This window comes from Acomys russatus, chromosome 4 (assembly GCF_903995435.1).
Source record: "Acomys russatus chromosome 4, mAcoRus1.1, whole genome shotgun sequence".
Taxonomy (NCBI): domain Eukaryota; kingdom Metazoa; phylum Chordata; class Mammalia; order Rodentia; family Muridae; genus Acomys; species Acomys russatus.
Window position 1 is genome coordinate 58,810,391 of NC_067140.1, and position 71,282 is coordinate 58,881,672.

The 71,282-nt window shown below is 42.8% G+C and overlaps 3 protein-coding genes across 3 annotated transcripts in view; 2 read left to right on the plus strand and 1 right to left on the minus strand.

The window, feature by feature from the left end:
- Positions 1-3,434, minus strand: part of Slc30a4 (solute carrier family 30 member 4) — a 17,951-nt gene extending 14,517 nt beyond the window's left edge. Inside the window, exon 1 of the mRNA XM_051144524.1 lies at positions 2,869-3,434. Within this exon, the coding sequence (XP_051000481.1) occupies positions 2,869-3,259 (391 nt within the window). The 5' untranslated portion in view covers positions 3,260-3,434. The remainder of the gene's footprint in view (positions 1-2,868) is intronic.
- A 10,062-nt stretch (positions 3,435-13,496) lies between these two features.
- LOC127188619 (kinesin-like protein KIF3B) lies at positions 13,497-25,382 on the plus strand. Its single transcript, XM_051145045.1, has 8 exons — positions 13,497-14,949; positions 18,856-18,957; positions 19,165-19,287; positions 19,378-19,496; positions 22,014-22,127; positions 22,760-22,865; positions 24,593-24,771; positions 25,072-25,382. Exons 1-8 carry the CDS (start codon positions 13,537-13,539, stop codon positions 25,166-25,168), a joined length of 2,253 nt encoding a protein of 750 aa, XP_051001002.1. The 5' UTR covers positions 13,497-13,536; the 3' UTR covers positions 25,169-25,382.
- A 34,760-nt stretch (positions 25,383-60,142) lies between these two features.
- On the plus strand, positions 60,143-69,523 carry Bloc1s6 (biogenesis of lysosomal organelles complex 1 subunit 6). Its single transcript, XM_051144525.1, has 5 exons — positions 60,143-60,325; positions 64,696-64,837; positions 66,183-66,270; positions 68,738-68,824; positions 69,202-69,523. The coding sequence occupies exons 1-5, from the start codon at positions 60,244-60,246 to the stop codon at positions 69,319-69,321; spliced, it is 519 nt and encodes a 172-aa protein (XP_051000482.1). The 5' UTR covers positions 60,143-60,243; the 3' UTR covers positions 69,322-69,523.
- The last annotated feature ends 1,759 nt before the right edge of the window (positions 69,524-71,282 follow it).

A 71,282-nucleotide genomic window follows, 5' to 3' on the forward strand; every position in this document is an offset into this window, starting at 1 on the left:
TTTTAGTTTCTTAGAACAACTCAAGGTTTTGGGACCTTTGCACATGCTGCTTTCTTTGCTTGGATGATTCCTAATATCCTTTTTGTTGGTGGTTTTACATGCTCCTATCCCATGCAAAAACTATATCCCACTGGCTAATATGAATATTCTTTTTCTCCAAAAAGCTTAAAGAATATCTGATTTTAAATTTTAATCCCTTGGCTGTTTATTTAATGTTTGACTCTTATATTAGGACAAGAACTTCAGATAATAATAACCGTTTTGTTTTCCATTAGATATCTAGAACTTCCAGGACAGGGCACACAATGTAGGTACTCAGAAAGGAGACCTGCCGAATGGAAGGGAGGAACAGACAGAGCCTATTAAACATCAGGAGCAAGTCAAAGGCAAATCAAGGCTCAAAGTCAGGTGTCCTTTCTGTAATCTTTAAATTATTTTATTTTTTATTGGGTAATACTTCCTACATAAGATAATTTATTTCTAAGTCTCTGGACACATTTTAATAAGCACTTTCTTTAGTGGTATGCTCACTGGTAAGCTGCCTGTGCTTAATAACTAATTTTCTCCAATGTTCACACAAACCACCCCAATTAAAGTCAGTGAGTGGGTCACATATCCCAAATAAGACATGAAAGTGGGAGCCTTGTTGGGAAGAAGGGTTCTAGTGGGAAGGGAGGGGGGATGAAAGAGAGAAAGGGTGTGTAAAATGACTAAAATTCATTAAAAGCATGCATAAAAGATCAAAGAATTTTAAAATGTAATTAAAAATTCAACAAAAGCTCATTTACTATGTCCAATTTATAGCATTTACTGTTTGATGTATTAGGGTATCAGCTTATATTTCAGCAAAGAAAAATTACATAAATAAAAGAGATGTAAATAGAATTCAAGTGAGAAAATAAGATGACAGAGGTTTATCCCAGAGAGTCAAAAACAAGTCTTTTCAGTGGTGCCTTTTAAAGGGACCAAGGGATGGTCTGGGAAAAGGAAAAAATATGAAAGCTCAGGTCAGAGGCTGGGGAGATGGCTCAGTGGTTAGGTGCCTTTGCTACTCTTGTTCCGGTTCCCAGCACCCACACCAGGAAGTTCTGCTGCCTCTGGCCTCTAGGCACTTATACTCACTCACCACACAGACTCACCCTCATCACCCACAGCCTTCTCATACATAGTAATTAAAATTAAATGACTATTTTTGAAAAAGCTGGAAGATGTCATGTGTAGCCTACTAGTGGGCTGAAAGATAATTGAAGACATTAGAAGACGTATACAATTTGCGTTTGCTATGTATATATTCACCTTTGTGTACGTGGATATGTACATACTGACGTTTGCATGTTGCATGTATTTTTATTACAGTCTGTTTCTTTTTATACTTTTTTTTTTTTTTTTTTTTGGTTTTTCGAAATAGGGTTTCTCTTGTACTCCTGGCTGTCCTGGACTTGCTTTGTAGGCCAGGCTGGCCTCCAACTCACCGAGATCCACCTGCCTCTGCCTCCCTGAGTGCTGGGATTAAAGGCTTATGTCACCATGCCTGGCTACAGTCTATTTCTTATTGCAAAAGTCAACAAAAGTTTGAAAACCTTTCAAGGATCAACTTGTATGAAAGTCCTTAGGGCAGGATAGAGTGAGCCCTGAGACAGAGGACCGCTATAGCCGAGTTCACACTGAGGAAGAATGACATGACTCTTCTGTACAGCTTCGCACCATGTATTTTAAACCTGGGTTGCCATGTCCCTTCTTGTTATGGCTCATCATAAGAGACAAGAGAGAAACATGTCCTCTGTGAATGTCACTTCAATAAACTGCCACTAAGAAGTTTGTCCTCCATGTGAACACAGCATCCATGGATCCTGTCAGTCATGGATGGAAAACATCTGAAAAGAGTAACACTGCCTCACCATTCACTCTTCAGACTTGTTCTAGGAACCCATCTCTTAACAACGCAGAATAACAACTATTTATGTAGCGTCTATTTTGTATTTTGTAGTCAAAGTAACTCCCAAACGCCTTAAGTACAGAAGGACGCATATGTAGGTTATATGCAAATAACTCCTCGGGTTTACGTAAGGGACCTTTACATAAGGCATCTTTGGATGAGGCACCCTGAGATCCAGGTTTCTAGAGGGGACTCCTGGAACCAATCCACCTTGGATCTGAAAGGACAGCTATAAAGTAATGTGACGGTAAAAATAAGGTCTAAACTAAGAACCTTAGGGTGAGAAATCATTATTTGAAATAACTAAAAATGAGAAAGAAAACGGAGCTTCTGCAGCCCCGCAGCTGTAGTGGAGACCTCTAGCTCAATTTTGATACTTTTAATAATGAACTTTCAGTTAGTTGGCACTAGTGAGTTTTGTAAAGCTCTTGGCTATATAAGCTCAGAAGGAAAACGGCATAAAAGATCAAATAACCAAAATGTAGAGAGAAAGAAAAATCTAGAAGTGTACATAGCTCTCCCATTCCCCAATAAGGCGGCCTCACAATTTAACCCTTTCAGAACCCCTGTGTGTGAACATAGAATGGTGTTCAGTAAAGTCCCTTAATACTATAAAATTCTGATTCTAAACAATGTCGGGCTTATTTTTAGATGTTGAGAGATTAACCTGGCGCCTTATCAGAATCTGTAAAGTCAAGACAACAGGCTAAATCCTACAATAAATGGCACACCGCTTAAAGGAGTTACGAGATGTACATGCAAGCAAGCTATCGGTGGACGCTCACGGGAACCGCACTGTGGAATCCTTTTCCCATCCTGCGAATTTCTCTCAATGCCCAACAAACTTCCTGAAAACAAAGTTTCAACCTCAACTTAGGCGTAGCTAACAGCTGGACAAAGTCAAGGGAAAGTGAGTGGGCGACACAACTCACCTACAAGCTCTCCAACCATGAAAAGCAAGTACAGGACGGCAGCAATGGTGAGCCTGGTCTTCACCTTCCTCTGCTTCAGCAGCTCGCGCCTTTTGCTGCAGTTGTCACAGGGGTCCATCTTCAAACTCAGCTGACTGTTGGTCAAAGGTAAGTCCTGGTCCAATAAGGAGTCATCGTCGGCCTGGAGCGCCGGGTGCGCCCCGTTCACAGGCCTTTCCTGGGCTTCCGAGTCATCGTCGGCCACCACGACTCGAAGTTTATTAAAGCGCGAAAGCCCCTCGTCGCTCACCTCGTCCGAGAAGTCGAAGGCGCTGGTGTCATTTAAGAACAGCGGCGCGTCGTCTTTCCTCAGCAGGGATTTGAGGCGCTTCCACGCGCCGGGGCCGGCCATGGCAGCGGAGGGCGGCCGGCGGCTCCGCCTTCACCGGCGCTCGGGCTCCTCGGGGCTGCGCCGCCTGTCCCTGCCCATCGCGAGGGGAACGAGACTCGCTACGGTCACCGCGCCCAGACCGCGCGCCAGCTCCCGACCCGGCGGCTCTCGGGCACCTGCGGGATGCCGCCGCCGCCGTCCCCGCCGCCGCCGCCGCGCATCCCCGCCCGGGCGGCTCGCGCTGTGCGTCCGGGGCCAGGGACCCGAGGCCGAGCTCAAGGCGCTGCTCCCGCCTGCCCCGCGCCGCTCGGAGGCCGGCCGTGGGGTCTGACAGGCCCAGCCTCCTCCGGCCCCTGCGCGAGGCGGCGCGTGCGCCCGCGGGGCGCGAGGGAGGGGTCGACGCGGACACGCAAGGCCGCCGCTGGGGGGCGCGCAGAGGGGGCGTGGTCGCGCGGTGCCCCCCTCCGGCCACGCCCTCCCTGGCCACGCCTCTCCGGCTCCTGGGTCTCGTGCGCTCTGAGCCCTCCTCCCCCTCCTCCTCCCCTCCCCACCGGTGTGCTGTCACTAAGTCGCTCCCGGGCTGGGTGGGGTGTCACTGCCCGGAATTCCCTCCGCTGGAGATAGGTCTCGGGAATCTCAGGTCCCATCATGGTTATGGATGGTCTGTGGAAAATGTCATTTGTTTGTTTTTAAACGGAGTGGGGATCCTGGTACCTTCTGCCAAATTGGCAAAATTTGCTGCTTAGCTTGGTCACAAGGCTAGGACAAGATGATCACTGTCAGTAGTTCTATGGCTTGCCTTATGCTTACTGTCTTTCAGCAAACATGTGTTCTCTCTCTGTGTTGTTCACTGCTATGCTCCTTGGGCCAAATTGTGTCAACTTACTTTCCTTGTCTTTCATCACATTCTCAAAGGTCCTCAAGACACAAGGTTAAACTTAACACTATTGGGAGAATTCATTTCAATGTGTAAATCCCCGGCTTCTACCGCTCTTTCTTGCCTTTTGAGATTCATAAATTCTAATCCAGGGCCTCATGCATATTAGGCAAGACCTCTACCTAACACATCCAGCCTGCTATGGTGTCCTGCAAGCTCCTGCTTTCCCAGTGTTTACAAAGCCTGCATTTTTATTTATTTTTATTTTTTATCTTTTGGTTTTTTTCAAGACAAGCTTTCTATGTGTAGCCTTAGCTGTCCTAGACTCACTTTGTAGACCAGGCTGGCCATGAGCTCACAGGGATCTACCTGCGTCTGCCTCCCAAATGCTGGGATTAAAGGTGTGCGCCACCACTGCCCAGCAAGACTGTATTTTTAAAAGTCTTTGTATCTTACCAAACTGCAGGTCACAGAAATACAATAAAAATCATGTGATGCACTTTGCTCTGAACATTCTATTGACACCTTAGAATCATTATGTGAGAGTGCTGGCTACTTTTGTATTCCAGAGTGATCCCTCATTCCTAAATTTTCCCCCCGGAGCTTGCAGTCAGGAAGGCAGGTTAGGGTCCCCAACTCAGGAAGGGAAAGCTATCACCTAGAATCTCACTCATCTGGCTAGCCTCTCCTAGCCTCCAAATATCTTAGTAGTGCATTGTTCTGTTGTCTTTAATATCCTGTTTTACCGCCTGCAATGTTTCAAAGAGTGTCAGCAGCGGCTCTTGAGTACAGCCTCAAGGTAGGAGGGTGTGGCTGTGTCAAGAATACCTGGGAAAAAAAAAGCGTGGGTTGGTTGATGGGGGGCATTCACAGCAAGCTGTGTTGAGGAAGGCTGCAGGTATGGGCGCTGTTTTGTTTTTACTCTTGTCTCGCTGGATTCTGGAGAAAGTGATGAGCCAACAACAAAACCTGCCCAGTGACTTTAAGCTATATCCACAAATTCCATGATGACCCTGCTCCTCGGGATGTTGAGCCAAATTCCCTTCCTGTTGCTTGCAGACAGCACTTAGTAGCAGCATGTGGCCTGTGAGGATTAGAATATGGCAGAAGTGACTGTGACTTAGCCAACTAGGTCATAAAAGGCATTGCAGCTGCTTCATCATCCTCACTCTTGGCCCCCTTGCCCTGTGAGGAGACTACCACCTCATGATGAGCTTACCAAGCACCACGGCAAGGTGTGTGAAGCAGCTCAGCCCCACCAACGGCCATGCGCATGAGGCATTAGCAGTGGACTCTCCAGCCCTAGTAAATCTTTGGATGGCTTCATGCTGGACAACTGAAGCTTTGTGAGGCATCGAGGCCACATCCAGGTGATACCCAGAAACTGCATAAGAAAAATGAATGTTTGCTATATCAGTATACATTTTGGGGTTTTTTTTTTTTTTTTAACAGTAGTACATAGTAAATACACTATATTCCAAATTTCTTCAGAACTCAGAAATACTCTTTTATTCTTCCTTTCTTTTTTTTCTTCTTATACCACTTGAGCTCTTGCTCCTAACTAAGCCTGCCCTTGTGCCAATGGCATGACTTTTATCTTTGTGCTTTCAAACGGGTCAAATAGACTTCTGTCAACAGGCGTTGGAACATGACCACATTTACAGCCTCGTTTCCCTGTGTTTGGTGTGTTTACAACAGATAAACAGCTGAAACATGACTTACTTATCAACATGGCCTACAATTCTGCTAGCTATTAGTTAGTATGCATCCTTTTATGGGAGGCTTTATGCCCCCATATAAAAAATCACCACGCTGGAGATTTTTTTTTCCCCTGTAATACATGAGAAATTTCACCAACCAGTTGGCCTGTCTGTCAGCTAGGTGACTCATAAGATGTAGATTGTTTAGGTAATTCCAAAGGCCTTCTCAGTGCAGCTGAAAGAAACGTAGCTGAGACAGACATAAATCTACATCAAGGCCTGTTTTCTACCCAGTATCTCTTGGTAGCAAAGCTAAACATCATAAAACAGCTAATATTTACTTATGACCTGCTTATATCCCAGGTGCTATGCAGGGACTGACTTGTATTAGTTCAGTTAGCTATTAAACAGTGGCAGGGCCTGGCGTGGTGGCGCACGTCTTTAATCCCAGCACTCAGGAGGCAGAGGCAGGCGGATCACTGTGAGTTCGAGGCCAGCATGGTCTACAAAGTGAGTCTAGGACAGCCAAAGCTACACAGAGAAACAACAATAACAACAACAACAACAACAACAACAATAAAACAAATAAACCCAAACAAAACAGTGGTAGGGAGAAGGTAGTGATTATAAACATGGCTTTTGGAGTCACATTGCTTATCTTTGAATCCTGGCTTCACCACTCACCACACTTTAGTAGCTGGCAAACTGACCTCTATTTTGCTTGTCTATCAAATGTAGATGATAAACCTACTTAAGAAGGCTGTGATAAGGACTCAAAAAGCATGTCAAACAGGATACATATTTTCTAGCACATGGTAAGTGGTCAGTCATTGACAACTATTATTTCCATATAGGCAAAGATACAGTCTCAGATTGCTGTATGGATCAAGATCCATACAGCTAGGAAATAGAGCAGGAACTCAATTCCAGATGGTTTTTTGTTCTCAAACTTAATAATTTCTGCACTGTCTTGTGTGTGTGTGTGTGTGTGTGTGTGTGTGTGTGTGTGTGTGTGTACACAAATGGAACAGCCTGAAGGAAAATATCTAGAGCTCTGGAAGTGTACAGAGACTCATATTTCATAGAATACTAAGAGCTTTGAGGCCTCTGTATATACCCTGGGGAAATTCCTCCTTGGAAATAAGTATGAAAAGAAGTGGAACATTTTTTTTAATTTGAAACAGGAAAAGTTTTTAAAAATCAAAACACTTAGTCAACGCATTCGAGACTATATATTCTGGCATGCTTTTCTCTAGAATGCTTTTCTCTTTTCAGAGTGTGTGGCCACAAGAGGTTCCCCTAGGATGATGTGTCGGATTGTGCTCTCCTTTTCAGGACATGGACGCTGTTGGATGCACAGGAACACTGATAACGATGTGATGGTACACATTTAGTAATACGGTAACGCTTTCTGTGGGGGGTGTTCTGTTAACAGAATGGCCAGTTTCCATTTGAAACCTTCCCCAAGGGAGGCGACAGGAAGGGCCCAAATGAAATGAGAGACTTGTTCAAGCACAAGAAAGCCCCCTCCTAGAATGAGCAGGAGACACCGGAGGACCCCTAACTGTGGGGCATCTTCCCAGTCAGACAAATCAACCTGGAAGCCAGATCTGTACACAGTAGAGGTCATTGCTTAATAACTTTAGTTTTGTTTTTCTATAGTTTTTTTTTTTTTAAAAGCAGATATTGCTTAGTATTTTTTCTCTGTGCTGTGGTGATTTTTAGGGGAATAAAGGATGAGATGGGGGTTTAGGGTATAAGCGTTTCGCTGTGAAGTCTGGAAGGCAGGAGCTGGGCTGGGAGGCGAAGAACAACATGGAAGAGAGAGTTGCGTCACCATAGATAAGAGCTACCTTGTAACTTGGAGAGCTGGACGCAGCTTCTGATTTTGCCTTCGCCCTCAATTCTCTATGAACCTCCCCCCCCCCCCCAGTAGCATACTACTGCTGAGCTCTTTTTTTATGGTGAAAGGTGGGAAATAATATTTCTCCTATCCGTTTTATAGGGACACAGTAAGATCCAAAGAGATCCCCTTGCTGACTTTGCTACAGGGAGATTCGAGACCAGGGCACCTGAATGGTTCAGTGCCCATTGTCAAGAGTCTAGCCTAAACTGTTTTTGTATCTATAGTACGTAGCACCGCACCTCTAGCAGGAGACCTGAAAATAGTTGTGGCTTGACATGAAAAGTATTTTAATTGTAAGTTCTCCACCCACAGATTTACATCCCCCTCTCTAAAATAAATGTCTAGCTAGTTGTTTAAAGAGCAAGCATGGCTTAAAAAAAAAAAAAGTAAAAGAAACAGGAAAAACAAAAAAGGCAAGTTTTTGCAGAGAGCTCAGTGTTCCTCACAATGATTAGTGATTATTAATTCACAAGTAGTTTATACTTACTCTACCTGAATTTCTAAGAATATTGTAACATTTATGAATTAAACCTGGATGAAAAGCAACTGCCTACAAAGTAACCCTTTTGTGGCCCCTCCCCATTGGCCACTTTGAACAATAGGCCTCTGTATAACCTCTCTCCAGAGTTTATTGTGGGGATTATTTAGATTAAAATCTGCCAAGTGCTTCAAGTTTTTCTCAGAATTCTTTTATAAATAAAAAACGGCATTAACTTTTTTTTGAATCTCAAAAAAGTATGTTTAGTCTGGACCTGCCAGGGTAAAATATAACAAGCTCACTTGCTGCTGAATTGCTTGTGTTCCCTAAAGAAAAACAAAACAAAACCGAAGAGTAAAACCGAGCCTAAATTACCTTTAATGGTTTTAAGATGACTACGGGAGCACACTCGACTGAGCAAGAATTACTACCTTAGTCACAAAGAGTTAGGTGTCTAATTTATACTACACAATAGGACCTCATCGCTGTCATGCCAGAGTAATTATATATAAAGTCTATAATTACTGTAGCTATTCTGCACTGAGGAGCAAAGATTTACTATCCTCTTTGTTATTTACATTTTAATAATTTATATTCTGTTTACTGACAATTAAGATTAAAGGGAGCCTTCCTTTTTTTTTTTTTTTTTGGCTTCTTTATACCATGTAAATGCTAAAAAATTTCCCCTGGTACCAACTATTGCTTTAACCTTCATTGTGTGCATAGGCACTAGTTACAGATAGAAACCAACATCACGGGGGTGGGCGGAAGGGGGGGAAGGTGGGAGGGGAAGGGGGGGTGGGGTGGGTCGGGGGGGAAGTGGGGGGGAATTGACAGGGTGGGGAAAGGGGGTGGGGGGGGGTGTTGTGATGGGGGGGGTGTGGAGGGGGAGGAGGGGGGGGGGAGGTGAAGGAGAAAGGACTGGGGAGGGGGGAAGGGTTTTTTTGGGGTGTGGGTGAAGTTTGGTGGTGTGGGGTGGGGGGGGTGGGGGGGGGGAAATTGTGGAGGGGGAGGTTGCATTGGTGTGTTTTAGATTTAAAACTGTGTTAGGGTGTGTTGGGTGGAAGTTATGGGGTGGGGGTATGTTTTGTGTTTTTTTTTTTTTGGGGATTTGATGTGTTATTTCTTTTTTTTTTTTTTTAATTTTGTTTTTTTTTTTTTTGTTTTGATCTCTTTAATAAAAATTACGTTTTTCTTTTTTTTAATTTTTTTATTATTTTGTTTTTTTTTTTTATGTGTTAAAGTAAGTTTGTTTTTTTTTTTTTTTATTTTTTTTTTTAATTTTGTATTTTTTTTTGTTTTTTTGTTTTTTTTTTTTTTTTTGTTTGTTTTTTTTTTTTCTTTTCTTGTTTTTTTTTTTTTTTTTTTTTTTTTTGTTTTTTTTTGTTTTTTGTTTGTGTTTTTTTTTTTTTTATTTTTTTATAAAGTTTCTTGTTTATTTATACTTCAAAGCAATTTCTTCATTTTTAAAAAGTTTATTATTACTGTGTGTGCATGAGAAAGGAAGGTGTGTGTATACATGTGTGCACACATTGCTTTAAGCATTTCTGTCTTTACTTCTGTGAAGTTTGTCGCAGTGTATGTTTGGATAAGTCACATTTGGGAGACTCACACACTTTGTAGCTACTTTTTTTGAGGATCGTGCTTTACCACGTCAGACCTTCCTAATCTGTCCTCCATCCTTCTGTGATGGCAAATCTTCATTGCCAGCTTGCCTGCCTTTAGCATCGTCTAGGAGACACACTTCTGGAGGTGCTGAGTATGTTACTGGAGACGTTTAGCTGAAGAGAGAAGACGCTGCATGTGATTTGGGTGGCACCATGCTATGGGCTGGGCCCTGGACTGAATAATCCCAGCACTTGAGAGGCAGAGGCAGGAGGATCTCTGAGTTCAAGACCAGCCTGGTCTACAAAGAGAGTTCCAGGACAGCAAAGGCTGTTATACAGAGAAACCCTGTCTGGGGGAGTGGGGAGGGAAGGAATAGTGTCAATATAGTAGAAGTTTTTGTTTCTTTAGTAAGTTAGTTATATAAAATATTTTTGTTTTAATCCCAAGTGTGAGATATGGGACTGCCTTAGTTTATCCATAGCTGATAACAGCCTTATGTGGCTTGGAGAAGGCTGCCTCCTCTGTCCATCTCCTTGAAGCCCTCGCCTTTTCTCTCTGGGCTGTTGTATTTCTATCCTCTCCGAGTCCGCAGAATTAAACTATCCCCAGCTGGCAAAGACCATGCCCCTCTCTGAGCCTCATGAGGCAATTATCAGCTGTGGATGAACTAAGGCAGTCCCAATGTGGTGAATGTTTCTTCCTGCCCTGGCTATATTACAACTTACTACAGAGATCAGGCTGGCCTGGAACTCACAGTGATCCCTCCCAGTGCTGGGGTTAAAAACTAATGTCTTGTTTGCTCACTTTAGTTTCAAAAGAGAAATGATAAAATGTTGCACTTTAGGTTGAATCTGCTTCCCTTTCTAATGACATTTTCTCACTTGTTTCCTCCACTGTCTAGTCTGGACAGCTGATAACCATCATCTGGTGTGTATCCTTCTCAACTTGATGTCGGTTGCTTGGTTTTTTGGAGACAGGGTCCCATTTTGTAGGTAAGTCTGGACTAAAACTTGTCAATTCAAGGACTGGCTAACTTTTTCTGCAAAAGTCTAGATGGTAAATATTTTGGATTTGAGGGTGGTATTCTCTCTGTTATAGCCACCCCCACACCACTCTTTTATTTTATAGTCACTTAGCTCTAGGCATATGCAAAAAAAGGTTATGGCTATGTTTCAGTGAAATGTTATACATAGAGATGGGTGTGGGCTAGATTTGGGCTGTGGCTTGTTTTACAGACCTTTTATTTATTACTTTATTGACTGCTGGACTGGACTGTCTGCAGTGTGGATGTACAATGTTTTAATTGTTTCCCTAAAAATGTATTTGTAGGTGTCATTTTTGTCTTCTGTTATGACACTGCTAGGGGCTGGAGATGTAGCTCAGTTGTGTAAACCAGGCATGGTGGTGCACACCTGTGAACCTACCACTTGGGAGGGAGAGGCAGGCATATGATGTGTTTTTTTTTTTTTTTTTTTTTTTTTTTTGTTTTTTGAAATAGGGTTTCTCTGTGTAGCCTTGGTTGATCTGGACTCTCTTTGTAGACCAGGCTGGCCTCGAACTCACGGAGATCCACCTGCCTCTGCTTCCCAAGTGCTGGGATTGAAGGCGTGCGCCACCACCCCTGGCCTTAAAAACTATTTTTATTCTTTAAATCTTTTTCTCCCTACTCTACTCCAACCCCTCCCAACACCCAACACCAGAGAGGAGAAAAAGAAGGGGCATAGTTTGTTTGTTTATTTATTTATTTATTTTAGCTACTTCTTGCTGTTTAGGGTCGTTGGGTTCCTTGGGGGCAAGTCCAATCCTCATTTCAGGAGATCTCCAATTTCTTCTCATCAAACTCCATCAACAGCAGCCAGAAGCAGCAGGGGGAAGCATCTCCTTTCTCAGAGCCCCCATCTCTCTCTAGGTGGTGTTTATTCCCCACTGGTAAAGACCAATCAACCTGCATGAGCTAATTTCCAGCTGACAAACATCACTCGCCCTCTCAGGAGGCAGTCATCAGCTGTGGACGGACTGGAGCAGCCCCCATATCCCACACCTGAGATTAAAAACCATGTTTACATCTCACCAAAACTTCCACAGCAGGCAGGAGAATGAGAAGTTGAAGCTGGCCTTAGTTATACAATGAGTTTGAGGCCAGCCTGGACTATGTGAGACCCTGTCTCAAAACCAAAAAAGAAGCATCCTTGTTGTTTCTTTCTGCACATAGGCAAGGTTCCACCAGAACCTGAGTATGTGGAGAAACTGCAGCTGCTGCAGGTTTTGATGCTGCTGGCTGAGCCTGGGATGCCCAGAGCTAAGCATAGGTGTGTGGGGCTGTAGCTTGTCATCCTTTTCTTTGTTTGTTTTCTTTGAGACAGGATCTCACCATGTAACCCTGGCTGGCCTAGAACTTACTATGTAGACAAGGCTCTCCTTGACTCACAGAGCTCTGCATGTCTCAGCCTCTTGGGAAAAAAAAGGGGGGGGGACTGCTAGCCTGGTGTGGTGGCTTGTCACACCTGTAATCCCAACACTCAGGGAGGCAGAGACAGACAGATCTCTGTGAGTTACAAGCCAGCCTGGTCTACAAATCGACTCCAGGCTTTAAAAAAAAAGTTATATTTGTTGTGTATGGATATGTTTGTGAGTGTGAGTTTGTATGTGTGCATGCGTGTGGCTGTCGTTTTGTATGTGTGGAGGTCGAGACGACCCTTGGGAGTCCATCCTCTCATTTACAACGTAGGTTCCAGAGACTGAAACTGAAGTTGTCAGACTTGACAGCAAGCATCGACCCAACTAGTCATTTCACTGGCCCTCCTTTGTTTTATTTTTTATTTTCTTGAGACAGGTTCTAACTGTAGCTCTGGCTGATCTGGAACTTTGTAGATCAGGCTGGCCTCAGACTCACAGAGATCTGTCTGCTTCCTGAGTGCTGGGGAAGGTGTGCACCACCATGCCCAGCCTCCCTTGTTTTATCTATCTATCTATCTATCTATCTATCTATCTATCTATCTATCTATCTATCTATCTATCTATCGTTTTTAAACACCACATCAGTCAATAAAATGTAAACTGAGGCCTGGGAGTGTGGTTCAGTAGTAAAGCACTTCCGTAGCATATACAAAGCTGTGGCCTCAATGACCACACATATACTTTAAAAAACAAAAGCCATTTCATGTAGAAAACGTGACCAGTTAGTGACCTCTGTCTGGGGAGGAATGTCAATAAAGCACTGTTTAGCCAATCAGCTGGGCAGAAGGACAGGAGTGGAAGGCGGGACTTCCTGGAGACCGGGAGGAGGCGAGAGTTGACAGTTGACAGTTGCCTGGAGGCTTGGCATCTTGGTGCATGCTTTTAATCCCAGCACTCAGGAGGCAGAGGCAGGCGTATCTCTGTGAGTTTTAGTCCAGCTTAGTCTACAAAGAGAGTCTAGGACAGCCAAGGCTACACAGAGAAACCCTGTCGTGAAAAACAAAACAAAACAAAACAAAACGAACAAACAAAAAAAGAATTAGTGGGCTAGTCTTTTTACTACCGAAGCTGGTTAAGGTCCCATGAGAAGAAATACTCTTTGTACTAAAATGATTAAAAATGGCTATCAGAAGGTTAGCAAGTAAAGATGACTTGTGTGCCCACTGCTTTCAACTGTACCATGCTTACACGACTTTTGTCTTTTTTCAAGGACCGTAGCACCCTGAGCCATTTCGGATTCACAGCCCTCAAGGCTAAGCTAGCCAGTTCGTCATGTCCAAGTTAAAAAGCTCAGAGTCAGTCTGGGTGGTGGTCCGTTGTCGGCCCATGAATGACAAAGAAAAGGCCGCATCCTATGACAAGGTGGTAGATATGGATGTGAAGCTGGGCCAGGTGTCTGTGAAGAACCCCAAAGGCGCATCCCACGAGATGCCCAAGACCTTCACTTTTGATGCGGTCTATGATTGGAACGCCAAGCAGTTTGAATTATACGATGAGACATTCCGGCCGCTTGTGGACTCTGTCCTGAAGGGCTTCAATGGCACAATTTTTGCCTACGGACAAACGGGAACTGGGAAAACTTACACCATGGAGGGAGTCCGTGGTGATCCTGAGAAAAGAGGGGTCATCCACAATTCATTTCATCACATCTTCACCCACATCTCTCGATCGCAGAATCAGCAGTACCTGGTCAGGGCATCTTACTTAGAGATCTATCAGGAAGAGATCCGAGACCTGCTCTCAAAGGGTCAGACGAAAAGGCTGAAGCTCAAAGAGAGACCTGATACTGGAGTGTACGTGAAGGATTTGTCTTCCTTCGTCACCAAGAGTGTGAAGGAGATAGAGCACGTGATGAACGTGGGAAACCAAAACCGCTCTGTTGGTGCTACCAACATGAACGAGCACAGCTCACGGTCGCACGCCATCTTGGTCATCACAATTGAATGCAGCGAGGTGGGCCTGGACGGGGAAAACCACATCCGGGTAGGAAAACTAAACCTTGTGGATCTTGCTGGCAGCGAGCGGCAAGCCAAGACTGGAGCCCAAGGGGAAAGACTGAAGGAAGCGACCAAGATCAACCTGTCCCTTTCAGCCTTGGGTAACGTTATCTCTGCCCTGGTAGATGGCAAAAGCACCCATATTCCATACAGAGACTCAAAGCTGACCAGGCTTCTCCAAGATTCCCTTGGTGGCAATGCCAAAACTGTGATGGTAGCCAACGTGGGGCCTGCCTCTTACAATGTAGAAGAGACCCTGACCACTTTGAGATATGCCAACCGTGCCAAAAACATTAAGAACAAGCCAAGGGTTAATGAGGACCCAAAGGACGCTCTGCTTCGAGAATTCCAAGAAAAAATTGCTCGGCTCAAGGCCCAGCTGGAAAAACGTTCCATTGGCAGGAGGAAGAGGCGAGAGAAACGGAGGGAAGGTGGTGGCAGTGGTGGGGGCGGGAAAGAGGAGGAGGAGGAGGAGGAGGAAGGAGAAGAGGGTGAAGAGGAAGGGGATGATAAGGATGATTACTGGCGAAAACAGCAAGAAAAACTGGAGATTGAGAAGCAGGCCATTGTAGAGGACCACAGCTTGGTTGCAGAGGAGAAGATGAGGCTGCTGAAGGAGAAGGAGAAAAAGATGGCGGACCTGCGGCGGGAGAAGGATGCTGTGGAGATGCTGGATGCCAAGATCAAGGTACCATATCCTTCCTTAGTCCCCTTTCCCTTTCAGTGCCTTCTCTTTGATCAAGAAAATGATGCAGTGGGGACTTGGCACAGTGACAAACGTCTTTAATCCTTGCACCCAGGAGGCTGGTTGCTCTCTTGTGAGGCCTACATATTAAGTTAAGCTCCAGAGGAGCCAGCCACAGAGTGAGTGTAGCCTCACCCTCCTCCCCCGGCTAATAAAAATCAAAACCAAATTATGCTCATTATAATTGTCATGTATGTACACTGTATGAAGGACAGCAATAAAACTAATACCTAGGCTGCTGCTGCTGCTGCTTCTTCTTCTTCCTTCTCCCTCTCTAAAAGAAAGTGCTTTTTAAAAATTATTTGATATTTCTGTTTTGTTTTGTTTGTTTGTTTTAACTTTTGAATCAGAGTGTTCCTATGTAATCCAGTCTGTCCCTGATTTATAGCAATTCTCCTGCCTCAGTCTACTAAGTAATGGGATTTCTTTTTGAAGACAGGTTGTCATGTACCCTAGACTGGCCTTGAACTTGATAGTAGCCAGGAATGAGCACAGGCATGTGCCACCATGCATTTTTTGTATGGTTCTGCGGCTCAAAACCCTGCATTGTTGTTGGTGGGACAAACAATCTACCAATTGGGCCACAGGCTCAGCTGCCGTTTCCTTAGGTGCTCCCGTGTTTACTTCCCCAAGGCCATCCATCCTGAAGCCAGGGTCTGTTCTCTTGCTTGTCTTTGTTTCAGCTCATCAGCTAGTTTCACAAGGGCTGTTACTTAAGGTGCTGCCACATTTTGCTTTTATTTACCCATGTTCTGTCCCTAAGAATCTGTACTGATGCCTGTAGTTGTGTCCATCACTATTACTGTTCTGAATAGTCTGTAATGTTCCGTTCTCCTCTTTTTGGGGAGGGGGTTGGGTGTGTTTTGAGACAGGCTTTTTCTGTGTAACAGCCCTCACTTTGTAGACCAGGCTGGCCTTGAACTCACAGAGATCTGCCTGCCTCTGCCTCCCCGAGTGCTGGGATTACAGGTGTGCGCCACTGCGCTTGGCTCCCTTCTCCTCTTAATGTGGGCCATTTCCTTGTTTGCTGTGTCTGTGCTTGTGCTTGGCTGCAGGAGACTATGTCTATGCAGGCTTCTTGCTGGCACACTTAGATTCCAGAGTGAATCTTTTGAAGCACCCACTTTACTCCTTATCCTACCAACAGTGGCGATTGGCCAACTAACTTTTGAATACTGCTGGGAGTAAAAGCAGTGTCTTTGTGTGATTTTTTTTTTTTTTTTTTAGCTCAGTACCCTAGTTGTATAAACCCTGGTTGTACTGTAGCCAAGTACTGCTGCTTAGTTCTACCAACCCCCCCCCCCAGCTCTTCCCCCTGCCCTTCCTCCCAGCCTCTGTGCTGCTCGCTTATAGGGGTCTCTGAACCCTATGGGCTGATATGCTTCCTGATGTCTGCTTTGCTTTTCTTTGTGCTGGGTGTTATTCCAGAGTGTAGAGACTCCTCAGCTTTGTGTCTTCCATCTAGTTCAGTGTACTGTTCCCTCGGGGTCTAGCTTTGGGATCCCAGTGGGCTTTAGTGGCCAAGGAGACTGCAGAGGTGGCCCCAGAGGTCTGAGGTGGTCACCAAATTGCCTCAAGTCAGAATTCCTCTGAAGTATTGGGTTCTTCCTTACTGACTCTATACAGACTTTACACATTCTCCCACCCCACCCCCAGATGTGGTCTCGCTGTGTGTAGCTCTAGTTGGCCTGGCGTTGCTATATAGATCAAACTGGCCTTGAACTCACAGAAAATCGGCCTGCCTCTGACTCATGAGTGCTGAGATTAAAGGTGTACCACCACATGGCCAGTCCTAGTTGAGGTTTCCTTAGGAGCAAGGCCATGGAGGTTTGGTTTCAGGACTTTTGTTCCCTTGGCCTCAGCTGCATCTCCATGCTGATAGCTCTCAGTCTGTAAAACCTGCCCATAGCCTTCTGCCTCCCATAGCCGCCAGCACAGGCTTCTGCCTTCCTGACCTCACTGAGGCTAGATTCCTAGGACTTGTTCCTGCTTGCTCTTCCTCCTGCTCTTTTTATGGTCTCCTCAATCCCCTTGCTCTTGCCTCACCAGGACCTTTGTAACCCAGTTGTTTGCCCTCTTCCCCCACTCCTTGCTACTCAGCAGCCTCGTGCCTGGGTTCTGTCAGCTGCTCTCGAAAAGGAGCTCCTCCTGTTGCAGGGGTGTGGTCTTAAACACTTTGGCTGTGCACACTCATGTTCCGCACACCTCTCCGTGCTCCCAGAGGCTCTCAGGAGCAAGCCTGCCCTCCTAACAGGCCTCTGAGGCTTTTGCACCAACCTCTGCTGTCTTTGTTAACTTCCTTTTTCTACCTCCTTGTTAAAAAAAAAATGGGGTAGGATTTTCTTTCTTAGACATTTTTCTTTTTATTATTATTTTTAAAGTTTTTTTTTGAGACAGGGTTTCTCTGTGCATAGCTCTGCCTGTCCTGAGAATCACTCTGTAGACTAAGCTGACCTCAAACTCAGAGATCCACCTGCATCTGCCTTTCAAGTGCTCGGATGAAAGGCATGTGCCACCATCTGGCTTGCAAGCTCTTATTTTTCACTTCGGCTTTTTGTGTAGCTGTTCCTTCAGACAGGAAGCTGTCCCCAACTTCCTGCAAAGCTTGACTCCTCTGCCTTCAGTGCGCCTCTCCCACTAATTACTCAAATTTTCCTCTTGATGACATTCCATACCATCTGGTTAAAGCCTGTTCACTAGTCTGTGTCCCTTGGTGGACTCTGAGCCCTATAATCCTCACTGACAGTAATATCTCTGGGTGTAGCACACCAGATATGTTTTAGTATGCCTAGAGTGGGATTAATGCTCTGGATAAACAACACAATGAAGGCTTGGTTAAACAAACAAACAAACAAACAAACAAACAAAACCCGCCAAACCCCTGAAAGCCACATGTGTCTTAAGCAGCCAGACCTTCAGTGTCATTAGAGTGAAGTCCCATCCTTCTATGGGCAGGATGTATTTAGTTTCCCCCCATAGGGGGTTTTTGCTTCTTTGTTTTGGGGGAGATTTTTACTTTTTCAAGACAGTGTCTCTCTGTGTAGCCTTAGCTGTCCTGGACTCACTTTGAAGACCAGGCTGGCCTTGAACTCACAGTGATCCACCTGCCTCTGCCTCCTGAGTGCTGGGATTAAAGGCATGCGCCACGACACCTGGCCTTTTGGGGGAGATTTTTTTTTCTTTTTTTTTTTTATTAATTTATTCTTGTTACATTTCAATGTTTATCCCATCCCTTGTATCCTCCCATTCCTCCCCCCCCCCCCCATTTTCCCATTATTCCCCTCCCCTATGACTGTTCCCGAGGGGGATTACCTCCCCCTATATATTCTCATAGGGTATCAAGTCTCTTCTTGGCTACCTGCTGTCCTTCCTCTGAGTGTCACCAGGTCTCCCCCTCCAGGGGTTGGGGGAGATTTTTAAATGAACATTAGTCTTTTTTGTTTCAGATTTATTTACTTATTATGTATGCAGTATTCTGCACTGCAAGTACTCCTGCATGCCAGGAGAGGGCATCAGATCTCATTACAAATGGTTGTGAGCCACCATCTGGCTGCTAGGAATTGAACTCAGAGCCTTTGGAAGAACAGCCAGTGTTTTTTTAACCTCTGAGTCATCTCTTCAGCCCCTGGGGAAGTTGGTTTGTTTTTTGTTTTTGTTTTTGTTTTTGTACAAGGTCTCAATATGTAGCCCAGGCTAGCCTGCAATTGATAACCCTCCAGCCTCAGCCTCCTGGATTTTGGGACCATAGGTGTGCACCATCATGCTTAGCCAGTCACCAGCTGACCCTCCAGGCCTTCCTGTGTCTCTGGAAGAGACCACAGACTGGATTTTACTTTGTTTCTCACTCAGGCCATGGAGAGTAAGCTGCTAGTTGGAGGGAAAAATATAGTAGATCATACGAACAAGCAGCAGAAGATCTTGGAGCAGAAACGCCAGGAGATTGCTGAGCAGGTAACTGCATTCTTGTATGGGGAGGAAGGCATGGACTGACGTGCCTGAGGCCCCAGAGCAGACACGTGTGGTGTGAGAGCAGCTCCAGAGGAAAGGGAGGGGAGCCGTCAGCCCCATGCTAGCCGGAGATGGACTAGGAACATCCAGACCCATATTGTGTAGACCTGGTGAGTAGGGCAAGCTGATGAATTTTGTGGTATCACTCAGAAACGTCGAGAAAGGGAAATCCAGCAGCAAATGGAAAGTCGAGATGAGGAGACCTTGGAACTGAAAGAGACTTACACCTCGTTGCAGCAGGAATTAGACATCAAGACCAAAAAGCTCAAAAAGGTAGGAGTCCCAGAGGTGCTGGGAGCCCTGGGGGCGGGGCGAGACTGGTTTGGACAGCCTTTCTCATCTGTGTCTCCCCCTCCGCTGCAGCTCTTCTCCAAGCTCCAGGCTGTGAAGGCTGAGATCCACGACCTCCAAGAAGGGCACATCAAGGAGCGCCAGGAGCTGGAGCAGACGCAGAATGAGCTCACCAGGGAGCTCAAGCTCAAGTGAGTACTTGGCAGAGCCCACCATTGATGCCATCGACTAGGTCCACAATGAACCGTCCTGAGGCCCACTGGCCAGCTTCCTGCCACTCCTCTGTCCCCTGCTTGTTCCTGACAAGGTCACTTTTTCATTTCAGTATGCTTCTGTGAGGTCATCACACAATCTTCCCATTTCCTCACCCTTACTTTCTTGTCCCTTTCAGAGGCTCTCGCCTCACATGTCACTCAAGAGAGAATCTTTTATTACTTTTATTGTAAACCCTCTTTCCGATTGATCAAATGAACACCCGAGTACTCATCAACCGTAGTACCTGTTCTCATGAAGTCTGGGCATCTTTTAAAAACTTTATTTAATTTTAGGAACAGGGTCTCATGTAGCCCAGTGTGGTCTCAGACTTGCTATGTAGCCAAGGACGGCCCCGAAGTCCAGATGGTATGTGCCATCGTGCCTACTTTATGTTGTGCTGGAGAGCAAACCCAGGGCCCTGTGCAAATGTTCCAATTTAGCTGTGTCCCCAGGCCCCTGAGCAATGTATTTTTTAATGCTCTGTAGGTGATAAAGTGTAGCAACTTATGTCTGTCATCTCAGCACTTGAAAGGTTAAGGTGGGAGATCATAAGCCCAGTCCAGTCTCTATAGCGAGATCTTGTCTTAAAAACAATAATGAAAAACAAGCTCCGTAGGTGATATTACTGTTTTAGCCAACCCACACGCCAACAAGATGGATATCTGAATCTTTCTTTTTCTCTTCTGAGACAGAGTCTCATGGTGTCGTCCTGGTGATCTGGAACTCATTAGGTGTACCACATCGAACTGAGATCTGCCTACCTCTCTCCCTACCTCTGCCTCTGCCTGTTTCTTCTGAGCAATCACATGGTGGCTCACAACCATCTATAATGGAATCTGATGCCTTCTTCTGGCTTGCAGGTATACATGCAAATAGAGCACACAAATAATAAATAAATTTAAAAAGAGAGTTGTTTATTTATTATATACAGTGTTCTGCCTGCATGTACACCTGTATTCCAGAAGAGGGCACCAGATCTCATTATAGATAGTTGGGAGCCACCATGTGGTTGCTGGGAATTGAACTCAGGACCTTTGGAAGAGCAGCCAGTGCTCTTAACATCTGAATCATCTCTCTAGCCCAATAAATAAATAAATTTAAAAACAAAAAACAAAAAACAAAAACAAAAAGAAAATGTCACATCTTCAAATTGTTTGAGGAATCCATTTTCACTGTTAAGATCTCTCTTTTTAAAATATCTCCCTCAGCACCCTGTACTTCAGAGGCATTTGCCCTGTGTCTATCCCATAATAACATCCCTTTGTCATTGTTAGTCCTGAGGTTTTGAAATAATGGAGGCAAATATGGGCAATCACAATCATAGAGGTATTTAGTGGGTCTCCATTTCCTGTTTAATATTTTTCTTTTTATTCCTCTTGCTTAGTAGCCCAGGTTGGTCTGAACCTCACTGCGCAGCCCACGCTGATCTTTTATTCATTATCCCCTGCAGCATATATCACCTGCCAGGTAGTCTGATGCTATGCCTGGCCACTGCTCAGGCAGAGGCACTTCTTAGGAGTCATCTTTATTCTAAAAAAAAAAAAGTATTTATTATTTGTACAATGGTCTACATGTACAACTGCCGGCCAGAAGAGGGCATCAGAATACATTATAGATGGTTGTGACCCACCAGGTGGTTGCTGGGAATTGAACTCAGGACCTCTGGAAGAGCAGTCTGTGCTCTTATCCTCTGAGACATCTCTCCAGCTCCCTCATTTTTATTCTTGGTGGTCAAAGGAACTTTTTTTTACATCTTCTTACCAACCTGGATGATTAGAATGGATAGTGTTCCAGCTTGGGCAGCAAGTCACAGGGTTGGGAGAGCAATTTTATCTCTGGCCTGCATTCAGCAGTGTGGAAGGCCACCTACAGATACTGTGGGTAGCAAATGTTTGCCCTGGGATGGCTTCTATGCCACCCCTATCATTCTCCTTCTCTCTCTGTCTCTCTCTGTCTCTCTGTCTCTGCCTCTCTCTCTCTCTCTCTGTCTCTCTCTCTGTCTCTGTCTCTCTCTCTCTCTCTCTCTCTCTCTCTCTCTCTCTCTCTCTCCACTCACATCCTTACTTTGCTTATGCCTGCGTAGGAGGCTTTTCTATGTTCCTGGGGCAGGCCACTTTTTGCACCTATCAGTGCTGTACTGTGAACTCTTTGCATCAGGAAAGGAGCAGGTGCCTTTCGTGTTTGTATCTCAGTTCTGTGTATCATATTGGCCTACAGTACTTGTTCACAAAATGTTTGCAGCGTCACTTACCTAATTGCTCCATACATTCATGCTCACAGATAAACAACACTCTGATTTATTTTGTTGTTGTTTCTGGAGAAAGGACTTCACTTTAGCCCAGGATGGCATTACAGACTCAGCTGGCTGAGGCAGGTGGCTGAGACTCTGTGTGTGCTGTTGCCTGGCTCTGTGAGCATTCTTCATCTGTGTTAATCTATGTGTATTCTTACAGGCATCTTATCATAGAAAACTTTATTCCCTTGGAAGAGAAGAATAAAATTATGAATAGATGCTTTTTTGATGAAGAAGAAGACCATTGGAAATTACATCCTATAACCAGACTGGAGTAAGTCACTGTTGGCCTGAAGTAGACTTGCTGATGGGAAAACAGAAAGAATGTTACAAGATGGAACTGGGCCCTGGGATCTGGGGAGAGTGCACTGTAACCTGGAGCCCTGATGCTGTGGCAGGCCCAGGCTCAGGAGGTATAAGCTGGGTACCAATTATGGTATTAGAAAGTGGGAGGCTTCATCACCCTTGAGCTAGTCAGTTATAGCTTTCCCCATGATCTCAGATTTTCCTTTTCCCTGTTAAGTGAGGTGTGCTAGGCCACAGGACAAAAGGGTGATTTTGTATGTCTGTCCGTCTACAACTGGGCTATTCTGGGGATGTGGGGCTGTCTGTCAAGGATGCAGAGGTAGTAGTGCTGGTAGCTATGTTTGTCCACTGTCTAAGAACAAGAGAGTGGCTGGGATCCCTTCCAGATTAAAAGAAGCATGGAGCCTACATTGAATCAGATGGTGCCCCAAGCAAAAGGCTGAGTAGTTAGTGCCCGGCTCCTGTCAGTCTTAGTCCCAGGAATTCTCTCTCTGGCTTGGAGTACTTATCAGAGTACTCTCTGAATACTATGCAATTGGCCTCGTCCTGGGCTGTGGGGCATATTCCAGCCGGGCCTTATCCACTGCCATCTATTTTCAGGAAACAGCAGATGATGAAGCGGCCAGTCTCTGTGGTGGGATACAAGAGACCACTGTGCCAGCATGCACGGATGTCCATGATGACTGGGCCTGAGCCCCGATACAGGGTAACAAGACCATTCGTGGATTTTAAAAAGTTGTTTAAGTTATATTCATTTCTTTAAAAATGTGTGCATATATGTTTGTGGGAACAAGGAGGCATGCATGCTCATGACACAGCAAGTATCAGAGGACAACATACAGAAGTTGGTTCTTTCCACCATGGGAGTCCTGGGTACAAAACTTAGGTTGACAGGCTTGGTGGCATGCACCCTTCCTCACAAGCCATCTTGCCAGCTCTGGTGGAGTGCCTGTAACCCCAATGCTGGGGAAACAGAGACAAGAGGAGCCCTGGGCTCACAGCCCAGCCATTTTAGCCCAGCTGGCAGCTCCAGGCCAATGAGACACCTGTCTGAGAGGAGGGGAGCAGCATTTTTGAGGATGACGCTTGGAGGTGGTTCTCTGGTCTCCACAGACCTGTGCACCTGTACCTGCACTCTCACACACAGATTCAAAACATGAAAGGTAGAGTGAGACTTAGAACCTCAGGACAAGGAAGGAATGGGGGACAAGCACTCTGTCCTCGGAGGCCGGTAGACATCAGCAGTTAAGGAAGTGCTGGCAGTTCTGTGATGACTTTAGAAAGATACAGATGCTTAGTGGTGAGTCATGGGCCTTTCCTAGGGAACTACTACTTCCATTTAACATGTGCGTCAGTTGTATAGTCACTTAAAGTGACATTATTTTTTTAGCACTGTTTAATTACCCCAAAATACTTTGCAATAAAGTGCTACAGATTTTCTATTTCTCAATACTTCCTGAGTGCTGGTCCTATACCTGATGTCTGACTGCCCTCTCTGATTGAGCTCTCTCATCTTCCCTGTGCAGTTAGTCCTGTTGTTTAGAAGGCAGGTAGCTGGTAAGTGATGGACTGGGAGACACTATAAAAATAACTTTTATTCTCCTGGCTCAACTGTTGTCTGGGAGGCTTGCTACCTCCTTTTGTTGTCCTAGGCCTACTCTTGGAAGCTTTTAGCCTCTGTATATATATACACATACATACATACATGCAGGCAAAACACCAATGCACCAAAATATTTTTTTAATTGAACAATAGAAAATACCTGATATTTGGCTCCCATACACACATGTGCAAACACAAATGTATGCACACACAACTATCATTCTAGACAAGCTCTTTTTAAACATTTTTTTCTATTATATTTATTTGTGTGTTTGGGTGCACGTGTGTTATGACGTGTGTGTAGATCAGAGGAAAACTGTGGGAGTCGATTCTCTTTCTACTATGTGGGCTCCAAGAAGTTGACTGAGGTCATCAGGCTTGGTAGCAGGCACCTTTAATTGCCGAGCCATTTCGCCAGCCCTCCTGGGAGGTTCTTTCTTTTATTTCTTTCCTTTTTAAATTGGGTTTCTCTATCTAGCCTTGTCTGTCCTGGACTCACTTTGTAGAGCATGCTGGCTTTGAGCTTACAGAGATCTGCCTGCCTCTGTCTCCCTGAGTGCTGGCATTACCTGGGAAGCTCTTTTTTTTTTCTTGGTTTTTCAAGACAGGGTTTCTCTGTGTAGCCTTGGCTGTTCTGGACTCACTTTGTAGATCAGGCTGGCCTTGAACTCACAGTAATCCACCATACTCTGCCTCCCGAGCACTGAGTTAAAGGCATGTGCCACTACGCCCAGCAACCTGGGAGGCTCTTAGTGCCAAGTAGCTTGCATTTCTAGTCTCAGAGGGTGTCTGGCTTCCTTGTACTTGCTGATGACTGCTGTGCTTCCACAGGCAGAGAACATCATGCTCTTGGAGTTAGATATGCCCAGCCGGACAACCAAAGACTATGAGGGCCCAGCCATTTCTCCCAAGGTCCAGGCTGCACTGGATGCAGCACTGCAGGATGAAGATGAGATTCAGGTGGATGCATCATCCTTTGAAAGCACTGAAAACAGAAAACCCAAGGGCAGGTGCGTGGCTTCTGATGACCTGTGTTTTAAAGGACATTTGAGCCAGGTATAATAATGAATACTTTAATCCTAAGCACTCAGGGGGCCATGGTGCCAGCCCTTGTTCATTGTGACCTACACTTGCTCCTTTTGGGTTTCCTACCTCTCCTGGTAGGTGGGTTGGCCAGGCCCAGAGGACCATGCTAGTCTAGGCTAGTGGGTTTACAGTTTGAAGAATTCTGGTTTTCAGGCCACTGAGGGAAGTCCACCTCCAAATGTGCATGCCACTTGGTAATGTCCACATATGTTTGACTTTTGCAGGCTCAAGGGTGGCAGGAAATCAGGATCTTCCTCTTCCTCCTCAGGAAACCCTGCATCTCAGTTTTACCCACAGTCTCGGAGGCTGGTTCCCAAGTAACCTAGCATCCCCTCCCAGGGTGGGACAGCATTGTCTTCTGAGAGAAGAGTGCATACAATACTGAAAAGATGACTTGAGCCTAAACTCAGAACCATTCCCCCGATGGCCTCTTTGCAGATTAGCCAACATAATCTGCCTGAAGATGCTGGTCCTGCTCTGGCACTCGGTTCCTCTGGGAAGTATCCTTTAATTAGCATCTCAGAAATGCATGGGTCAAATAAAGTGCAAAGTCCACATGGGCAGCAAGAGAATGACCGTGACTTTGCTTTCCTTCTGTCTCCCCTCCCCACCCTCCGTTCCTCCTCTCCTCTCCTCTCCTCTCCTCTCCTCTCCTCTCCTCTCCTCTCTTCTAACCATCTTCACACCAGGCTCCCTTCTTGTTAAACAGTATGGAGTCAAGGCCTCCATGTGTGTGGAGCCTCCGTGTAAAGTGACAGTGGAGCCAAGTAGTGAGATCCCTGGAATGCTAATAGCTGCCTGCTTTTGTCAGTGAAATGAGAGATCTCACTTGGAACCAAGCCTCAGGATGGCACAATCAGCAATCCAGCTTCCGGGCCTTCAGGATGAGTAGATATGCCCGTGGAGTCTGTCGAGTGGGGCACTGGCTTTCGGTTCCTGCTCCAGAAGCAATAAAAAAGATGTTCCCTTTGCCTCCTGGGAGAGTTTGGGGAAACAGCTGTTTTAAAACCTCAAAACCATGACCATCCTGTTAAGGACCTAAGACTATAAACCAGTGCCATGTTCATCTACCATGTCACTTTACTCTTCATTTGTCACCGTCTTTCTCCAAGTACACATGCTTTGAGTGGACATTTGCAGACCCACCTGCAGAGTGTGCCTACAGAGTGTGCTCTGTGGTGAGTCTCTGTGTGGGAGAAGGGAAGCTGGCTCTGCCTCCTCCGATGGGACTATAGTTGGGGGAAGACTTCAGGAAGGACTCTTCTGAATTCCCCATCTGGATCCACACTGTCATGGGAGCAGAAGAGTGAGTAGGCGGCTGCAGAGCTGGAGGCAGGAGACTCAGAGCAGAAGGAAAAGGAAGACAGAAACTGCAGCAAAGGAATCCTAGCTGTCTGAAGCAGAAACCAACTGACTCCTAGTAATGTGACTGCTGGGGTTGGAGCCCTAGGTGCTGGCCAAGAAGAGGCTCTGAGTAAGGAGGGTCAAAGGAGCGTTCACACTTCCTGTTTACATAGACTAGTTTAGTTTGTAAATTTTAGTTCTTCATATTATGGCACCTCAAGCTTTGCTGTATGTTGGTCATTAGGTGATAGTGACTCATTTTCAAGAGAAATGCATGAGTGTGGGAGGCTGTGTGTGCACAGTAGTGCCTGTGCTCTGGGTGTGTCTGTAGGAGAGACCAAAAACTGGCCCTGTTTGAGAAATACTCCAGCAGGCAGTCTTTGCCTTTGTGTGTGTTAAAGGCCCATGGACTGACTAATGCTGGCTAGAAGTATGCCTCGTGTTGTGTCTGAGTCCATTACCCAAGCCTGAGGGGACAGTCTGAGTCCCCAAGTCTGCCACCCTGGTGTACCTTGCTGCCATGGTGCCTCAGGAAGATGGCACCTCAGGTAGGCCTTGAGATATGTTTTAATTCAGCTCCTTGGTCTCCAAGTACATTCTGGATCAGAACCCATGGGAAGAAGGAGGTACCAAGTGCAATGTCTTGACGTTCTTTAAAATAGAGATCCGTGTAGCTCCATGTTGACGAGCATTCTTTGTGAGCCCAGAGCCCTAATTAGCGGTTCCTAGGATATAATGGAACCGGTCCTCATCTTTTCTTGGGCTCAAACCCTGCTTCTTCCTTATATACTAAGAACTTGCTTGTTTGAATAGGAACCAAATTATGGGACATGGTCTAAGATGACTGTCTGCTGGTGATACTTGTCTCTGTTATTGTAAGATTCTAGATGGCCTGAACACAGCATGTCATTATTAGCTAAAGGAAATGGTGTTTCATTGTTAGCTAAGGAAATGGAGTTTTTAGCTGAGGGAATATAAAATTACAGGTGGCCTGGACTCGGCTCCCATGACAATAGCGTCAGGCGAGCAAGCCGCAGGCTGATAACAAGAACAAACAAAGCTGCAGTGAACTAAGGAGAGCAAGTTAGAAATTCTCCCTAGCCCCCATCTCAACCCTGCCCCTGGAAATTACTGCTCTTATCTCACCCTGTTTAGGATTTACCACCCTAGACCCCCCTATTGTTAGCCTAGCACTCTTTAACTAACCATTGTCACTGAGTTTTATTTTTTGTAGAAGATATTTAAACCCTGAGTTTCTTTAGAACAGGGTCTTTCCATCTCCCTGGAGTTTGGTGGACCCTGATGCATCAGATTAATAAATTCCTTTGCTTTTGCATCGACTCTGGACTCTGGCTCTCAATTGGGCTTCCAGGGGTAAACTCAGACAATATGAGTTTAATATTACCACATTTCCTCACAGCTCGTCTGAATTCTGTAGGCTGAAAACATTTGTGTAGCAAAACAAAGGATTGAAAACTTCAGGTAATATCATAGCTTAATCCAGGTGTCTTGAAGTGGCTGATGTGACTGAGGGGTGAGGTGTCAAGTAAAATGTATCGGTTTGGCCTAAGATGGCTAATAAATGACACAGAGTCTGAAGCGTACCTTAAAGCTGCCAGCACCACGCTGGGCAGAATCTAAACTGATACAAATTTACTCCTAAAACTAACCTAATAAACTACTCTAAACCTCATAACATACATATACAGCAAGTACTTGCTACTATGGTGATCCTAGGGCCATTTCTCTCCTGTCTTTCTACACTCTCAACCTTCAAACTTCTCCGCCCTCTCTCCAAGAAGTCCCACCTTCCACTTTATTGACAGTTGTTACATCCATGCAAGACATTCCTCCACAAGTCCCCATTTTAGTCTTAAAAAAACCCCCAAAACCTTTTATCTATACGTTTATATCATTACACCAATATATACACACAAGAACCACAAAACAATCATTATATTTATGTTATGCTCATAGTGTTTCACTGTCTTCAACCCCATCAGAGACTTGAGAAGGAATAAAATTAATTAGCTGAGTAAATAGGAAGTGCAAGTTAGCAGCTTCCAAAATGAAAAAAATGACAGAGACACCTTGCTGCCTGAACAGTCACCCAAAACTTTCTAACACACTGGAGTATCATCTTCAGCCTTCTGGCCCAATATATTTGACAGACATATTTGTGAAACAGGGACAATTGAGGACTTACCTACCCTGTCTTGACAGAGTTTGGCTGTCAACTCTACTTGCATCCGAGTTTGCCCATTTCAGGCAGAATTCTGTCTGTGGCAGAAAACAAGGACATTTTTCCCCAGTGGCGAGTTTGCCGCATCTGAAGCCATCTCCATATGTAGGTTCCTCAATGCTCATTACCTTCTTTGAGGCAGGCTGGGTGTAGCCAGGAGTCAACCTGTCTCATTTTCAAAGAATCCTCAAAACAAATAAAATTTCCTTAAATGCCATATTCTGTAGGTCTCTGAGGTTTTTGAAGATTTTATCTAAATATTTTACCTTATCTATTTATTAACCTAGGATGTATATAGTCTTGTGATAAAATTGAATAGTACAATGAATTAGAAATAAACTTATTTTACATCAATATCTAATATTCCATACCAATGAATTAAAAATAGCCTTGTGAGTAACAATTAAGGCCTTAAGTTGAAGAGTAGATTCAATAATCTACCTTTTTGTCATATCATTCCTATATATTTCTATATTCTCAGAGAAAAATCCCTGAGTTCAACCTCATTCTCCCTCTGAACAAAGCCAATAATAACACAATCAATTCCCAATGAAGATAAACATCCATAGCCCAAAACCTTACCCAACCCCCCTTTAAGGGAAATGGAACGGTGTTTTCTTTTTAAGGCTTCTTCAGGCTGATTTGGGACAAATAGTACCTATGCAGCTAGGGATAGCATTTGTGGTCCAGTCTCTAAATGTTGAGAAATTCAGGATTAATAAAAGTCCTGTGTGAGACGGTCTGAAATGCTAGACCAATTGGAATCAGGAGTTTTCTACAAAGCTGTCCTGGGAGATGTTCTGTTCTGATGACAATAGCAACCGAAGCACTTGTGGGTGGAACATGAGGAATGCAGGATGTCAGCATCTCAGCATGCTGGAGGATGAATCCTGTCGGGTCTGGTCCAGCATCAGTGTCTGGTACTTTTGTTCTGAAAATATATAATTTCTCACAAGCATTATACAGTTCTAAAACTATAAATGCATGAGGTGTACAGGATGCACAGAACAATCAAGGTTAATTCTGTAGTTTGGATTCATGTATGTATAGACTGACTTAAGTTAGTAGTCTCCCTTTCATCCAGGTCTGTTTTGTTTTGACCTCTTTCAAAAGGAAGTATAATATTACCATTGCCAGAGAACATACAGTCATTATTTAATCGAAATCAAAACAAGATTGTATAGTTCTAAATGTCCTTCTCTAGGCTCTGTGGCACCTGATGGATAGGCTAGGCCACTACCTGTCTCCCGAGAAAATGCATCCCATTTTAGAGACAAGCCAGTTCTAAGCAAATGAAGAGGCATTAAGCCTTAATTAAACTTATGCGTACCCTAAGGCATCCTGTACCTGGATTTTTACATTTTTTGAAGGTGTTTTTGTCTCATTCCTTCTCTCCATTGAGGATGGACACCTTCACCTTTTAAACTTTATATAAACTCTCATTTTAGAGTTTATGCATACTCTAGGCATCTTGTACCTGGATTTTCACACTTACATTAACTCCCATTTTAGAATTTATACATACCCTAGGCATCTAGTACCTGGGTTTTCACACTTACATAAACTCCCATTTTTGAGTTTATGAATACCCTAGGCATCTTGTACCCAGGTTTTCACACTTACATAAACTCCCCTAGAGTTTATGCATACCCTAGGCATCTAGTACCTGGGTTTTTACATTTGTTGCAGGTGTTTTTGTCTCATCCCTTCTCTCAACAGGGATGGACACTTCCACCTTTTAAACTAAATGTCCTTCTCTAGGGTCTGTGGCACCTGATGGATAGGCCAGGCTGCTACCTGTCTCCTGAGAAAATATACCCTGTTTTAGAAACAAGCTGGTTGCCCTGAGCAAAAGAGAAGGCATTAAGGTTATCCTTTTAAGCATATGAATTTTGGCCTTTGAGTTTTTGGGATCTAACTAGGCTGATGAATACTTTGTCACCTGTAAGTCCTCAGTGTCTTTTTGCATTTGGTATGACTGCCGCCTGTCCCCCATGAAAATATCTCATGTTTAAAGGGATAAGATGCCTGCCAGAGAAGTGACACTTTAACTCAGCAAACAAAGGCTTTTCATGTGGGAGGCATGGAGTTTGCATGTCTGTTAATGAAAAATTTGTCAGTTTAAATCCTAGGCTGCTTTTGCAAGTAACTTATCAGCAAAGGGGTCACACCCTGTGGAGACCAGCCTGGTCTAGAACTTACAGAGATCTGTCTGTCTTTGTCTTCATGGTGTTAGGATTAAGGTTGTATGTGTGATTTTCAGGGGGTCTTCCTCTGTCATATCTAATTTTTATCATTTTTGATGGAACCCACCATCTTTCCTTTTCTGTATAAACATATGCAAAACCTCCGCCACACCATAACACATTTCTTGTTCTCCATTCTGAGGTCAGGATGTCCTTGAAATAGACAGGCTGATCTAATTCAGCAGATTTTTCTAAAATCCAATGTCTCTCTGCAGCTGTCATGTTCTGTTCATTAGCATTCAAGAAATTCAAAGTCAATCAGGCATTATGTAATCTGTCTCTTGGGGGTCTTTGATACCCCTTTTTGTTTGATGGGCATTTCTTCTAAAGTATGATTGGATCTTTCAATGCCTGCTTGTCCTGTGGGATTATGTGGTATACCTGTAACATGTTTTATGTTATAATACATGAAAAATGCTCCATTTTATTAGAGACATAAGATGACGCATTGTCAGTTTTAATTTGTTTAGGTATACCCATAAACACTATGACTGCTAATAATGCGTAATAACATAATCAGCCTTTTTCGAACTTAAAGTCGTTGCCCACTGAAATCCTGAATATGTCTATGGTATGCTGCACCTACTTCAGTTTTTCCAAACCCTATAAAATGAAATACATCCATTTGCCAAATTTCATTTCTTTGATTACCCCGGGGTTCCTTCCTGTAGGTAATGGAATTTGTTATACATAGAACAAGCAGGACATTTTTTTTCTCCACAATTTCCTTGGCTTGTTGCCAAGTGATAGAAAATTCCTTTTTTTTTTTTTTTTTTAAGACCTTTGCTGTTAACATGGTGTTTTCATGAAACTTTGAAGCTTCTAACACACTTCCAATCAATAGTTGATCAATTTCATCATTACCTTGTGCTAGAGGTCCTGGTAGACCCTTGTGAGATCTTATATGAGTTATATACAATGGATGGTTTCTATTTCTGATCACTTGTTGTAATTGAATAAATAGTGAAGTTAATTCGGAATCATCCTGAATTAGGTCAGCTGTTTCTATAGTCAATACAACTCTTTCAGCATACTGAGAGTCAGTAATTATATTAAGAGAGTCTTCAAACTCTGATAACACCAGCAGAATTGCATATAATTCTGATTTTTGAACGGAATCATAAGGACTCTCAACTATCTTACTTATATTTTCTGATTTATAACCTGTTCTTTTTGATTTATTGGCATCAGTGTAATATGTAGGCGCACCAGAAATTGGAATCCTCTTCAGTATATGAGGAAGAATCCAATTAGTTCTTTTTATGAATTGAAATTGCTTGCTTTTTGGGTATCTGTTGTTAATTTCTCCCCAAAAATCACTACGAGCCCTCTGCCAATGTTCATTGTCGGCCCATAATGAGGCAATCTCAGTATTAGTAAAAGGTACCACCATCTGAGCTGGATCTATTCCAGCTAACTGGCAAAGTCTCATTTTTCCTTTTACAATAAATTCAGAAACCTTTTCTATGTATGTTTTAAATTTTTTACTTTGTGTGTGGTAAAAATACCCATTCTAAGACACAATCTTTCCTCTGCATAAGAATTCCTGTGGGAGAATGAGTAGAAGGGAAGATAACTAAGATCCATGCCTTCTTTGGATCAATGTGGTCGATATATGACTCTCGTAATTTCCTTTCTACCAGAGCCAATTCCATTTTGGCTCCAGCTGGTAGCTTTCTTAAGCTATTCAAGTCCTTATCACCTTGTAGGGTTCAAAATAAATTATTTAGTTCTTGGGTAGTTAAACCAATTGTAGGCCGTAGCCAGTTAATATCTCCCGGCAACCTTTGAAAATCATTAAGAATCATTAATTGATCTCTCTTGATCTGTACTTTCTGTGGTCTAATTTTCTATAGGCCTATTTTGTATCCCAGATAATCAACAGAATTTCTTTTTGTATTTTTTTTTTTCGGGGCAATCTGTAATCCCCAACTAGGCAAGGTTCTATTTATTTAATAAAAAATCGGTTCCAATATATTGGCATCCAAATCAGCCAATAAGATATCATCCATATAATGGTAAATTATGGATTGAGGACATTTCTTGCAGATTATCTCTAATAGCCGTTGTACAAAATATTGACAAGGTAGGACTGTTTAACATTCTTTGTGGCAAAACTTTCCAATGATATCTCTTTATTGGGCAGCTTCTATTAAAAGTAGGCACTGAGCTGGGCATGGTGGTGCACGCCTTTAATCCCAGTACTCGGGAGGCAGAGGCAGGTGGATTGCTGTGAGTTCAAGGCCAGCCTGGTCTACAAAGCGAGTCTGGGACAGCCAAGGCTATACAGAGAGACACTGTCTCGAAAAACAAACAAACAAAAAAAAAAAAAAAAAAAAGAGTAGGTACTGAGAAGGCAAATCTATCTCTATCACGTTTATGTAAAAAAAAAAAAAAATAGTGAAAAAGCAATCTTTTAGATCAATCACTATAATAGGCCATTCCTTAGGTAACAAGAATGGGATTCTGGGTTGTAAAGTTCCCATTGGCTGAATAATTTTATTAATTGCTCTGAGATCTGTTAACATCCTCCATTTTCCAGATTTCTTTTTGATGACAAATACAGGAGAATTCCAAGGGCTGTTGAGCTCTTCCATATGTTGAGCCTCCAGTTGTTCTTGGACTAACTTTTCTAGTGCCTATAATTTGTCTTTAGTCACAGACCATTGTTCAATCCAAATAGGTTGGTCAGTCAACCATTTTAGTGGTAAGGCTGTAGGTATTTTATCAGCAGTGGTTTCCCAATATAATTTAGAAGAGTCAGCACCTATTGTATCTTGTTTATGGACAGCCTGGACACGACTGTACCTGTCTTTGATAATAGTTTTTTTTTTAATAGTTTTAATGTTTTTATCAGGAGCATCACCTGTTTTATGGCTCGTTTCTGAAATTGGAGGGATGTTACCTTGGGTTTTACATTGGTGTAAAAGATCTCTTCCCCATAAATTTATGGCTCTATCAGCCACGTATGGCCTTAGTTTTCCTGTTTGCCCTCCTGGCCCTGGACATTTAAGCCATCTGACACTTTGTCTTATTTGAGATAATGTTCCAGTTCCTATGAATTGGGTAGATACATTTTGAAGTGGCCAAATTGGATGCCAGGAATCTTGGGAAATTATTCTGACATCTGTGTCAGTATCTAGTAAACCCTTAATCTCAATGCCATTTAATTGTAATTTTAACTTTGGTCTCTTATCATTAATAGCAGTTTGCCAAAATATTTGTATTTTAGTATCTTCAGTGCCTTTTATTTTATTTCTAGGGGCATTATTATCTCCATTAAATGGGTTTTCTAAGTCTTCAGTAGCCCTATGTGTTTTATCAGACCTTGAATTTTCTTGTTGTCTTTTAGAATAATCTCTTTTTGGTGAACAGGAAATAAATGGCTCATGTTGTTTTTCATGGGTCCTTGAGCATAGTCCCTTAGTCAGTTTTCTGAAATCAGGGAATTGCTTTGGGTATCAGTGGATGACCTACATTCATGAGCCACATGACAATTCCTTCCACATCTTCTACATTTTACAGGAAACCTTCTCCCTGAATTATTATCACTGTAGGATAATTTATCTTTAGGAATGGTTTGTTCATTATGATTTGAATTTTTACAGTCACAGCAGTGAGCATTTTGTGTTTTGATGTCTCCTGTAGTTTTTTTGTCCAATTATAACTGAATCATGAGTATTTACTTCTATGTCTCAAGTAATTTTAATTTATTCATGAAGAGGTACAGATCTTGCCCTCAAGAGCCTAATAGCTTTTTTACATTCAGCACTTGCATTTTCAAAAGCTAGAGATGGAAGTAGAATTTCTCTAGCATATGGTTCTACTCAGAGCTTTAATTATTTTCTGTAAAAATTCAGTGAGGGTTTCATTTGAACCTTGGGTTATTTCTGTAAATGATTCCATTTGTCCCCGTTGTTCAACCTTGTCCCAAGCATTCATGGCTATTGTTCGGCATTATTCTAAGACAGCACCATCAAAGGCAACTGTACTACTAATTCAGAATATGGGCCTTCACCTAACAACTGATCCCTGACGATATCAGCGCTTCTAGTCCTATTGTGCTGCTCTGTAAGTGCGGCTTCATCTTTCCACCATGCCAGCCATTGTAATTGGGGACCCGGCTCTAAAATGGCAGTCATTAAATCTCTCCAATCTTTTGGAATTATGTGGTTCCATGTGGCCCAATTATTAAGTATCTGTCTAACATAGGGTGAGTGTAAACCGTAACTGCTTATTGCCTCCTTAAACCCTTTTATTTCTTGTGCCTCTATAGGTTGTCAATCAAAACCCTGATAACCTTGTGGATTTTCCACATCTCCTGGTAGTTCTCTTATGAAGGCTGTGAAAATCATTTTAAAAAACAAATAATGACTGCCTTGTAGTCTTGTTACAAAGTTATGTTATATGTTCTGGCCTTTTTTTCAGTTTCTATCTCTGTATTATTATTATTAGTTATAAGCCTTTCTAACTTCTCTTCTAAGGTTTGTTTCCAAATTTCATATTTTTTATTTTGCTTTGTCTCTGATACCCTAGCATTTTTCTCAGTCCAATCTATGAATTTTTGTAATTTTTCTCTAAAGCCTTTTCTTTTGTATAGGCTGAATCGATACATTTTACTCTAACAAGCGACACATAGAATTTCTCCAAGAAGAAAAAAGAGAAAAGCCATCCAGCAGACACATTATTAAAGCAAGCTTGCCCTGTTCTCAGCTGTGTTCCTACAGTGGTCTGTGACACCAAGTAGAAGGCCACCCATGTGGCGATGAAGCTGTCCCTTCCCAGGCAGCCTCTGGTGCTTTTATCTCAACATGGATCTGATACTGAAGAGAGCAGATGGCAAAAATGTCCTGCTGCCCCCAGAATACTGCTGCTTCGAGTTCTGAATGGACCCAAGAATATAGAGGACATATCAAGCTCACTGAGGGACCAAAGCTTTATGCTGATAGTTATAGAATGTTCTGGAATGCTAGATTGCCTTCATGCCTGCAGCAGCTACTGTAGTCTAGAAGCAAGTCTTTAAAAGGCTCCAAGAAGACCATCTGGGAAGAGTTTGAGGCTGTGCACACAATCCTTATCAGACACTTTTCCTCTGATCAGTAGAATGTATCTGGGTTCAAATGATACAATTTCCAGACACAGTCTGAATCAGAGGCCACAGACCATATGCATGAAGCACTTTCATAAGACTGACCTACGTTGGATTGCTCCTTGTCTGATGCCTGCATGCTGCTTGACTTGCTCCATCCACACCTCCATGACCAAGGGTGCCAGAGTGCGGTACAGCTTGGGCATGAGCCACTGTCTGCTCTTCCTGACTCTTGTTACATCCTCCCTCACTGAATGTAGACTCTGCCAAGCTTCTGAGAGGTTTCCATTCCCTGTAAACATAAACTATCAGTTCTGTCTCACTTTTGCCTCTCAAGTTTGAGGGGTACTGTGAACACCTTGGACTATCCAGACACCATCCATGGGTAAAAGGAGCTCCTAATGTACTCTACAAGCCATAATACAAAGCTCAGAGGGAACTCAGTAAAAACAGCATGCCCCACAGTTACCATGCAAGCCTTGGTCTGGTACCTTCAGATTCTAGCACCTTCCTGTCTGCCTGTCCCTTGAATGAAATGCTTCTGAGTTAATTTATGGAAGGAGTGATGCGGGCAGGCCGGAAAAGAGGGCTTGATGGCTCTCTGGAGTTTTGACCTTCTTGTTGGCTGTCATTACTTGGGACTCTTAAGTTTTACAGTTGATATTTATTTATATTATCTAGTGATGTAAAGTGATTCTAAATAAGATGTGTAATAAAAATCAATCAGATTTATTGTATCTACAAAAAGGTTTCCTTGTAAATGATTAGTGCCTTCCAAAGTTACTTGCCTATAGCTGATATTGCTGTGATTTTCTTTCAACATTTAAACTGTTCAAGTTAGGGAGTAAGAGGAGAACATCAGCACTGATTTATAAAGCCAGGGCCTTGTACAGGCAAATGCAAATAAATGTTCTGCCTCTGAGAGACATTCCTAGACCTGGACAGTGCTTTTCCTTCCCTGAACTCCAAGATAAAATAGAGCACCACTGCTGTGGCTACTACTGTCATCCACATGAGCTCCAGAGGGTCTGGGAACACTCTGGACACTGTTACAGAATTGTGTGTAAGTACTTTTGTCAAGAGGGCAGTCATAGTAACAACCGCCTAGAAGGGTGGTACTTCTGTTATTAGGTATCAGCTGGTTTGTAACAAATTACTTCAATACTTCCATGATATTGAAAACATTATCTCCTGAATGATGTTAATTTATTATCTCTGATTCTGTGGGGTTGGGATCCAGCTTGTTTGGGAGATTCTGCTCTGGGCCTCACAGGAATTTGCAGTTAGCATGGCTGGCCAGAGTGAGTTCCAGGCCAGACAGGGCTACACAGAGAAACCCTGTCTCAAAAAACAAACAACAAAAGAGGCAAAACAGTAACATAAGCAGCCCCAAACAAATCACTTTAAGTGCTTTTAATCCCCCCACCCACCATTATAGAGGAAAAGGCCTAAATTTAGATAGAAAGGATTACAATAGTAACTCTGAATGTCTTTTTCTAGCAGTAAGAACGATTAAAACTTGGAATGAAGCCGGGCGAGGTGGCACAAGCCTTAAATCCCAGCACTTGGGAGGCAGAGGCAGGCAGAGTTTGAGGCCAGCCTGGTCTACAAAGTGAGTCCAAGAGAGCCAAGACTACACAGAGAAACTCTGTCTTGAAAACAAAACAAAAAATGGAATGGGTCTTTATTTTGTTTCTCTCAAGACAGGCTTTCCCTGTGTAGCCTTGTCTGTCCTGGAACTCACTCTGTAGACCAGCCTGGCCTCAAACTCAGAGATCCACATGCCTCTGCCTCCCAAGTGCTGGAATTAAAGGCATGGGCCACCACTGCCTGGCTTTGGAACGAGTCTTTAATGAAGAAATTTCTACCAGAAAACCTCAAGTAGTCAGGAAGGTGTCATTTCCCATAGTTTTGATAGAAAACTAGCTTAAGTCTCTCTTAGAGGCTATTCTAAGGAGTCCTACAATGGTAAACAAAGTGGGAAAAGGAACTTATTATTAAAGATGTTCTTTTACTATTGACTGATATTAATGAAAATTTTACTTTTCCATCGTAAAGGAGTACACATTCTAGACTTGGAAGATGTAAAAAATTATCGTATTCATTATGTGATATGATTATTGTAACTGCCACCTTAATATAAATAAATGTTCTATTTTGCTTTTGAAATGGAAAAAAAAAACCTTTTAAGTTAAAATAATGCAATGTTTTTTGTATGGAAAAATTACCAGTAGACTTCTTGGTGTTATACAACCTAGAGATAACTACTGTAAACATTTTGGTAATTTAATTACCTTTCCTAGAGTCATAGGAGACTGAACAGTAGAATCTAAGTGATGATAACTAGCACCTGAGTTATGAGTTACATCATCTATAGTGTGGGCAGGTTTGATAACTCAGTGACAATGGAATCCCATAAAGTCTCTACTTAGCACTTATAGCGATCTGTTGGGTACAATCTCGTCTTGGTTTCTTTTCCCCTGTATGAGTAGGTTCCAGGATTCAAGAGGGGATCATTCCTCAGAGATTTTCTACAACAAAGGAACTGTTGAGCTTGGCTCTTACATGTCTTACATGCCTACTGTGTGCCAAAGACTAGGGCTGGCACTTGGGGGATACAAATAGGAACAAATCTCTGTGTTATCCAGGCTGTTCTCAAACCTTTGGGTTCAAACGCTTCTCCTCCCTCAGCCTCCCAAGTAAGCAAGCATGTGCCATTCTGTCCAGATAACCCTCTGAAGTTTGTCCTGTGCCCTGTTGTCCAATGACAGTGCTGGGTCAATGAAGTTTCCTACCTGTTCAAAGCCACATGGCCGGAGAAAGGCTACAGAGTTTCAAACCCAGGCTCACTGGAGTCCAGAACCAATGTGGGTTTTTTTTTGTTGTAGTGTTTTTTTCTGCTTTTTGTTTTTTTGAGACAGGGTTTTCTCTGTATTACAGTCCTGGTTGTCCTGGACTCGCTTTGTAGACCAGGCTGGCTTCAAACTCACAGTGATCTCCCTGCCTCTGCCTCCCTGAGTGCTGGGATTACAGGCATGCACTGGTGGAGGCCTGCTCTGGACCTTCTTACACCATTTTTTTTCTCCTTTCTAGTAGGAGAGATAACTTTTTCTTTGTTTCAGAAATGTGCAATCTAGAAAGACTAGGAATAGAACATTGCTGGATTGTTCTGAAAGCTAGCAGTTTATATACAATTTTAATAAAAATGAGTATGTTATATCTTTAGATGTAACTTCTCTTTAGAAATTTTCTTTCTTCTGTTTAAAGATTCTCCAGCTCTTTCTGGCTACTATTTAAATAATTAGTAGATATTTTTTTCAGAGTCATGGTTTGTTTTTGTAGGAGATTTCCTGGCTCATCTAATATCAAAGAGATGGTATCTTGGGACAGTGAACATCAGGAATTTGTACTAAGTAAGGCTTATTGTAGGTTTATTGATTAATGAGATTGGCTAACCTTGCCTGTCTTGGTATTAGGGTAATCTTAGACTGTAAAGAGGAGGAGGAGCTTCTAGTCTTCTGGGCATGGTGGGGGTGGCGTGGAGTGCAGGGTGGAGGGTGGGTCTTTAGATGCATGAACAGAACGGTGGGCTTAAATGTTGCTGGAGATGCACAGATTTAAACAGGGATCCTGGTTTCTGTTTGTTTGTTTGTTTGTTTTTTGTTTTTTGTTTTTGTTTTTTTTTTTTGTTTTTTTGTTTTTTTAAGACAGGGTTCTCTGTGTAACAGTCCTGGCTTGCTTTTGTAGACTAGGCTGGCCTTGAACTCACAGCGATCTGCCTGCCTCTGCCTCCCGAATGCTGGGATTAAAGACGTGCACCACCATGCTCTGTGGCTCTGTCGTTTGTTTAGGAATAAATATGAGGGATTAGCTCACATGCCTTTGAAGTACCCTGCCCTAGGAGATGATTACTTGTGCTGTGGAACAGTGGGAACACTGAAAAGGAGCGCTTTGCCTCTCTCTACCTGGCGTAGGTCAGGGAGAGCTTCCGGAAGGAAGGGCCTTTCCGAGCTGAGACTTGAAGGGTTAGTGGCATGTAGGGAGGCCTGTCACAGAGGATGCCATACACGCAGAAGCTGATGAAGAAAGAATGACTGAGGGAGGAGAGAACATAAATATGAATATATTTGCAAAGTGTGCAAGTGGCGTGGAACAACGAGTAATTGCTGGGTCCCAACCATGTGGCGTCAGAGAGGCAATCTCGTGGGGAGGCAGGTGACTGAGAGGCCTGGGTGGCAGCTTCTGAAGTGCCTCTGTGTGTTATTCGTGTTCCGGTTCATCCGAAAAGTGACCCGGAGAGGAAGAGCCTTCAGTTCAGGGCGATGGACACTTTGCCTCGGTTTGGAAGAGTAGAATTGAAATCTTGTCCTATCTGACTCTGAAGGCTGCGCTTTAGTGGCTGGGTGGGTTCTGGAAACTTGCCTTCTGCTGCGTGTGGAGAGATGGGCAGAGTTGCTGAGCATGGCTTTGAAGTAGACCCCGAATCCCTAGAATTGGGCTTGGTACAAGGCAGGTGTTTCCAGTGGGCTTAAATGAGGGATCCCCGCAGATGGGAATAGGTTTGAGGAGAACAGGGCTGGACGGACTTAAGGATATAATCGAGGAGGCTGTTGAGTTGGGTCACTGTGGCCTGTAGGAGTGAACCAGGTGCACGAGAGCGAAGGCGGCCACATGTGTGTTGCTGAATTAGGTGATTAAAAAGGTTTCACGTGCCAACCAAGGTAGGCAATATGGGGGGCGGGGGAAGGATAGGGCTGGAGGGGAGATAGACTAGACTTGCTGAGATGAATTGGAGTAGAAAAAAATTAAGAATGGACAGTTAGGTGAGTCCTACAGAACTTCTCGAATCTGAAGCTTAGAAGTCAGGCTTAGAGGTAGCTAAGATCCGAATCACCAGAAGTAGAAGCATGATTGTAATAGAGCAGTGTAAAAATTAACAGAGAGGCTAAGGAGGAAAAAATGGGAGTTTTGTTGTAATATTCCCTTTTCCAAACCATTGATTTCCTTTCGTGACAAGGTCTTTTTGCAGCCTTCCTTTGGAAATTTCTGCTGGCTTTTTTTTTTTTTTTTTTTTTTTTACTGACAGGGAGTACTTGGGCGTTAGACTTGCTAGCTTGGAGTAGCCACAGCAGCTGCACAGGTGTAGAAAGTAAGATAATGATGTCTTTTCCTTCCTAGAAGAGGAAACAGCTCAACTTCTTAGCGTGAGCATTGCAGTTGCTGAGGATGTGCTGACTCAGTTACAGGTGAATTCACACAAGCAGGACGTTGGCTTCCTCCTTCCTCGCTGTTTGGTTATGTCAGTCACACATAGAACCGTAGTATCGTGTTGTCAAGTGACAAAATGTATTGTGCTGATTAACCCCAGAATTTCACTGTCTCACGAAAAAGAGCTGGAGCTGGGCCTGGCGCACTTTGGTAAGCCCAGCACTTGGGAGGTGGAGACAGGGGTCAGGAGTCCCAGGACATCCTTAGCTACATGGGAAGTTCAGAGGTAGCCTAGGCTGTCTCAGAACAAAACTGAACACACAGCCAAGCGTCAAGCACACCCTTAATCCCAACACTTGGTAAACAGAGGCAGGCCAGTCTTTGTACATTTGAGACTGGCCTAATTTACATAGTGAGTTTCATGCCAACTGGGGCTGGCTTAGTGAGACTATCAAAAGCAAAGAACTGTGCGTGTGTTATTGTTGTTGTTGTTATTATTATTATTACTGCTAGTGTTTTTCAGACAGGGTCTCTCTGCCTGTGTAGCCCTGGCTGTCCTGGAAATTGCTTTGTAGTGTTGGGATCCCTCTGAGTGTTGGGATTAAAGGCCTGTGCCACCAGTGCCTGACTAAAAGCAATTTAAATTGGTGTGTGTGTGTGTGTGTGTTTACACTAGTGGATGTCTGTGCATGGTGTACATTTAGTGCCTGTGGAGGCCAGAAGAGGGTGTTGGAACCACTGGAAGTAGAGTTACAGACAGTTGTGAGCTGCTATGTGGGTGCTGGAAATTAAACCCAGGTCCTCTGGAAGAGCAGCTAGTGCTCTTAGCCACTGAACTGCCAGCTATTACCCACTGCCTTTTAATCTAAGAAAAGTGGCATCTATAACAACAGTCCCATTTTGGGACTTGGAACAAACATTTTGTCTATGGGGGATAGTGTACACATGTTTGTGTATGTGCAGACTCATGGTGTGTGTTCGATCAGAGGACAGCCGTGGGTGTTATTCTGCCTTGCCTTTTTTTTTTTTTTTTAAGGAAAAAGGTTTCTCAATGGGACCCTACTACTGCTGGCCTTGAACTTAGAGATCTGCTTGCCTCTGACTCCTGAGTGCTGGGATTAAAGACATGCACCACCATCACGTAGTGTCAAATTTTACTAAGATGTATTTCATTTCTGTTTTTGATAGATATTTGTAATATAAGCCAGAATGGATTGGAACTGACTATGTAGGCCAGACTTTGAGGTAGGCCTCCTAGCTCAGCTTCCTGAGTGCTGAGGTTCTAAGAATGAGCCAGTATACCTGGCTAAAGCAGTGCTTTAAAGTTCATTAATGTAAGGTTTGGAAATGTTTTCATTTTTAGTTTATGTGTATAACACATATATGTGGTTGCCCTTACAGTCCAGAAGAGATCATAGGATCTCCTGTAGCTAAGTGCAACAGGTCGTGACCCACCCAGCATGGGTCCTGGGAACCAAACTCTGGTCCTCTGGAAAGCAGCCAGCCCACTCTGTTTCTGTTTTGTTTGTTTGTTTTTGTTTTTAAGACAGGAGACAGTTTTTTTTCTCTTTGTAGACCAGGCTACCTCAAATTCAGAGCTCTGCCTGTCTCTTCCTCCCAAGTGCTGGGATTAAAGGTGTGGGCCAGCATACCTGGCTCACAGCTGAACTGTGACACTAATTGTTTTGAGAATTCGGTTTGTAACGTCAGGAAAGATTAACAATGTGCTTGATAGGTATTCCAAGTTATTATTTACCACAGTCTAGACCCTGTGAGTGGGACTTCTATGAACTTAGATTGCTTATAGTCTACTGCTTTCTTCCCTAAAACATTTGTGAAATCATTGCTTTTGCATTGCCTGCTTTGCTTCTTGATTTGGAAATGAGTTAGAGGAGCTGGATGCTTGGTAAGTAGACACAGATTTTTGTGACTCATTTTTATCCTTTCATCTTTTACAGTGGGACATCCCCTCTTGCGTGCCTCAATGCCATGCTGCATTCCAGCTCAAGAGGAGGAGAAGGGCTATTTTATAAATTGCCTGCCCAAATTAGTCTTTTCACACTCAAGGTAAAATTATCTTTCAGTGCAGTGGTCCTCAAGACTTTGAATGTGCGTAAGAGAAACCTGGTGGGTTTGGAATGGTGCTGATGGATTGATGGTCTTTCCTAATACGAAATCAGGTAACACTGGTGTTTTGGTCCTTAATGGTTCTCTGAGATGCTTTAGTCCTGATAGACTATTAGGAGTCATTAATTTATATCAAGTTTGGTTTTTGTGTTCAGCTTTGCCTTGTTTATACATTATTGCCAGTTGATTTATCGCCATGAACATTTGCAAGTAAAGATGTGTGGACAAAAGGACTGCGTATGGGAAAAAAAAAAGCTGTGTGACACACTGTAGCTTCCACAAGATGGTTTTTATTTTTGTTTTCTTCTGTGGGGGGAAGTTGCAAGGGCGGAGAGCAGATATGAAGGGAGGGGAAGATGAGTGAGACTTGGCTATATGATGTAAAATTCACAAATAAAGTTTAAAAAAATTGGGAAAAAAAAGCTAAGCAGGTGAATTACACCCGACTGCTCAGCAGAGACCATAAAAGCCAGAAGGGCCTGGACAGAGATCCTGCAAACCCTAAGAGACCACAGATGCCAGGCCAGACTACTTTACCCAGCAAAACTATCAATAACTATTGATGGAGAAAACAAAATATTCCATGACAAAAACAAATTCAAACAGTACCTATCCACAAATCCAGCTTTACAGAAGGTACTAGAAGGAAAACTCCATCCCAAAGGGGCAAGCTACAACCAAAACTACTCAGGAAATAGATAACTATCCCACGGCAAAAACACAACTACACAAATGCTCGACTGGAACCAACATCAAAATTAAGACTCTGAACAGTCACTGGTCATTAATATCTCTCAACATCAATGGTCTCAATTCTCCAATAAAAAGACACAGACTAACTGAATGGGTGCATAAACAAGATCCAACATTCTTCTGCATTCAAGAAACACATCTCACCCATAATGACAGGCATTACCTCAGGGTAAGAGGTTGGAAAAAAATATTCCAAGCAAATGGTCACAAGAAGCAAGCAGGCGTAGCCATTTTAGTATCGAACAAAATAAATTTTCAACCAAAATTAATCAAAAGGGATGAGGAAGGACACTTCATACTCATCAAAGGTAAAGTCAACCTAGATGACATCACAATTCTGAACATCTATGCTCCCAATACAAGGGCACCCCACATTTGTAAGAGATCTGCTAAAAAAAGCTTAAACCACACATCGATTCCCACACAATAATAGTGGGGGACTTCAACACCCCATTCTCACTGAAGGATAAGTCATTGAAACAGAAACTAAACTGAGAAATAACACCATTAACCAATGCTATGGGTCAAATGGATCTAACAGATATCTATAGAACCTTTCACCCAAACAAGAAAGAATATACCTTCTTCTCTGAACCCCATGGAACCGTCTCCAAAATTGATCACATCGTAGGTCACAAAGCAAGCCTCAACAGATACAAGAGGATTGAAATAATACCTTGTATCCTATCAGATCACCATGCTCTTAGGCTGCAATTCAACAACAACAGAAATAACAAAAAGCCTACTGTAAGGCTGGAGACACTGTCAAGAGAACAAAGCGACAGCCTACAGACTGAGAAAAGATCTTCACCAACCCTACATCTGACAAAGGTCTAATATCCAAAATATATAAAGAACTCAAGAAGCTAAACACCACCAAACCAAATAACCCAATTGAGAAATGGGGCTTGGAACTAAACAGAGAATTCTCAACAGAGGAATATCAAATGGCTGAGAAACACTTAAAGAAATGCTCAACCTCCTTAGCCATCAGGGAAATGCAAATCAAAACAACTCTGAGATTCCATCTTACACCCATCAGAATGGCTAAGATCAAAAACTCAAGTGACACCACATGCTGGCGAGGATGTGGGGAGAGAGGAAACACTCCTTCATTGCTGGTGGGAATGCAAACTAGTACAGCCACTTTGGAAATCTATCTGGTGCTATCTCAGAAAAATGGGAATAGGGCTTCCTCAAGACCCAGCTATTCCACTCCTTGGAATATACCCAGAAGCTGCTCCAGCACACAACAAGAAAATTTGCTCAACCATGTTCATAGCAGCCTTATTCATAATAGCCAGAACATGGAAACAGCCTAAGTGTCCCTCAGTAGAAGAGTGGATAAAGAAACTGTGGTACATATACACTATGGAATACTACTCAGCTATTAAAAACAAGGAATTCCCGAAATTTGTGGATAAATGGATTGAGCTAGAAATGATCATAATGAGTGAGTTAACCCAGAAGCAGAAGACTCAATGGTATATACTCACCTATATCTGCATACTAGCCCAAATGGGCATGTCCCACGAAAGCCTTCACTTACCAGGAAACTGGGACAGAGGGGAGGACATCCTATTGGGACTCTAGATGAGAGAAGCATGGGAGAATGGTACAGTAGAAGGATCCAGAGGGTCCTAGAAACCTACAAGTAGAACATTATGATAGGCAGATTTGGGCCCAGGGGTCCCACTCAAACTAAGGCACCAGCCAAGGACAATACAGGTGGTAAACTTTAAACCCCTACCCAGATCTAGCCAATGGTCAGAACAGTCTCCACACTTGAGTGGAGAGTGGGATATGACTTTCTCACGTACTCTGGTGCCTCATATTTGACCATGTCCCCTGGAGGGGGAGACCTGGTGGCACCCAGAGGAAGGACAGCAGGTTACCAAGAAGAGACTTGATACCCTATGAGCATATACAGGGGGAGGTAATCCCCCTCAGGAACAGTCATAAGGGAGGGGAATAAGGGGAAAAGGGGAGGGAGGGAGAATGGGAGGACACAAGGGATGGGATAACCATTGAGATGTAACAAGAATAAATTAATAATAAAAAATTTAAGAAAAAAGAAAAAAAAAAGCTAAGCAGGCATTCAAGGACTTTGTTGGGTTAGAGACAGGAAGATGGCGGAGGCTTGTTGGCCTGGAGACTGGATCTCAAGAGAATAAGGTGAAGCATGACAGAACAGAACACCTGATCTCCCTTGGCCTCCCTGTGGGCACACCTAAAATTTCTAAGGAAGAAATGTCAAGCCATCCAGTCTATTTTCACTTTACCAATGGAAAATGGAGCACCCAGTAGACAGAATACTGGATCTGTAGTCATCTCTCTATATGACAAAATGTATATAGCTGAATTAGGAATAGAATCCAGGTCTCATCTGCCAGTTTAAAAGAAAGAGTTTTTATTTGGGATTTTTTGTTTCTTTTGGGATTTTTTGTTTGTTTGTTTATTTGTTTTTGGTTTTCGAGACAGAGTTTCTCTGTACAGCTCTGGCTGTCCTGGATCTCACTCTCTAAACCAGGCTGGCCTCAAACTCATAGAAATCCACTTGCCTCAGCCTCCCAAGTGCTGGGATTAAAGGCGTGCACCATCTTGCCTGGCTTTATTGAAGATTTCTAACCTGCTACTTCATCTTTTGAAGTGTGTTTTGAGTTCCCTGATGTTTCTCAAAATGTCAATTTTATTTAAAATGCAAAGATTCTTGTTCTTTTTTCCCTCCCCCTTTCTCTTTGGTTTCTCAAGACAGGGTTCCTCCGTGTAGCCCTGGCTGGCCTGGAACTTACTCTGAGACCATAAACTCCCAGAGGTCCACGTGCCTCTGCCTCCCAAGTCCTGCAAGCCACCACCACTGCTCTGATTGTTCTCTAAGATTTATTTTTATTGTATGTGTGTGAGCATTTGCCTGTGTGTATGTAAGGACACCATGCATACACCTGGTGCTTACAGAAGTTAGAGGCAAGCCCTTTTATGCCATAAAATGGATATGCAAATGGAGACTTAAGTTGCTGTGATTGAAACCATACTGAATGACTGGCATCTTCTCTTGAGGTTCCTATCACTGCCACGTAAGCAATGGCTTAAGCTCCTAAGGCATCTTTCATGAACCTTAGCACTCTTTTGAATACTTTCTGGGTTAAACACCTCTAAGACTGACTGCCATTTTAGCATCTAGAATAGGCCATTCTGTATGAAAAGTAAGCTATTTATGGGCATTTTCTTTCCTGTTCTTGCGATGTATTTGGCATTTATTGGCTATTTTTCAATTGTTATTGTTGTTGTTACTATTATTTGACAGAGAGATACTTGTAGAGGTGAAAAGATAATTCTGTGGAGTTGGTTTTCCCTTTCCACTGTTAGGTGGGTTCTGGGGGTCAAACCTAGGTGGTCGGTGTCTTAGTTGTTTTTCTTTTGCTATGATAAGACACCATGACCAAGGCTTATAGAAGAAAGCCTATTTGAGGCCTAAGTTTCAGAGGGTTAGAGTCCATGACCATCATATCATGGCAGTGAGCATTGCGGCAGGTAGGCAGGCAGGCATGGTGCTGGAGCCGTATTGGAAAGCTCACGTCTTTATTCACAAGTGAGAGAGACAGAGACACTTTGAGAACGACATGAATTGAATCTTTTGAACCTCAAAGCCCACCCTTGCCCAGTGATTTGCCTCCTCGGACAAGACCACACCCACTAATCCTTCCCAAATAGTTCTACTGACTGTTGGCCAAGTATTCAAATGTCTGAGACTGTGGAGATGGTTCTCATTCATGCCGCCACCGCAGCTGGGCTTGTACAGCAAATACTTTTAACTTGCTTAGCCATCTCATCAGCCCTACCTGCTCTGCTGTAGGAAGTCTGTTTAGGGTGCTGTTTAGAAGGGTACCATTTGCTCTGGCTAGCTGAAGTAGCAGCTCAGTTTGATGGAGGTTTTGCTCCCCTCCTCAGTTGGTAGAACATTTGAATTCTTCTCAAGTGAATACCCACCATTAGAAGGGGGCATGTACAGTTGTCTGGATTTTTCAGCCTTCTCTAGTAGCAAAGACTGTTTTCAGAGCCTTGGTAAAAAAAAAAATTAAGGTTAAAACAGATTTATTTATTTATTATGTATACAGTGTTCCTGCATGCTGGAAGAGGGCACCAGATCTCATTATAGCTGGTTATGAGCCACCGTGTGGTTGCTGGGAATTGAACTCAAGACCTTCAGAAGAGCAGACAGTGCTCTTAACCTCTGAGCCATCTCTCCAGCCCTTATTGTTATTACTATTTTTGTATGTTGAGACAGGGTTTCTCTGTGTAGCCTTGGCTGTTGTGGACTCACTTTTTAGATCAGGTTGGCCTCGAACTCACAGCGATCCACCTGCCTCTGCCTCCCTGAGGGCTGGGACTAAACGTGTGTGCCACCACGCCCGGCTATTGTGTTATTTTGTGTGTGTGTGTGTGTGTGTGTGTGTGTGTGTGTGTGTGTGTATGCCTCATGAGTTCAGGTGCCTGTAGAGGCCAGAGTTGTCAGAGTCTGTGAAACTGGATTTACAAGTGGTTATGAGCTCTGACCACTTGTAAGGGTGCTGGGAACTCAGATGAGTCCTCTGCAAAACTAATTTTAGCTCTTTAACTATTCAGTCATCTCTTCAGCCTCTGAACTACCTATGTCTACCTACCTACCCACCCATCTACGTAACATTTATTCATTTGTGTGTGTGTGTAGGATTGGGCATACCACAGGGTGCATGTGTGAATGTCAGAGGATAACTTGTAGGGAATTGGTTCATTCCTTGCACTGTGTAGATGGAATTTGGGAATTCTGGAACTCAAATATATGTTGTCAGGCTTGGTGGCAGGCGCCTTTAACTGCTGAACCGTCTCACTGGGCACTTTTTTATTTTTTTTTTTTTTTTTAGTTTGAGTCTCATAGTGTAGGCTAATCTTGAACCATACTATCAGCCAAGGATGGTCTTGAACTGTGTATTTTCCTGCCTCTGCCTCCAGAATGCTGTGATTATAGATATACAGTGCCATTTCATGTTTATGTTGTACTAGGGGTAGAAGCCAGGACTCCGTTCATACTGTGCAGGTATTATATATACTAAATTGCATTCAGAAACCCAGAAAAGAACTGGATTTTTTTGGGAAATGAGATGATAAAGGTCGAAATGAAGATAGCAGTTAGGAGAACACCGACGTTGGAGTGATTTAGTGGTAGTCTGAGGTATAAATGGACTGGTAATGTCCAAGTTCCTTAAAGTGATGCTTATTTGAAAAAGAAAAAATAAAATAAAAGACGATAGTTCTGTTGTGACTATTTTTTTTTTTAAAGTATCAGGTTCTTGAAGAAAGATTCTGTATAGTCTGTGCTTCCTTAAGATCGTATTTGGGAACTGGGCGCATGCCTGTAATCTCAGTACTTGGGGAGGCAGAGACAGGCAGATGTCCATGAGTTTGAGGCCAGCCTGGTTTACAAAGTGAGTCCAGGACAGTTAGGGCTACACAGAGAGACTCTGTCTTGAAAAACCAAAACCAAAAAAGATTGTGTTTGGAAAAGTGTTTAAAAATTTCTTGATATCAGCAGGTGTAGAAACTGGATTCAGTGTCTCAATTCTTCCCATCAGACTTTAGGGAGAAGCATTTGTTTGAGAAAATGACTGCTTCTTGCTTAGCCAAATCTGGAAGGAAATATGGTGACTGATATATGTTAACCATCCTCCAGAGAAGGATCATGTTCTTCAGGGGGGTTCTTGTGGCAGATTGGACAATCTGAGAAGCTTTGAGTGCTACAGTCATGTTTTTTTTTTTTTTGCTGTTAATTCATATTTATGTTAACAGTGATAGTTAATGTCAACTTGATAGCTTTGAGAGATGTTTTAGGAAGGGTTTCAGTAAAGCACACTTTTGGGGGAATTATTTGTTAGGGTATTTCCAGAGGTGATTAGGTCATGAGACCTTGACCAAATGAATGGATTATTTGATGTATTCATAACAGGTGATATTAGGATGTGGTCAGTGGTAGGCACAGGGAAGGCTTTGGGGAGGTTATGGGGTCTCTCCTTTGTGGGGCTAATCTTTCCCTGGCCTCTCTTCCTGTGCTTTCTCTCTCAGCTTCTGACATGAAAATGAGCAGCTTGCTGTAGTGCTTTCTTTTAAACTCTACTTTATTTGGGGTGTTTAGGCCTCAACCTCCCTTCAAACCTCCCAAGCTTACGTAGGAGAGATACTTAGTGGGGAGAGGGGCCCCCTTTACTTCTCCTGGCTGTTTATGGTCAGTTGAGTTCTTTTGGGCTATACCTGTCTCCTCTAACAGCACCTGCCAGCAGTCTCCTCCAAGCTGCTGCTCCCGGAGGCTTTTCCCTCCATCTGTCTACTCTAAAACTCAGTGCTGTCCATCTCCGGTCTCTTCAAACTGCTACACACCACAAGCCAACACCACACACCATGCGACACTCTCTCTGTGCTCTTATTTATATCCTCACAGCCCTAGACCACGCCCCTCACAAGACAATTAACAGGTGTGGACAAGCTAAAGCTCAAACTAAAATCCCACACTTGGTATTAGAACAAAACCATATTTACGTAACACAACTGAGTTTACAAAGAAACCAAAACTTCCATTACAGCTTTCCTCTACCACATGCTCTCAGCACCGTACTGCTCTGCCCAAGTGCATGGCTGTGCAACCATGCATTGAACTCTCTGAAACTTTGAGCCAAAATCCTTAAGCTGTTTGTGTCAGATAGTTTGGACACAACGATGAAAAGCTAACTCACATAGAAAATTGGTACCAGAGAAGTAAGGTGTGGCAGTTAGTGTTGTTAATTTGACAAGGTTTGGAATCTCCTCAAAGACAAACGTCAGGCACATCTACAAAAGATTATTTTTTGCATCTGGACATGATTATGAGGGATTATGTTTAATCGGTTAATTGAGGTGGGAAGATCCCATAGTTTTTGGGTCTGGGTCCTAAACTGCTAGTACAGTGGCTTGTTGAAGTTGTTTTTATAAAACTATGTTTGTTTGTTTTTTGGCTTATTTCTTTTTCTTTCTTTCTTTCTTTCTTTCTTTCTTTCTTTCCCTTTTAAAATGTATATGAGTGCTTTATATCCGTAGGCCAGAAGAGGGCACCAGATCTCATTATAGATGGTTGTGAGCCACCATGTGATTGCTGGGAATTGAACTCAGGACCTCTGGGTGAACAGGTGATGCTCTTAACCTCTGAGCCATCTCTCCAGCCTTTATCTTATTTCTTAATCCATCTATCACATAAATAATTGAGACTCTCACATACTTTTAATCCCAGCACTCAGAAGGCAGAGGCAGGCGGATTACTGAGTTTGAGGCTAGCCTGGTCTACAGAGGGAGTCCAGGACAGCCAAGGCTACACAGAGAAACCCAGTCTCTGGGGGGAGGGGAAGCTTGGCAACACAACCTTGAGCAGTTTATGTCTATTCTGACCCCTCTATGTTATTTTGTCTTACTCCCAGCAAACATCCCAGTGATACTTGCACTGTGTAGCTTTTCTCTGCACCAGCTCCTTCCTCCTGCTCTTTCTTCTAACTCCTCCTCCCCTGGCTGGCAGGAAGTCCAGCCCTGTTCTTTCCCCTGCACATTAACTGGATGTAAGCTGCTTTTTTGACATATCAGGAAGGCAAATGGGGAGCAGAGTTTATATAACATTTAGGCAGAAAATTCTCAAAACAAGCCTTGTAACCAGATATAGTGACTACTATAATCAGTATTTGAATTACACAACAACCTTATGCCAGCAGTCACTCTGTCAGTAAAGGCCCTTGCCGCAAAGCCTGATGACTTGAGTTTGAAACCAAGGGGGAGGGTGAGAACCAACTCCTTTTGAAGGGAGTGGGTGGAGGGAAAGGAGGAGAGAGGGGAAGCTGGCTGAGCACCAACATTCTCTGTTCTCTTCTGACTGGATGCAGTGTGACCAGCTGCTTCATACTTCTGCCTTGTGTTCTGCTGCCATGATCAACTGAGATCCAAAATAAGAGTAAATCTCCCGAGTGCTGGGATTAAAGACATGTGCCACCGCTGCCCAGCAAGAGTAAATCTTAAGAAAAAAGAAACGAGAAAGGAAAATGCCACCGCATTGTGTGCAAATGCAACTCTTCTCCACTGTCTTCTGCCATCCGCTTTGTTGTATCCCTCCTTCCCCACTAATCTCTCTGCCCTTTTATGGCTCAGGGTTTCTGTGGTCCTTCCCTCTCACTGAAAAAGCATGCTCTAGTCTGGAAAGAATATATCTTATGTTTTGTGCTATCCCAAGACTTTGAAGCTGAACTTAAAAGTAGTGATATGGTTGACTTGGCAGAGGAATTTTCAAGACACGATATTGTTCAGGAATGGGCATGGTTCTTGTTAACAGTTTTTAGCCAGATTTACAGTGAAAATTAGCAGAGAGCAGAGCAGAAAGATTTGAGAAGTGTAGTTTAGACAGAAAGTGATCATATTTAAAGCTGTAGGCAAGAAGGGTATTGTAAGAGAAATTAGTGCCATCAGAAAGACACCAAGTGAATAGGTAAAAGTACCTGCTGCCAAGCATTATAGAACTTGAATTTGACTCCCAGTACCCACATAGTGGAAGCAGAACAAGTCATCCTCCCACAGTTTATCCTCACGCATGGACATACACACACATAATGTCATTTATTTTATTTTATTTTCTAAAGAGAAAAGACAAGCAGTTTATATTGGGACAATAGGGAAGATGCCTTTGAGAGCAACTCAGGATTTGATCAGTTCTCACCTTTAGTAGGCCCAGTATGCCTTCACCTCATATGTGATGGAGCACACCAACAGTGAGGCATGGAAGACAATGAGTGGGTTAACTCACCCTCAGCACCACTAGTCTGCCAGTGCAGCTGATGAGTGGGTTAACTCACCCTCAGCACCACTAGTCTGCCAGTGCAGCTGATGAGTGGGTTAACTCACTCTCAGCACTAGTCTGCCAGTGCAGCTGATGAGAGGGTTAACTCCCTAGCACTAGTTGACCTGTCTTTCACTCTTTGATTTCTTTGACTATCCTATGTCTCCCGCTCAAAATAATGAATTAATGCAGTCACTCTTTACTGAAAAAGTTAAAAGCAAACGGGAAGGAACATCCATCATGGGACCTCCTAATCTGTAGCCTTGCAGGATTTTATCACAAAACTGAATGGACGTTATAATGCTCACCTGGATGTGGCTGAATCAGACTCCCCAGAGACCCCTACATAAGCTTGTGTACCTACGGCCTGTGGCTGGATGGAATCAGGGCGGAAGCCTCCATTTTCCACCTGTCACCTTGTCATGAGCGCCCATCACCAGCTTTATCCAATAATAGTGTCACAGTTAGGGTCTCACTTTCTGGCTTGATGGATATTTGTAAATTTTTCTGCTTGGCATCTGAAACACTCTGGAGAGTAAGTAGGAAATAAGGGTTATTTTGCACTTATTTCTTTTAGCAGTTTTAAATGAGGTGGGATTAAGACAGCACAGCTAATTTAAGTCTATGTATCCCAAAAGGAAATCTGAGTATTGGAATCATTTACAATGCTCATAGTCATTAAAACAATATTTCTGCATAAGACAGAAGGAGAAGGAATCACTAAGAGTAGCTGGATGCTTCGGTATCTACACACCAGGTTACCAAACGAGTTTGTAAAAACCCCTCAGCAGAAAAATCAGCACCTTTTGAACAGAGTTTTATGAGGGAGTAAGCATTTACTACTGTTCTCACTAACAGTCTCAAAGCATATTTCAAATGACTCTCAGTATTTTAAATATTGATTTACTGTCAGAATTATAATTTAAACAGGGCACAGTGGGAGGCTGGAGATATGGCTCAGCAGCTACAAGTCTTGTTATTCTTGCAAACAAAGACACCCATACACATAAAAGAAAAACAGCAGCAATAGAGCAAGTGTGGTATAAGGAAGACCTTAGTGGTCTTCTCCATCCTTCAAGGATTGGTCTTGTACCTCTGCAGGGGGAGAGGAGAGGATACAAGGAAAGCCAGTGGTGCTTTATCCCCCAAAGCAGCTTATGGTATGAGACTGACTCATACATACAAAGTAAATTAATTCACAGAGAAGCAGAACTGCAAATCTTTGGATACTCATTGAAGTCATTTAGACTCTCTCATGCCAACAGAGGCATTTACAGAACAAACTCAATTAATGCTGGTGAGCACTAATCACACCAGCACCACTTCTGGTGGATAAAATGCTCAGGTAGAGACTGTCATTTACAATACTGTAAATGCTTATATAATATATATAGTTTATATATTTCACATAGTTACTTGAATACTCGATTCTCATAAGAACGATAGCAAGTAATGGATATGGTAGTAACATTATTAAGCCTCATTTACTGATATTTAAAAGTATGCAGGGCTTGAAGATTTTAAAAATGGCTCAGTGGTTAAGAGTACTTCCTTCCGGAGGACTTGAATTCTGTTCTCTGCAATCCACAACTAGGGGCTTACAACTGCCTGGAACTCCAGCTCCAGGGGCGGCAACCCATACAGCCTCCCTGGGTACACATGCCTCCTCAGAGTTAAACATTAAATAAGTCTTTAAAAATGGGAGAGGAGGGGCTGGAGAGATGACTCAGCGGTTAAGAGCACTGACTGCTCTTTCAGAGGTCCTGAGTTCAATCCCCAGCAACCACATGGTGGCTCACAACCATCTATAATGTGATCTCATGCCTTCTTCTGGTGTGCAGGTGTACATGCAGGCAGTACATTGCATATATAATAAATAAATCTTTGTTTAAAAAAAATGGGAGAGGAGCTCAGTGAGAATAGATGACTTGACCAAGCTCTCACAACGGATAGAATGGACATTTGCAGTTTTGTTTAATGCAATCCTTTCCTTTTGATATTTGGATCCAAACTTTCATTTAATTCATTCACTAACTGTTGTTCAAACAAGTACCAACCTCCCCACCACCTTCTTTCATAAACGCCTGAAGGAACTGTCAATGAAGGATTTCAACGTCTCCCTGTTATGTGGCCCCACACTGGTCTATCACAGTCTTTTAGATCCCTCTGGTAATTAAAACAATGTTGTTGGCCATTAGGAATGAGTTGGTTTTGCTTGGAAGCTGCAAGGACATGAACATTTGGGGATATTTTCATGCCTTCCTGGGAGAGTTGCTTCAGTGAAGCCCAGAGGATGGAGGGTGGGCTAGAGAACTGCAGAGAGAGATGGGAAGGGATTCTTGATTCGAGGCAAGGAAGTGCATAGACTCGCATCCTTGAAGCCACATCAAGCATAGTGGATCAGCCATGCTGGCTTTGCACGAGGGAGTTTGGCCTGCTCTGTTTTCACCCCCTCCAATTTGAATATAAGCAAGACTATTTGAGCCTGGCCTGAAGCAGGTCTCTCTCTCTCTCTCTCTCTCTCTCTCTCTCTCTCTCTCTCTCTCTCTCTCTCTCTCTCTTTCTCTCTCTCTCTTATTTATTTATATCTGGCATTAAGTCCTTTGTTATTTCCACTGCTGCCTACTTCACAATGTTTTCCTTAAATATAATGTTGAAAGTGACAAATCTTCCACTTTCAGGGAGGTACAATCATAGGCTCCCTTGAAGCTTTCCTTTAAAAAATTCCATAAAGGAGTTGGAAAGGAATGGGTAAGAAGTATTTGAAAAAAACATGTCTCACAAAGGACTATCATGCAAATATAGAAAACACTTTAAAAACCCATCAAATATAAGAACACAACCTGATTAAAAAAATAGAAGAAAGATCTAAACTGACCCTTCATCAAAGTGCACAAATTCACAGCAAATACACACATGAAAAGAGATTTCACACCAGAGAGCTGAAAAAAAAAAAAAAAAAAAAAAAAAAAAAAGCACATCCACTGCAATGGATACAGATCTTGGGACTGCAGAGATGGGCTCAGTGGTTACTAGCACTGGCTGCACTTTCAGAGGACCCAGATTTGATTTCCACTTGGCAGCTCACAACCTTCTAACTCCAGTTTTAGGGATCTGATTCTCCCTTCTGCTGGTGTGGCCACTGCATGCACATGGTGCTCAGGTACAAATGCAAGCAAAACACCCATACACAGATGGTAAAAAAGAAATCTTAAAAAGCAACAGCAAAGATCCTTACCACTGTGAAGGATTCAAAGTGCACCATCATTTTAGAAGAGAATTTATCATTTTTCAGTAAAATTGCACATCTTATGCTAAGATCCAGAAATCCCATTCCTTCATATTTATGCACTGGATTAGAAAACATGTGTTCACACAAAAACCAGCACATGGTGTTAATAGCATGTTCTTTTATCATTGCCAGAAATAGGAAGCAACAAGATGTTTGTTCTTCAATGGGTATCTACATATATATTCATATTAATTAAATCAGCACTAAAATACGAGTTATAAAATAATGAAAAGACTTGATGGAAACTTAAACGCATATGCTATTTGGAAGCAAAAGTCTAAAGGCTAAAAAGGCTATCTGCTGTATCATTTCAACTATATGGCATTCTGAAAAGGCCAGACTATGGAGACTAAATAAAGAGGCCAGTGTTTGCCAGATGTGTTCATTAGCTCTTCACTGATGTGACAAATTACTCAGAAAAGCCATGTAAAGGATGAAGGGTTTACTGTGGCTCACATTTTCATGACCATGGTCAATCATGGGTTTGAAAGTTTTGGTGCATCACAGCAGGGAGGGGGTGGCAAGCAGAGCAACGCACACCTTGCAGTGATAGCCAGAAAACAGACACAGAACATCTTGCTGCCAAGGCTTTTTCCAGTGCTCCTAGTAACCCATCTTGGCTCCTGAGTCACGGGGGGCATTATCTGCATTCAGGGGCTGTCTCCACTCACTTTCTTAGTGAAGCCGGTCTGAAAACAGTCTCACAGGCACACTCAGAAGTGTGCTTGAGTAATCTAGGTGCTTCTAGGTCTGATCAAGTTGACATTTCAGATCAATTGTCCTCTTGACGAGCATCAGGGGAAGGGGGGGGGGGCGGCAGGAGCAGAGGAAAAGAGTCCTGACAATATTCAAGGCAGGGAAATTATGATAATATGATGGTGCAGCACACATTATATTGGCAAACTGTCATGTGCTATCTGAGCTCACTGAGAAACTGTCTCTGGAAATGAAGATTATGCTTGTTAGTCCCCCCTACCCCATTTCAGAACCAAGCATGGGTCCCTCGAAGGCCCCTTGTTTGGGTATAGGCTGGTCTCTCTAGCTCTGTGACAAGGAGGGCAAAATGTCCCGAGAGTAAAAGCACCATATTCCAAGAACAGCAAGAAGGTAAGCCATTTCCAACAGCGATTGCTACTGTTTATGCCATGATATAAAAGTGCCTGCAGTGTGAAAGAGAAGCCAGAAGTTCAGTCACGTGACCTTCATCCACAGAGAGAAAGTACATCAGGAACTTCAGCTGACTGCCTCAACTTCCCCAGTTGGTTCCTGCTGGATATTGTGAGCTCCCAATTTGACGTTACCTCTATCTGTGGTTATTTATTCTTTTACTTGGGGGCTTTATCGAAGAGGACACTCTGTTATTCTTGGGACTCTTAATGGGGCACTTCAGCTGGCTGCCATAGTGGGGCTTCCACAGTCGATTTCTTCTGGATTTTTTGAGGATGTTTGTGCTGTTTATCCTTCCATCATCTACACACTGTTTATTCTTCCACCACCCACTTGCTATTTATTCTCTTACTTTGGCTTCCTATATACTTAATAAACATCCACTCAAAACCCAAAGTTTCACAATTGTAGATTATTTGTCTGGACAGAACAGAACATTGCTCTACATTTTTCAAACTCATAGACTATGTGACATCAAGTACAACTCTAATGTAAACTGTGGAATTTGGTACATAATAGCATTTCTGGTGGACAGGAGCCAGACTTCTATTTTTAGTATAACCATCTAAGGTACCCAGTTCAATCTTAAGAAGTATTACATTAAGGTATTTGGAGTGCATATCTTCAGTATGTAAAAGGAAATTGGAAAACTAAAGACACTTCAAAAAGACATAGTGCATCTCAATAAACTGCTGTGTTCTTTGCAATGAAATGTCAGCATTTTGCTTTTGAGCTCTGTGTCACATAAAGAGGGCCCTTACCAAACAAGTGGCACACTGAACTGAAATCGGTAAAAAAAAAAAAGAAGGAAAAGGTCAGAGAGAAAAGCAAGATGAATCCATACAGACTCCTTGTTTAGGTGGTTTTTGTTACAATAAGTTAAAATGTTGAAAAATAATATTAAGCTGGGCAGTGGTGGCACATGCCTTTAATCCCATCACTTGGAAGGCAGAGGTAGGAGACTCTCTGTGAGTTCAAGACCAGCCTGGTCTACAAAGAGAGTCCAGGACAGCCAGGGCTCTTTTACACAGAGAAACCCTGTCTTGGAAAAACAAACAAACAAACAAACAAACAAATAAACAAACATTAAAATTCCAAACAAGCATTCTCCTTATAGCAAAACAAATCATGAAGACAGGATGTAATGGTTTATTTCATCCATTAAAATTAAATAACCAGTATTTAAAAATTTATGAAATACACTTAAGATTGTGCCAAGAGATGGAAGCAGCTAATGGCAACTCACAGGATATGGATCTCTTCCAAAGGAACTCACTACGCTGTTGGGTCTTAAGACTCACAGTCAAGCAAAGTTGCCAGGTGTTGTATCAGGTGCCATGTCACATAATTCAGACTGGAAATCAAAGATATTTGGAATTCAGAGCTAGGGTATCAGTTGGTTCTGTGCATAAGAGTTTCTATTTGTCATTCATAATGCAAAAGGAGAAAACATGAAATATCTAATGCAATGAGGAACTAAGTGTCAAATAGCAAGGGGATGCTTGTAGTCATAAAATGTTATTACTGTAACTTCTGAATGAAAAGGGGAAGTGAGACAATGAATGCCTTCTAAAGTAAATGTAGGTCTGAGTGTGGTGGCTCATGCCAGTAATCCTAACACTTTCTTGGCAGGGAAAGGCAGAAAGATCAGGAGTTCAAGGCCAGAATAAATTACATATTGAGTCTTAAGGCCAGTCTAGGTTACATGACATCTCATCTCACGAAACAAAACAGTAAAAAAAAGATATTACTCTAGGGCATCTTAAAAGATGAACAGGCTTTCAAAAAGGATACTCTAGTTGGAAGCAGGAGCAAGCACACTGCACACATGAAGGACAGTTTTAGAATGCGCAGATTGCATAGGATGTTTGAAGGGTGGCACTTCCTACAACTATGACAACACCGATCATTACTTTATAAATTCTATGGTTCAGCAGCCCTCCTGGGGATACAAATCCAGGTAATTCACAGGGGATAAATTCCATTACAAAAGCTTTAGAGGAGGAGTTGGTTCCCTTACTTTCCCTGGCGGTCACTCACCATTCAGACTGATGGCTCCCTTCCAGTCTTCAATCCCACCGGTGTTAGATTTGTTTAATCATCCTTCATAGTCAAATCTCTTTTTTGACTGCTCCCCCTCTTTCAGTTTTAAATACTGTTACCTTGGGCCAATGGGGTAACCTTTCTATTTTAAGGTTAAGTTAATAGCTTTTATTCATTCCCATGCACCCTAATATATTTTGAGTTCTCAGCTAATAAGGCTGTGGTCATGCTACCATGGGGATAAGGAGCTACTCTTAAATTGAAAATTGGCGTGGGAACATACTGATAAGGACAATAGGGACCCAGTACATTCCCAAGGCGTGACGTATTTTCTATTTGTATTTATCCATCTATTTTACTAACTAGGAGACAGCTTTGTCTATCTCAGGGAAAATTGAATAGGTAATTTGGGGAGTAACATTAGAGACCACTACAGGGGAAGAGTGTACAAAAGGGTAGAGGCTCATTACATTTGCTGTGGAGCTGAGTCTCTACGTCTACGACTACATACTTTCCATCAGAACGCATGATGCCATCCAACCGGATGTTAGCAGGTGCTTTTGGTAATTTGGCTTAATTTGTTCAATGATGAGCCAATAAAGCCTTTACTTCATCTGCGAGCGACAGGAAGGGATTCTAACCAACGCTCAAGCTCGTGGTTCGGACTGAATAATTTAGTGGTCCATGTTCTTAAGGCTTTTGCTTAGATAGCACACAACACTGAAAGCTGATTTTAGACTTAGAGCTACATCCAATCCTCTAACCGTTTTTCCGGGTTCCAGGGCCCACCCTCTGCGAAACAGAACCCGCTTGTGCAAGGCGGCACCATTGGCGTTGACGCGGGGGCGGGCTTTCCTGATTCCCGGTCCTGAGAGCGACGTCTTCCGCTTTCGTCACTTCCGTGTGCCTCTGCCTCTTTTGCCCGGCGGGGTGCCGGAACGTTTTAGGTTCCTATTTCTTGGCGTTTTGACTTCTTCACACAACTCGCCGTACGCGGCGCCCAGCGCGGAGACATGAGTGTTCCTGTGTCACCGCCCCCGGACCGGGTCCTGACAGGGCCCTCCGACACCCTGGAGGCCGACGAGCCCACGCTGGGTACGGCTGTTGTGTGGAGCGACTGCCCACAGGGACCGGGGCCGAGTGGGTGGGACTCCAGCTTAAGTTACCGTCCTGCCTAGGGCACCCTCGCGCGCCATCTTTGGTCCCGCGGGGGAAACGCACTGTTTTGCGCTGTGTTGGAATTTTGAGTGTGTGTGTGTGTGTGTGTGTGTGTGTGTGTGTGTGTGTGTGTGTGTGTGTGTGTGTGTGTGTGTGTGTGTGTGTGTGTGTGTGTGTGTGTGTGTGTGTGTGTGTGTGTGTTTTACTGTTTGTCACAGGGACAGTGGTTGGGGATGAGCTTGTCAGAGAGAAGGTCGATTTTCAGAAAACTATGCAATATTGGCTACTCAGGAAATACTCTGGCTTACTTGGTGACATTACTTCATCCGATACTCCGGCAGCTATCCCCACAGTTCCAGGACAGAGTTAAGCGTTAATGTCCGAAGGCATCCATTGATCGAAATGGTTAATTTGCTCTGCACCCAGATGGGTACTGTTTATGTACACCATCGTCTTTGTGATATTGAGGACATCACCACTCAAAACATTTTCTGTGCGCTTTGGTTCATATGAAGGAACCCAGATGTAGCGCCTCCTAAAAATGATCTCTTCCTTACGGAAATAGGAAGCTACAATTCACTCCGCGTTTCCTGGCCATGCTTTTCTTTATGACTTGTTCATTCACGTCAGTAAATATCCTCTGGTACCTACTTGGAGCTCGAGCCACTCAGTTTTCTTGCACATAACTCAGGAGTGGCATGCATATACATAAATAAAAGCAGATGCCAGAGAGTGGAAGAGAGGGATAGGTGCTACAGATTGAACACAGGAGTCAACAGTTCCAAAGCTAGTACACCTCTAGTTTCTTATTCCAACGTTTCTCTGTCCCATTGTTGTTACTTTACTGCCCCAAGACAAGTTCCAGTCATGGTGTTCCCTTGCTTAGAATCATCTCATGGCCTCTTGCCACTTAACTAAATTTAGACCCATAAAATTGGCACTCAGAGAACCTCTCAGGATGGCTCCATGGTATATATGACTAGCTTAGCTTACTGTTGCTATTCTGTGTCTGCCTATGCTCCAGGCACCTTTTATTCCCACCTTCCCTCATTTTGTTTCCTTAATAATGTTACATTCCTTCCACTCCTGTCAATAGATTTGTGTCCATTTGGAAGTGGCGGCGGCAGTGTAAATTGGTCTGATCTTTTAGGAGGGTTTTTGCCATGTCAAAAGATTGCACGCATGTTCTGTCCCAACTGTTTTCTAAGAAAACAGTTTTCTTTATCCCATAGAGACAGGTGTGTGAACATTAGACAGGATGATCACGGCAGCATTGTTTGGAATAGCAAAATGTGAAAATAATGTACTTTGTCCACAGGGGCTGGGTAAAGGACTATAGACTTTTATTCTTTTGAAAAGAGTGGAGTAGCTCTATATACATTGCTGTAGAAAGATACCTAAGATGTATTTAAGAGAGAAATTACCTTGTGTGATGGCACATGCCAACACTTGGGAAGCTGAGGCAGGAGGATCAAGGCCAGCAGGGGCTGTGTTAGTTGTCTTACAACAAACAAGCAAACAAACATTACAAGACCTTCAAAACAGTAAAGACTATGTGCGTGGCTAGGTAAAGACAATTTCTGGATGTCTGTGTGAGAAAGCTGCAGAGTGACTTCATTGGAGTTAAGTCATAAAAAGGACTATTTTCAGTTGTGCCCTTTTCCATGGGGGAGAAATGAAGGCATCCATTGTCTTCAACACCTGGACTTCCTTTAGAAGTCCTCTCAAACTTTCACAGCCATAGTGGTTTTTGTAAAGTCTTTGTATGCTTCCTTGTGCTGTACACTAGCAGGGAGGAGGATTTATCTCAATTATTGTTAGGTGAGAAATTAATACATGGTAGTTGTTCAGCACATGTTCATGTGTGACTATGGGAGGGACCCCTTTTTTTCTCTTACCTCTCTCAGCCTTCCTAATGCTGTGACCCTTTAATATTTTCACTGCTATTTCATAACTGCATTTTTGCTACTTTTATGGATCATAACATAAATATCTTTTTTTTCTGATGGTCTTAGGTGACCCCAGTAAAAGGGTACCTGACCTCCAAAGGGTTGTGAGCCACAGGTTGAGAACCTTTCTCTTCTAGTGCCTCCCACAAGGAAGTATCTGGAACTTCGTAACTAAATATATTTAGAACATTAACTGATACCTATCCAATAATTAGAATGGGAAAAGGAGGCTTATGAGTTAAAATGTGCATGTGGGTGCATGTGCCCTTTTTGTTGTTTACATCTTAAAGTTGAAATATCCTTATTTGGGTATTTCTTCCTGTTCATCTATAATACATTGTCTATGTTTACTTGAAGTTGGTGTTTGCTGCACTGTTATTGTAGACAAAACTTAAGCCATGGAATTACTTGCCAAATGTACGTTTTTCATTTTTCACCCAAAGGCACATTAATAGCATACAATTCCCAAGTCTTCCTCTTTCCTGTTTTATTTTTGGTTGTGGGATAGTGTAGTTTCTATTTAGCCCTTTCAGACCATTTGAATTCTGCGTTGTAGCTTTGAGAATTCCAATTTGCTTGTGTTTTCAGGGTTAAAGTTAAAATTGTACAGTTTTGTCTTGATTTTTCTAAAAGATTGTTTTGAGCATGACAACTTGTTTTCACCAGCCATCCCCAAGTATAAGCCTGTGGCAGGAAGGAAGCATGCTGAGGCCTGTGCAGCGTAAACCTGTGGCAGGAAGGAAGCATGCTGAGGCCTGTGCAGTGTAAACCTGTGGCAGGAAGGAAGCATGCCGAGGCCAGTGCAGTAATGTGTTGTAAAGCACACTCTAGAAAGTGTTCTAATTTGACTTTTCAAAAAGATTTGCTATTTTCATTTTATGTGTGTGTGTTTGCCTGCATGTGTGTATATGTATCGTGTGCTTGCCTGGTGACTCCAGAAGCCAGAAGTGAACATCAGATCCTGTGGAACTAGAGTTATAGATGGTTGTGAGCTGATGTGTGAGGATTGGGGAGCATCCAGTGCTTGTAACTGCTGAGCGTCTCTCCTGTCTCATCTTTATTTGTTGTGACTGGTTGTTACTAGACTATAATTGGTGGCAGATGTTTCAGAGCTTAACATTAACTATGGAATGCTTTGAGGTACAATTTTAGTGAAGTGAACAGTTTACCTTTTTCTCATTCAAAATCAATGATTGTAAAAACCTTATAAAAATTCATCGACCGCACTTTGAAACTGTTCTTTTTTTTTTCTGGGAATAGTAATTGATGGATATTTATTTTAGACATTTGAATGTTTGGAAAAGGGTGAGACATGATTCCTGGCATCAGGTCTAGACTAAGCCATGATACAGTTATTCAGTACATTATTTTCTATAGCAATTTAAGGCACTGAGTGGTTTTTTTTTTTTCTCTTTCTCTCTTCGAATTATCACATATAACTGAACTTGTGTTAATAGGCCCAGGTCCTGGGGCCCTATTTCCTAGGTGACTTTTCTAGTTTTGGCCCTGGTTCACAGAAAGTGCTGAGTCTTAATTAACAAATGAAAAAACAACCACCCCTTTGCATGCAAATATATTAAGCAAAATAAATGGCCGGCATTTTTCTTTCTTTTGAGTTCAAAACAGGTTTTTAGGTATTGCATTTTTATTTATATAGTTTCTTTAACAATTTTTATATTCTTTTCTGTTTGGTTATGATCTTGGCTTTTAATGTTGAGCCATCTTTCTAGTCCTCGCCATAAGTTTATATATATATATATATATATATATATATATATATATATATATATATATTAATGTATGTATAGAGGTGGGGGAGGGGGAACGAGAGAGAGATTATGCCACTATTCTGTCCTCCTGTGGGTTTCAGGGATGGATGTCAGGTGGTCAGGCTTGCATTGCATAGCAAGCACTTTTACCCACTGAACTGCCTCACCAGCCTCTGTTTATGTAATATATTCATGCTTTTCAAACATTGATGTATTAATGTAAGAGTGCCTTAATTTAGTAGCTGTAAACTCAGCCTTCTGACTAACTACTTTAATAAAATACATAAACATGTAAATTTTGAATATGCTAATGTCTGTTTACTTTAGACTTTGTTTTATACTCACAGCTTAAAAATACTTTTCCACCCTCCAGCTATGCTGATACAGAGCTCAGGAGGCTGAGGCAGGGGGATTGAGAGTTCTAGGTCAGCCTGGACTACACAAGGAAACCTTGCCTCAAAACAAGTAAAACCCAAAACACAAAAGCACACAGAAGGCACACGTTTAAAAGAAATTGCCTCTGTAGTTAGGAAAGGGTATGTTCTCTTAGCATCAGAGCTTACTAAATTTGGTTTTCTCTCGAGCATAGGCTTAAGTGACACGTCTCCAGATGAAGGACTGATAGAGGACTTCGCTGTAGAGGACAAAGCTGTGGAACACCTGGTGGGAGGCCTGCTGTCCCATTACTTACCCGATCTGCAGAGGTCGAAGCAAGCCCTCCAGGAACTCACGTAAGCCAACAGAAAGCCAGATGTGTATCAGCCGGTTCCTTCTGTGTAGTCGGAGGTCACTCAATATTTGCATGTAGAATGGCCATTGAGTCAGTGAGCATGTCTGTCATGGAGTAACGCGCACTCTAACTGTCAAAAGTGGCACGAGTGCTTTAGAGTTGTAGATTCTTTATAGTAAATTGTGAGATTGCGTGGTCCTAGGATGAGTTTGGATAATTTGTGCCTTCAAATGAATTGGTCTGTTCCATTAGTGATCTGATGGATGCTCAGAGCTGTCGGGGTTTATTGTCTTTTTAATACCACGACCTCCTCAGCGATGACCATCTGTTTCATGAACAGTACTTGTAATTTGTGCCCTTTTTTCTTTTTTTGGTCTGGCTTACCAGTTTTATTGGTACTGAGGCTTGTGTTTTCACTGTTTATTTCCCAACTGCTCCTGTTTTTTCCTGTGTTTGGCGAGTTGCTGGGCATTTCATTCCCCACTTTGTGTCTCCTTCTCTGTGACCCCTAGTCTGACACGAGGGGCTGACTACATCTGTTGTCTCCTGACTCAGGCCTGATGGGGAACATGTAACATGCTTGTCCTCGAGTCTCACTGATAATTCGTTTTTCACCACAGCTCTGTATTTTACAACACATTTCATCATATTTCCCGTTAAAATGTTCATTTAGGTGAGTCTCTGTGTCACTTAGCCCTGCGTCGTACTAATCTGGAGAGGAATGGGAAGGGAGTTAGCTCTCTCCCTCCGTGGATTTGAGTCCGTAGGTCACTGGACCCTTGAAGTTGTCTGGTTTGACCTTCTCCCTGTATCAGTGAGGTTTTGGTCAAGAGACATAACATGCGTTTCCAAGACCACATGGCTGTGAGGGGAAGGCCACATAAGGTTCCTAGTCCTGCCTGATTTTCACTGAGCTACTTACTGATCCTCAAGGAAGTATTGTCCCTCAACACCAGGTCTTTTCTAACTCTAAATCAGGAAACTTGTTTCTAATTTACTATTTGGAATGCATAGAACATCGAGTTCATGAGCAAAATGCTATTAAAGAGAACTTTTGGGGTGATAATGCAAAATGTTGCTGAAACAATAAAATATTTGGCAATAGTCTGATTATTTTAGTTATTAAAGCGAAATTGTGACAGGAATAAAGTATATACTTAATTGTCAAAATCTCTCTTTGAAATACATTGGGAAAGATTTGAAGGCAATTAAGTCTTGGAGAGGCACTCACTGTATTGTCAGTTGGATTTCCAGCTTTGCTCATCAGCAGAATGAGTGTGATTCCTTGTAATGAACCAATACTTAGGAAATGTAAAGTGTGCTTTGGCTGTGTGCTTTTGTTTCAGACAGAACCAAGTTGTGTTACTAGACACCCTGGAACAAGAGATTTCAAAATTTAAAGAGTGCCATTCCATGCTGGATATCAATGCCTTGGTAAGTCTGACTTTGCTTATCTAACTTAGGGACGTCTTACTGTAGAAAGGCTCGTAGAAAGGATCTTATCATTGAAGTTTTATGTAGAATTTGTCTTTTTAACAAGGAATCCTGATTGCTTTATTAAAATTCCATGGTCACTGTCTTTCACATGAAGACATATATTGGGAAATTCAGCTCATTTGTATTGTGGAGAAGATCTCACAAAACGATTATGAAAGCAAACGGAAAGTAACGGACATGCAAGGCCCTGTTGTTACCACTAAGGAAAGTGCAAAAGAAAAGAGTCCTTTTTGAAGGGTCAGTTATATGCTTCCTTAGTTAATATCAAGTATTATTATTCCTAGTGCTTGAGGAGACGGGCACGTTGAGGATGAGGAGTTAGTTGGATAGTTGAATTTCACTAGAAGCTGATAGAAGCACAGGGGTTTTTCTTTAAGAAAACAGACGTAGCATAAACAAGGTCACAATGCTCCTTTCCCTTCCTGGACATTAGGGACTGCTTGTCTACATGGCTTTGCAGAGACCCTGCCACACCTCAGTAGACCTTTTACTGGACAAATGTGGAGGAAGGTTTCCCCTGCTGTCCGTCACATTGTCCAGCAGTAGGCAGAGGCTTGCAGCCTCCTCAGCTGCTGCCTGACTTTGTGGAGGGGCTGAGCATGGCCACAGACTCCCTTGTCTTTTCCCATGAGTTTACACTGTGATCAGAAGAGTATTTGTCGAATGAGTAAAAGTTGAATTAAATGAACAGAATTCTGTTGCATCAATCTGAAAGGACAGAACTGAGTTTTTCAATGATTTCTCCCTTAGTCCAAGGGTGGTTTTAATTCTCATGTAGGAATGGGACCTGGAAGGCGACGAAAGATCAGAGGAGAAGGTCTTTACCTGCAGCTGCATGAGAGGTAGCCACTCTTGTCTGCAGGCCTGTCCCTCATGGCTTCTCCCTCTGTTGCTGAGGATATGGCTCCCTTTCCATTTCTTCATCATCTCTCTGGGTTCTAACACCCTTCAGCTTCTCCCAACAGGAGACTTGTGTTTTGACTGCAGGGTGAGATTCAGAGTGTGCACTTTAACTCTGGGAAAGCAACTCATGTCCTTTAGTGCCTGTGTTCTCACAACAAAACCCAAGAAATATGACCGAACTTGTTGGCCATTCTCTCAAAATCTGTGCCATGGCTGGGTTTTCCTAACAGGAAGACACATCACCAACTGTCCTGTGCTGCTTTATTCTCTCAAAAAGGCAGTAGTGACTGTTTTAATTTTATTTGGCATGTTTTTGAAGCAAAATGTTTTTTTTTTATAACCTATTTAATATAAATGTCTGTAAAAGCAACTTTTATTCTACTGTCTCAATTGTTATCTGGGAGGCTTACTGCCTCCTTCTGCTAACCTAAGCCTAGTCATGGAAGCTTCTAGCCTCTGTACAATCTAATCTTGGCCTAGAATGTTTTCAGCCTCTGACACTTACTGCTTAATTAGCTCACCCTTTCTTGTTCTTTCTGAGCTCTGGTTCAACTCAACTGTTCTGGCTTAAATTCTTCTCCCAGCTGAATTATTTAATCTGGCTTCTCTCTTGGCCCTGGAATTGCTCTGCTTGGCCTCAAACCAACTCAGCAATCTGCTCTCATTTTCTGGCTCGTTCCATCTTCACCTGAGTTCTCTCTCTGCAACCCATCTCTATTACTGTCCTGGTAAACCTGCCTCCTCTCTCTGTAAAATTGCCTCTTAAGTAGCTTTCCTTTCTTCTCTCTTCACGTGAGAATTGAGCATAACCTATTCTGTCAAGTCTTCTCTGATTCATCATTTTTTCTGTCACTCAGGTATCACTTTCAAGCATGGGTGCTTCCTACTACAAACTAACTTTACCTTCATTGTTTGGCATTAAAGGCATGTACTACCACACCTGGACCTCAGCTTTTCTGTGTCTGATAATTCTCTCTACCAGGCTGGCCTTGTTTGCCTCTGTCTCCTGGATTAAAGGCATGCTTGTATTCCAGCAGGATCACACAGACCTAGAAGAACTTTGGATGTGCTCTCTTGTCAGAACAGCCATGTTCTGAATTAATATTCCTCTAAGAATGTCTATTTTATGTTTAATAACTTTTTGGGGGGAGATATGTGTGTGTGTGCATGTGTGTATCCCTGGCTGGCCTGAAACTTACTATACAGAGCAAGCTGGCTTCAGATTCACACAGACTCACCTGTTTCTGCCTCCTGAGTGCTGGGATGAAAAGTGTGCATCACTGTGCCCAGTTTTAATAACTTTTTTTTGGTCAACTGAATTGAATCAAATGTTTTTAAAATCCTGTTAATGGTTTGAATGAAACTTGTATCATAGAATTTAAAATATGGACATAATTGAGGCTCTAAAATTTACTAGTTTAGAAAGGATGAACTATAGTTTTGGTGTTGGCAAGTTCATATTCTTGACATTTCATCCTATTTAATCTGATGCTGTGTGAAGTTCACAGAAGCGAAGCACTACCATGCCAAGCTGGTGGACATAAGGAAAGAGATGCTGACGCTCCATGAAAAAACGTCCAAGCTAAAAGTGAGTGGGCAGTGTGCGCATTCTTTTTAAAAGCGGGAATTTGTTTTTCTATCGTAGTTATGTTTCGACTTTTTATACTTGTATGCATAGTAAGATACTAACTCATGCTGCATTATTTCCCTTTAATAAAGTCTCATGGCTACTTCACTGGCCTCTGGGCTAGTCAGCCCATCTCTGCATATGAAGTTGCACTTAACATTTAATATGAACTTGGAAGAAGATTTTTGTTTTGCTTTGTTTTTTGTTTTAAATTAAGAGGATTTTATGTTGCTCCAAATAAATATAAAAGTTAAATATGAAATTTGCTAATATGTATTAACTCAAGTCAAAGATTATTATTATTTTTAAGTTACACCATAAGCCATTTCTATTTATAGAAAAGAGCACTTAAGCTACAGCAGAAGAGGCAGAAAGAAGAGCTGGAAAAGGAGCAGCAGCGGGAGAAGGAATTTGAAAGAGAAAAGCAGTTGACAGCCAAGCCAGCCAAAAGGACATGAGAAGCTGGGCTGTGGGTGTCCCGTCCTGTCATACTCCCTGGATCCCCAGTGCTGCACGTGAAGAGTGCAGTGTGGATGGCGCCTTATGCTGTGGCATATCTTGAAATCTTTCCCAGGATTGCTTTGTCTCCATGACTTCACTTCACTTCACTCAAGAAGCCTTGTTGATACTTGCATTTTCAACTTTTGTCTAATTTTAAAATTTATTATTTTGATTATAAATCATCTGTAAACTGGAAAACACTTTGGTTATTACAAGAGTCTGGACACTAGTTCAAAATGTGTGTGAGTGTCTGAGCTTCCTGAAGATCGGTTTTAGAGTTTCAGTTTCTTTTATGACCACAGGTCTTTCCTCGCTGCAGCACTGATTTTTGGTAATTGTTTTTCATTGCTTAAGGAGAAATGTCGCTATTTGATGATAGATCTCCTGGGAAGGGAGCCCTCAAGCCCTTGTGAGGGAAGGAGGTGTGTGTGCACTGGAAATACCAGCATCATAGACGTCGGCTGGGGGAGTGATTGCCACACAGATTCTTCCAGCCAGCCTCCTCTGTTGTTCAGCGTTGCTGCTCATGTATATTTTAGGTTCAAGGCAGGATTCTATCCATGTTTAAAGCTGTGCAGTGATGGTGGACCTGCCAGATGATCAGAGGTGTGTGTGTGTGTGTGTGTGTGTGTGTGTGTGTGTGTGTGTGTGGTCACATGTTTATGATGAGTCATCACAATGGGGCTATTTTTGTGCCCTGGCTGTCTGCTACTCACTGTGTATACCAGACATCCACTCACAGACACCACCTGCCTCTTATCCCTGGTGCTGGGGTTAAAGGTGTGCACTGGCACTTCTGGCTCTGTGCTTTTTAAAGTAGAACAAAATCTTGTGCTGCTCATATCATACGTAGTTACAGCGATGGTAGAATGTCAAGAAATAGTGTTCAGAAGAGACAGCACCACGCCTTTAGTGCTCTCTGGAGTGTTCCCCTGTGTTTTATGTAGGAACTCTTCTGTAGGACAAGATGAAGTCTGATATTTGGAAATCAGGGGTGTGGTAGTATGCTTTCTCATTTTAGTGTTAAATACACAGCTGGTTTCTATCCCCTACTGTGTGTGAGCAGTACAGAACTGCAAAGGTGTCTGATCAGAATGTGCATTTTTTATAATCGACGTACACTTTTAGTAAGCTGGAATTACTACCTCTCATCACGTACTGGGTGAACAATAGAGAGGCCATTAAAAGATGAATGACGCTAAGAACTCAGTGGTTTAAAGGCTTACCTATTTCTTGAAAGAGCCTTTTCCTTCTTTAGTGAAGGAATTGTGATCCCACCAGTCACTGATGTTGCCCTTCTGTTTTAGAATACAAATGAGTCTGTTTGAAAGGTCGTCACCCTTAGTCTTAGTCAGCTGCTGTCACTCCTAGAGCAGGAGTCACCAGACTTGCAGGACAATGCTATTAAATTGCAGAATATACTTGTTCTAATAAAATATCTGACATCTGACCAAGGCTGTAGATTGCTTTCATGGTTGTTGTAGACCAAAGGTTTAAGGTTGGCTGTTTAAGATGCTGTTCCTGGACACTTCCCTCAATCTAGTGAAGGGAATCTATTCTTTGTTTTGCTTAAAGTTTCCTCCAGTGATTCTGGTGTACCTTAAAAGATGAGCCACTAGTCTCCACTGGCAGGGTTCCCACACTAAATCACATGTCCCTTTTCACCTGGGAACTTAAGAAAACACAGGCATCTTTAGTTCTTACTCACTAGTCCTGATGTGCAGGCCATAGGAGTTTCAGAGTGCTCCAGATAATTCTGATACAAGGAACTGGTGGTGTAGACTGTCCAGCAATTTGCATTTATAAACAATGAAATAGTTTCAAAGCTGCCCAGTAATTTGGGGAATTAATCTTAAGTAAAATTTTGCTTCTGCTTTTGATATATAATCAGACTTAAAACTGAACATTAGCTGGCAGA

Bases quoted from the DNA above. Each gene is read 5' to 3' on its own strand.
- LOC127188619 (XM_051145045.1), top strand. From the start codon at position 13,537: ATGTCCAAGTTAAAAAGCTCAGAGTCAGTCTGGGTGGTGGTCCGTTGT. The intron at 18,958-19,164 runs GTAACTGCATTC...GGTATCACTCAG, and splicing joins GCCAGGAGATTGCTGAGCAG to AAACGTCGAGAAAGGGAAAT. The intron at 24,772-25,071 runs GTGCGTGGCTTC...TGACTTTTGCAG, and splicing joins AACAGAAAACCCAAGGGCAG to GCTCAAGGGTGGCAGGAAAT.
- Bloc1s6 (XM_051144525.1), top strand. From the start codon at position 60,244: ATGAGTGTTCCTGTGTCACCGCCCCCGGACCGGGTCCTGACAGGGCCC. The intron at 60,326-64,695 runs GTACGGCTGTTG...TCTCGAGCATAG, and splicing joins GGCCGACGAGCCCACGCTGG to GCTTAAGTGACACGTCTCCA. The intron at 68,825-69,201 runs GTGAGTGGGCAG...TTCTATTTATAG, and splicing joins AAAAAACGTCCAAGCTAAAA to AAAAGAGCACTTAAGCTACA.